The 72089-nt window shown below is 42.7% G+C and overlaps 1 protein-coding gene across 1 annotated transcript; it reads left to right on the top strand.

Moving 5' to 3' along the window:
- Window positions 1-19502: 19502 nt before the first annotated feature.
- Window positions 19503-55175, top strand: LOC126416236 (endoglucanase A-like). The gene is made up of 8 exons (XM_050083847.1): window positions 19503-19634; window positions 27310-27477; window positions 30854-31132; window positions 32742-32919; window positions 38486-38648; window positions 44375-44539; window positions 47703-47842; window positions 54962-55175. Exons 1-8 carry the CDS (start codon window positions 19583-19585, stop codon window positions 55173-55175), a joined length of 1359 nt encoding a protein of 452 aa, XP_049939804.1. The 5' UTR covers window positions 19503-19582.
- The last annotated feature ends 16914 nt before the right edge of the window (window positions 55176-72089 follow it).

The following is a 72089-nucleotide window of genomic DNA, read 5'->3' as shown; positions in this document are numbered from 1 at the left end:
AGGTTGGCCAAACAATAGTTAAGATGCTCTACAGTACACAGATACCGCCTCTCGAGATAATAGGCAATATATCAAAGTTTCCAAACATTAAAACATATTTCAGGTCTTAGGCCGTTACACTCCAAGCAATAAATTCGTTAACACACCAAATCCGACAGACATGACAGAGGCAGCTACTAACGTACGGTAGACTGATACGGAGATTACCGAACAACCCGAACCACTGGTTGCTCTAACCCGCCCCTACTCCACAAGGGAAAAACAAACCACCCAATTTATAAACAACCACCATCCTGTGGGTGGGCAAACGGAGAAGAATGGTGGGACGATCCCAAAGCAAAACGGCTGGTGACCTCACCAAGAAAACAAGTAGAATTTAACAAGAGTAAATCAAACAACATATCACCAATCACTTAACTTCTAATACACTGTGATTCCTCGAGAAGACCTGGCGCAGCAACCCCAAATCGCTCTCCCGAACCGTCCGCTGCCAGCCGCTTCAACGGACGCAGGAAGGCGCGCCGATCTCCCGTCTCACGGCGTCGCAGCTCGTACCGGCCAGACTGATGTCGTGGGTTGACTGCTGTTGCGAAGTAACTACTCCTCACTATACGCCGCGGCCCACTGGACTCACGTGACCACCTCACGTGCGCCGACGCTCAAGACGGACAAGTCATCTTGTGTCTCAGTGCGCGTGCGACGAACCGATCGATCCAACCGCCAATGACCATTGCCTGAGCAAACTCGAGCAGACTGGCGGCCTAACGCGCAGACTCAGATGCAGAAACTAACCCCCGATCGGGCGACCACTCGCTGAGTTCTCTTACTGGCGGAGTCGAAAGACTCTCATTTTGCCAGCTTTAAAGGTTGATCCGAATGACGGACATACTAGCACTCCGAACGACAGACAGACACTTAACTGTCTTATAAATGCGGACGAGAAACAGACTAGCAAGCTGCGGACGAGAGACTGGTCCAGACTGACTCACTGGCGAGCTCATAGGGCCCCTTAAATGCACGTGAACAGGCAACCTTTCCCCTTTCCCACCAGAGGGAGACACCAAAGCTGCGATTGCCACAGCGGCGCCACCGCCAGAAACGGAGAGCGACTGGTTCACACTACGCGCTGCGGCGCGCTCTTCAAAACAGCAATTTTTACCACGGCTCACACCCCCAATGCACCACCAGGCAGCCACGCTGCTCAATAAACAATAGTTACACAGACTTAACGCACGCTCGGTGCAAACAGAGAGTATGCGCTTACGTATAAAAAACAGATGGGCAGCTTTCACCCACAGTATGTGACTGGAGAAAGGCGCATGAAGAACCAGCATTGATGAATTTAAACCCAGTAATCAAGCACCTCACCGAGCGAGGTGGCGCAGTGGATAGCACACTGAACTCGCATTCGGGAGGACGACGGCTCAATCCCGCGTCCAGCCATCCTAATGTAGGTTTTCCGTGATTTCTCTAAATCGCTCTAGGCAAATGCCAGGATGGTTCCTTTGAAAGGGCACGGCCGACTTCCTTACCCGTCCTGCAGTAATCCGATGAGACCGATGACCTCGCTGTCTGGCCTCCTCCCCCAAACAACCCCCAACCCAAGCACCTCACCATAGTCGACAATATGTGCAGGCAACATTTTCCCAAGCAGGTTCGCTTTCACCAACGGTCAGAGAGAGAAAATTCAAGTGCCTAGCCAGTGTGATGGCGCCGGTAACTGTACACGAGCGAGGCCGTTGGCCTCCAGCGTTGATCGGCCAACGCAGAACGCAGAGCACTCGCACGTCCTCCAGCAAAACTGACCTCCAGCTACCACTGCTGCGAGACAGTCACTTCCTGCCAATCGCAAGGCGAGCACAGGAACATATCCCGTCCGCGGCCATTCAAGGGCGCAATCTCGGTGTCCAGCCTTCTCTCGTTGCCGAGCAACAACCAGAGGGAGAGCTAGAGCGGCAAAGATACCACCCGCTCACGGCGCAGGTTTACTTTCTATCCAGTCACATACGTTTCCTGTTTGGAGCTTCTGTTCCACACATACGCACCATCGCTTGCCGGAAGTTGTAACAAACGATTTTGTTAAGCTGGTATTACACGACACACCAAACATATAAAAGTCTTCACCAAAGCTCCAAGGGTTCATATTAGGAACCACAAGCTCGTCTGCGTCGACTACGTCGTCGAGTGCGGAAGTTCATACTTTTTTAAGGCTTCTATTTACTCTTACTGAAAATTCTGACTTCTTCGTATTTACACTCCTGGCCATTAAAATTGCTACACCACGGAGATGACGAGCTACAGAAGCGAAATTTAACCGACAGGAAGAATATGCTGTGATATGCAAATTGTAAGTAGGCTGTTTAGGTTTTTTTATTGGTAACGCCAACTCTGTATGAAAATCACTGGCTGTGCTGTGTGCAGTCTGTGGCTGCTTTGCATTGTTGTAATACTCGCCATTGTAGTGTTGGGCAGCGGCAGCTGGATGTGAACAGCGTGTAGCGTTGTGCAGTTGGAGGTGAGCCGCCAGCAGTGGTGGATGTGGGGAGAGAGATGGCGGAGTTTTGTAATTTGTCATGAACTGCTATATTTATATATGATGATATCAAGGCAAATACATTGTTTGTTCTCTATTAATATCTTTCATTTGCTAACTATCCCTATCAGTAGTTAGTGCCTTCCATAGTTTGAATCTTTTATTTAGCTGGCAGTAGTGGCGCTTGCTGTATTGCAGTAGTGGGAGAAACGAAGATTATTGTGAGGTAAGTGATTTAGTGATTTGTGAAAGGTATAGTTTAATGTTAGTCAGGGCCATTCTTTTGTAGGGATTTTTGAAAGTCAGATTGCGTTGCGCTAAAAATATTGTGTGTCAGTTTAAGCACGGTCATGTATAATTGTTGAAAGGGGACGTTTCATATGGCGACCCTGCCAGGATTCGAACCTGGAATCTTCTGATTTTTTCTTGTAGTTCGTGTATTTAGTGTAGCTTTTGTTTATTGCTAGTGCGTAGTTGTAGAGAGAATCTCCTTTGTAGTTGTAGCCTTTCATTGTTGTACAGTAAAACAGTTGTGGCATGCATATAGATTTGCACCAAGTATTTCGCAGCTACGCTTGCAATTAACTAGATATTATTTTCAGTGCTATGTTAATGTGTTCTCCTATTTTTGCACTTCAAATTATGCTTTTCTGTGTTATCGTGTGAAATATTGTGACAATTATGGCGTGTGAAAAACGTAACACTAGGCTCCAAACTAAACTGAGAAATAATAGTGATGACGAGCATAGCTTATCAGCGCCGCCGAGTAATGAATTTACTAATGTTCAAAGTAGTAATTTGGTAACTGTGCACAGGGAAATGGAGCGGGCGTCAAACAATTGCGTGGACAGTGAAACAATTAGTGAAGAGGGAAGCATTATCGATCGATCGGTCAGCAATAGCTCGCCTCAGGAAGCCGAAATGACACGACACGATCTCGCAGATACTGTAGATTCAGGTTTTGGATCCTCACCGTTTTCTAAAATAAGTCAAGACACATTTTCTGCTGGTCAAAATGTGAATGTTTCCGGTGCAAATTCACTGCCGAAAAGCACTGAGGAACATGTTTCAGACACCAATGCATTGTTATTACAATTAATACAACAAATGGGACAAACACAGCAAAAGCTTCAAAAGTTAGACACAATGGAACAAAATCTTAAAAAGTTAGACTCATTGGAACAAACTCTTGAACAAACACGTGAAGATTTAACTACTGAGTTACATAACATTGAATTGAAATGTCAAAAAGTCTGTAATGACGTAAAAACACAAATTTGTGAGCATTTTCAACCTATTTTTTCGCGGCATGAAAATGCATTACAGAATCACGAAGCAGCCATAAAAAAACTGCAAACTATTGTTCATGAAAATCATGAGACCTTGCAAGAAAAATTTGACTCAGTTGCATCTATCGATTCGGTTACGTAACTTGCAAAAACTCAGGAAAACTTAAAGGACACAGTAGATATTCTGAAACTTGGTTCAGAAAAACACACTGAGGAAATAAGTACACTATTGGAGAAAGTAGCCGAGCTTTCGGATCAGTTCACTAATTTATCTACAAAGGTAGATGATGATCTGAATGACACAACACCTGTAGCCTTCATGGACACTGAAGAGTATGAACAAATTAGAAAATTCAAACAAAATCAAAATCAAATCAATACACAGTACAAAAGAGAAATCCGGGAAGTGCAAGATCAGTTGGCACAAGTAGTACAAGAATTATGTGTTTCAGAGGACACTCGCGCCCCAATACGGGAAGAGGGACATAGAAATACGGAACAGACACAAAATAACAACACAGGGCACTTCGGAAATTGTGAAAGAAGTTGGCAAGGTACGCCGAATTTTGAGATGGAACCGCCGAAACGACGTAACAATGACCACATGCGACTTGCCGACATGATGATTTTGACTATAAGCTGTTCATTACTACACGTAAATTCAAAACATTTAAGAATTCTGGCAACGACATTCATCCACAAGCATGGCTCCATCAATTCTCTCATTGTTTTCCTCCCAACTGGTCGTTAGAACACAGATTAGAATTCATGTGTGGCTATTTAGAGAATGAACCAGCTGTAAGAATGCGATCGGTCATTCACGATTGCCACAGTGAAGGAGAATTTTACCATGCCTTCCTCTCAGCATATTGGTCTCAAGCCACACAAGACCGAGTAAAACATGGCATCATAATGATGAAACATTTCGAACAATCTGAATTCTCCAGTCTTGTGAAGTATTTTGAAGACATGTTGCACAAGAATCAGTACCTGTCAAACCCATACAGCCCCTCAGAACTCATCTGCATTTGCTTAATCAAATTACCTGAACATTTACGACATATTATTTTGGCAGGACGTTGCAAAGACGACATTGAAGCATTTCAAGGACTCTTACAAGAACTGGAAATTGACACTGACAGTCGCGGAACGCAGGAGCACAACAATTACAGATCACATCCGTCGCAATTCCGCGATGAAAGAAATAATAAGTGGACACGACAAGGCTATTCTTACAACGCAAATCGTGACCAAAACAGACACCACCCATATGACAACCACTGGCAGAGTAATAATAGTTACAGAGAAAGATCGCATTTCCGTAGTAATGAATATGACAGAGACAATCATAGAAATAGACAATATGACAACCAGAACTATTATTATCAAGGGAGACAGAATAACTTCAGACACAACAGTTCAGCGCGCAGTTACGACTCAGGGAGAAATTCTCCACCACATGACCGACAAACAAGAAACTATGTAAACTACCGACAAAACGACAGACGTGAATTTCATCAGAACTTGCGGGATTCTAACAGAGCTGGGCCCTCTCAGCAAGGCGAATTCGTAGAAGTTAGGTCTCCTAATCCCAATAACAAATCGCGCCAACAAAGAGACAGACAATGACTCGCGCCGCAGGCACCCACGTGCGCCGGCTGGCTCAGAGAAAAATAACATAGACGCTAACCTTGTGAAAAATTCCAGTATTCTTTACTGACGTATACTGCATGATAATTGCGTTCAAGCTGAAATTCTGAGTACTTTGAAGAGTAAAAGATTGTACCACATATCACATGTAAAACCGATTATTGAAAGATAATCTGCTTTTTAATTTTTTCTTTGCCATAAAACTTTTCAATTGACGCTACTAGTATGCTTTGTCAGACTTAAGAAACTGTTAACATGTAACAATGTTTGAAGTGAAATATCCAGTCAAGAACCAAGAGAACTTATTGAAACAGAAATTACGAATGCATTGTTATTGTGAACAGACGACACAGTGTTATTGTGTGTGTACATTCTTGCTTGTTAGTTGCATGATTACATAACGACTGTAAGGCTCACATACTTAGAACATTTACCAGTAGTGCTAATGAGATTTTAATGCAACATTTTGGTTTACTTGAAAATACATTCTGGGTTTAAAGTACTTTCTGTGAGATACCAGACGACAGAGTGATTAGTTTATGTGACAGATACACGATTTTATCACGACGCTACTAATGAGTGACAATTTACAATGTTGATTTTGCGCCATATCTGTTTTATATCTGCACAGTTTTTCTGAATTTTTCTGGAAAGTAAAACAGGTTTTAGTAGTAACTTTTGTGGTATAGCTACAATGAGACTGCCTTTTCCGTAGCACAACAATACGTTACAGCACAGTACTTTCCTCATCACGGCAATAAGCATAATAACTAAGACATTTATACGCAAAGCATTTCACTTTTGTGTATTATGAGGTAAGTACATTGACTTCTGCAGAACTTAGCTTTCGGAGGACGATAACTACGACACTTCCACAGAGATTATGTTTCGACAAGATGCACAGTTTAGCGCTGCAGTACACGCATTTGAGTGATTAATCTTATACTTAAAACACTTATTTTTAAAGATTTTTTTAATTACAAAGAAAGTTTTCCGTGATACATTTCATTACATTGCTGTAATTTGTAACACCTGGGAGTATAATTACATTTATCCTCAGGGGGGTACACGCTTACTTTGTGTACCATGTGTGTGGCAACCACAAGGAACCCTAGCTAATATAGTATTTGCTTATACAACTTTACACATCGGTACCATATTTCTCCAACTCATAATTACACAGCTATCTGATCATTTAACTGAGACAGACAAACGTTTTTACTACATCAGTGACAGATGTTTACGTAATTACACAGTTGGATAACTTCACACTTACGAAATTGTATTTCGTCTGTACTTTGAGAAATGCTCACATTTTTCGGAACCATTGTGATACTATGAGAGCTTTGAATTATATATTTGGTAAGGGAGCATGATTTTAAAGTACGTTTGAGGTAGATGACACTATTGAAATGAGCAGAGAATTTTTTTTAGGTTTTGAAATTATTGGAGGAAGCTACGACGATTTTGAGATTTGACTGAGGTGTTATGATGTTATTATTACGACGACGATGTGTACTATGCTGTTGAGATGTGTTTATGATCAATAAGATGATGCTACCGTATATGAGGAATAAGAAGTATGTTGGAAACCAAGAATCGTACTTTAAGAGTTATGAAATGTGCGTAAATGCGTGACTGTATCACAATGCTGACGACTATTTTATTTGGACACTTATATTTATAGGATTTTCTTTCTACAGATTTGCAACGCTAATTCCTGACCTGTGAAATATTTTTATGTGAGACTGTCACTGTAGCGAAAATTGCTGTCGTAAATATTTCCGTAAGAAAGTTAAGTGACCACCTGCATGTAATGCGTCGCGGGCACCCACCTGGGCGACAGCCGCCCGAAAAAAAAAAAAAAAAGCCATTAGCCTTTCAGTGGCACAGGTAGAAAAAAAAAAGGGGAGGCCATTGTCCGTGCTACTGACATTTCCTTGTTGAAAGCATACTGTGGAGCTCATAATTTATGATATTTACTGAAATGCCTAATAAAATGACAAGAAATATTTTTACATCTGCACACCTGATTATGACAAGCGTCTTTCTATGAGAGTTGAGAGAATTTCTACTAACTTATGAAATGTCACATTACTACTGAATGATATTTTTATGCTTTGCTTTTCATAGTTGCTTATTTCATTTGATATCTGGTTTCCAGCTGTGTTGCAGCATTGCTTTTATAAAATGAAATGCATTTGCTAATGTGAACACTTTCTGTCAACAGATCTATTAAATAATTATTTTATGATCCACATTCTTTAAAAAAGGAGCACTTAGAAAGGAAAGAACAATAAGAAGGGACTAGTAACAGTAACTGCATACATAATATTCTTTTCAAGTACATGGTAATATTTCTTTTTACAATCAGTTGTTGTGGTGCACCACTTTAATTACATAGATATTAAGATGTGAATATACATTTCCCTTATCTGCATTGTTGTTTTTACTGTAATATTTTTTCTGCTTGAGCTATGTCATGTTTAGGTATAAGTTACTGCTGTTTGCCAGGCATAGTGCTACTGAATTTTAAATTGTGTTACTCTGTTAAGCTAGTTTTACTACTGACTTATTTTTCTTGTTACTGCACATTGGCTCATATTAGTTGTAATGTTGCATTGCTTGGTAATTTAGATTTACTGTAGCTTGCTTTGCGATTTTCCACTTTTTTTATTGCTGTTTATATTAATTGTTTTATGTGCTGCTGCATTGCCTCGTCCCTTAGTTTAGCATCTGAGCTCAGTAGATTTAAGTTAGCTTAAGAGGGGGTAGCCTCTAAGAGAATGAGTTGCGATGAATTTGAAGAAATGCACTGAGAGGCTATACGAGAAAAGTACAGAAAGCAGGTATAGATAGAACTTTTGGAAATAATGAAGAACGAAGGGAGATCTCCAAGAAGCAAAGAAAGTTTTGTTTGCAAAATACTGCAATGAAACAAACCCTGTCCTTTCCTTTTGTGTTATCCCACTATGTGTTTGGGTACCCTGGTGTATATATGTTCTTCCTGTCTTTATATGTTTACCTCATAAGACTTATGTTGTAGAATTTTTCTCATACTCAGCTACATGAACTATGATGAGGAATACTGTTATCCTCAAATATAATTTGCATTAATAATATGTTATTTACTTTGTAAAGATGTTAGACATTATTAATTCTGTTCTGTTTTAATGCTCATGTGTGAAGTTGTTGTTTCCAAAGCTATTCTGATCTTTATGTAGGTACTTATAATTCCTGTAACACTGATGTATATGTTATTTCGATTCTTTTGTAAAGCCTGTATTACTACAAATGTTATCTGTATTATTATGTTTTAGTGATGTATTTTGTACCTTTGTAATTGTATTCTTATGTTATAAAATTGTAATTGTCACCAGTTCATGATATTATTTACTTGTTAGTTACATTTCACTGCACACGTTTCTGTTGGTCATAGTATATGGACAATATGTGAGAAGTTGGGACTGTTAGTGTTTGCACGTGTGTTACTAATTCAGCAAGGGACTGGATAACAGCATTGCTGGTTCTAAGGACAATTCCAAAAACTTTGTGAGTGCACAAGTGGTGGTTTATGGACTTTCTATATTCTCCACAAAACTCTTCGATGGTGAATGTGCACCTGCACAATCGCAACAGATGGCTGCTGGACATTCTACAAGGACTACAGTGGGTCTGCACCTCTGGTGGCCCACCAATACCATTATTTCTACAAGGACTACAGTGGGTCTGCACCTCTGGTGGCCCACCAGTACCATTATCTCTACAAGGACTACAGTGGGTCTACATCTTTGATGATCCATCAATACCATTATTTCTACAAGGACTGCAGTGGGTCTGCACCTCTGGTGGCCCACCAATACCGTAATCTCTACCAGGACTACAGTGGGTCTGCTCTGTGATGACCTACCTACCAATACTCTTCAAAACTTCGACTGACTCTGCTGTGGGTTTGCTCTGTTGTGGCCCATTCCCTGTATGTATGTCAAGAGTCAGCACTGTCGTTCCGTTGGAAGGACAACACTACTTCTTCAAGATTGCATGGAAATCCACTACTTCTGTGTGCATTTTCCTTTACTGCTCAGACTTTGAGAAAAACACTGCAGTTTTACTGTGACGAATGATGAGGACTGTCTTTATGGACTGTGAGAAAATTTTAGCTTTTGACCAACATTGTATCAATAAGTGTGTGCATTTGATTTCTTTGTTATTGTAATTATGAAAAATTTTTTTCAAATCTGTATTGGCCACTGCCCAATACAATTTGTAAAATTTTTTTGTGGGGAGCATGGGGGCTATGTAAGTAGGCTGTTTAGGTTTTTTTATTGGTAACGCCAACTCTGTATGAAAATCACTGGCTGTGCTGTGTGCAGTCTGTGGCTGCTTTGCATTGTTGTAATACTCGCCATTGTAGTGTTGGGCAGCGGCAGCTGGATGTGAACAGCGCGTAGCGTTGTGCAGTTGGAGGTGAGCCGCCAGCAGTGGTGGATGTGGGGAGAGAGATGGCGGAGTTTTGTAATTTGTCATGAACTGCTATATTTATATATGATGATATCAAGGTAAATACATTGTTTGTTCTCTATTAATATCTTTCATTTGCTAACTATCCCTATCAGTAGTTAGTGCCTTCCATAGTTTGAATCTTTTATTTAGCTGGCAGTAGTGGCGCTTGCTGTATTCAAAATGAATAGCTTTTCAGAGCATTCACACAAGGTTAGCGCCCGTGGCGCCACCTACAACGTGCTGACGTGAGGAAAGTTTCCAAACGAATTTTCATACACAAACAGCTATTGACCGGCGTTGCCTGGTGTAACGTTGTTCTGATGCCTCGTGTAAGAAGAAGGAATGCGTACCTCTACTTTTCCGACTTTGATAAAGGTCGGATTGTAGCGTATCGCGATTGCGGTTTATCGTATCGCGACATTGCTGCTCGCGTTGGTCGAGATCCAATGACTGTGAGAAGAATATGGAATCGATGGGTTCAGGAGGGTAATACGGAACGGCGTACTCGATCCCAACGGCCTCGTATCACTAGCAATCGAAATGACAGGCATCTTATGCCCGTGGCTGTAACGGATCGTGCAGCCACGTCTCGATCCCCGAGTCAACAGATGCGGACGTTTGCAAGACAACAACCATCTGCATGAACAATTCGACGGCGTTTGCAGCAGCAGGGACTATCAGCTCGGAGACCATGGCTGCGGTTACCCTTGACGCTGCATCACAGACAGGAGCGCCTGCGATGGTGTATTCAACGACGAACATGGGTGCACGAATGGCAAAACGTAATTTTTTTAGATGAATCCAGGTTCTGTTTACAGCATCATGATGGTCGCACCCGTGTTTGGCGCGGTGAACACACATTGGAAGCGTGTATTCGTCATCGCCATACTGGCGTATCGCTCGGCGTGAAGGTATGGGGTGCTATTGGTTACACGTCTCTGTCACCTCTTGTTCGCATTGGCGGCACTTTGAACAGCAGACGTTATATTTCAGATGTGTTACTACCCGTGGCTCTACCCTTCATTCGATCCCTGCGAAACCCTACATTTCAGCAGGATAATGCACGACCACATGTTGCAGGTCCTGTACGGGCCTTTCTGCACACAGAAAATGTTCGACTGCTGCCCTGGCCAGCACATTATCCAGATCTCTCACCAACTGATAACGTCTGGTCAAAGGTGGCCGAGGAACTAGCTCGTCACAATACGCCAGTCACTACTCTTGATGAACTGTGGTGTCGTGTTGAAGCTGCATGGGCGGTTGTACCTGTACACGCCTTCCAAGCTCTGTTTGACTCAATGCCCAGGCGAATGAAGGCCGTTATTGTGGCCAGAGGTGGTTGTTCTGGGTACTGATTTCTCAGGATCTCTGCACCCAAATTGCGTGAAAATGTAATCACATGTCAGTTCCAGTATAATATATTTGTCCAATGAATACCCGTTTAACATCTGTATTTCTTCTTGGTGTAGCAATTTTAATGGCCAGTGGTGTAGTTACACCAGGTTAATAGCTATGATCAAATACGCTGTCATGCAGGCAAATGGCTGACCGGAACATCCACCACGCCACATTAGTTTTGCGATGGGGCCAGTGTTGTGCTATGGAAAGGAGGGGCACTCACCTGGCTTTACGGTAGTAACTGAAGACACCACAGCTGCTGCGGACTGCCTGGAAATTATCACTAACCAATTGCCTCCATTTATTTTTTATGTCTTCCTGGTAGGTTATAGCAGCATCCAGCAGTATATCTTGCTACAGTGGCTCGAGGAGCTTGGTACTGAAATGACTTGATATCTTGGTCACCAAATGTGCGAAATCTGAACCCAATGGACCACATGTGAGCCGCTGTCGGTCACCAGTTCTGTTTCCTGCCACATACCTCTGTAAATGTACCAAGGACTTGTCGAGTTCGTGCCACACAGAATTGCCGCTATACTATGTTCCAAAACTGGACCATAAAGCTAATAGCCATAAAGACTTGGCTCGTCCTTGTAAGTGAGACTTTCTTCGGTTTCTTGGTGGTGTGAATAACTTCCGTCTAGCCCTACGTTGACGGTGCATCTAGTCTTCCTGTAACGTGGAGCACAGTCGGCGGGTTGCTGCAGGGAGAGCTGAGGTGCTATAACATTTGTCTGGGTGAGTTATTCCTTTGTTAAAGCTGTTGTTGTTGTTATTGTTGTTGTTGTTGTTGTGGTCTTCAGTCCTGAGTCTGGTTTGATGCAGCTCTCCATGCTACTCTATCCTGTGCAAGCCTCTTCATCTCCCAGTACTTACTGCAACTTACATCCTTCTGAATCTGCTTAGTGTATTCATCTCTTGGTCTCCCTCTACGATTTTTACCCTCCACGCTGCCCTCCAACACTAAATTGGTGATCCCTTGAAGCCTCAGAACATGTCCTACCAACCTGTCCCTTCTTCTTGTCAAGTTGTGCCACAAACTCCTCTTCTCCCCAATTCTATTCAATATCTACTCATCAGTTATGTGATCTATCCATCTAATCTTCAGCGTTCTTCTGTAGCACCATATTTCGAAAGCTTCTATTCTCTTTTTGTCCAAACTATTTATCGTCCATGTTTCACTTCCATACGTGGCTACACTCCATACACATACTTTCAGAAAGGACTTCCTGACACTTAAATCTATACTCGATGTTAACAAATTTCTCTTCTTCAGAAACGCTTTCCTTGCCACTGCCAGTCTACATTTTATATCCTCTCTACTTCGACCATAATCAGTTATGTTGCTGCCCAAATAACAAAACTCCTTTACTACTTTAAGTGTCTCATTTCCTAATCTAATTCCCTCAACATCACCCGACTTAATTCGACTACATTCCATTATCCCCGTTTTGCTTTTGTTGATGTTCATCTTATACCCTCCTTTCAAGACACTGTCCATTCCATTCAACTGCTCTTCCAAATTCTTTGCTGTCTCTGATAGAATTACAAAGTCATCGGCGAACCTCAAAGTTTTTATTTCTTCTCCATGGATTTTAATACCTACACCAAACTTTTATTTTGTTTCCTTTACTGCTTGCTCAATATACAGATTGAATAACATTGTGGATAGGCTACAACCTGTCTCACTCCCTTCCCAATCACTGCTTCCCTTTCATATCCCTCGACTCTTACAACTGGCATCTGATTTCTGTACAAATTGTAAATAGCCTTTCGCCCTCTGTATTTTACCCCTGCCACCTTCAGAATTTGAAAGAGAGTATTCCAATCAACATTGTCAAAACTTTCTCTAAGTCTACAAATTCTAGAAACGTAGGTTTGCCTTTCCTTAATCTTTCTTCTAAGATAAGTCGTAGGGTCAGTATTACCTCACGTGTTCCAACATTTCTACGGAATCCGAACTGATCTTCCCTGAGGTCAGTTTCTACCAGTTTTTCCATTCGTCTGTATAGAATTCGTGTCAGTATTGTGTAGCCGTGGCTTACTGAACTGATAGTTCGGTAATTTTCACATCTGTCAACACCTGCTTTCTTTGGGATTGTAAGTATTATATTCTTCTTGAAGTCTGACGGTAGTTCTCCTGTCTTATATATCTTGCTCACCAGATGGTAGAGTTTTGTCAGGACTGGCTCTCTCAACGCCGTCAGTAGTTCTAATGGAATGTTGTCTACTCCAGGGGCCTTGATTCGACTGAGGTCTTTCAGTGCTCTGTCAAACTCTTCATGCAGTATCGTATCTACCATTTCATCTTCATCTACGTCCTCTTCCATTTCCATAATATTGTCCTCAAGTACATCGCCCTTGTATAAACCTTCTATATACTCCTTCCATCTTTCTGCTTTCCCTTCTTTTGCTTAGAACTGAGCTTCCAAATTGGTTTAAAATGGCTCTGAGCACAATGCGACTTAACTTCTGAGGTCATCAGTCGCCTAGAACTTAGTACTAATTAAACCTAACTAACCTAAGGACATCAAACACATCAATGTCCGAGGCAGGATTCGAACCTGCGACCGTAGCGGTCGCTCGGTTCCAGACTGTAGCGCCTAGAACCGTACGGCCACTCCGGTCGGCCTGGGTTTCCATCTGAGCTCTTGATATTCATACAAGTGGTTCTCTTTTCTCCAAAGGTCTCTTTAATTTTCATGTAGGTGGTATCTATCTTACGCCTAGTGAGATAAGCCTCTACAGCCTTACATTTGCCCTCTAGCCATCCTTGCTTAGCCATTCTGCACTTCCTGTCGATCTCAGTTTTGAGACGTTTGTATCCCTTTTTGCCTGCTTCATTTACTGCATTTTTATATTTTCCCCTTTCATCTATTGAATTCAGTATTTCTTCTGTTACCCAATGATTTCTACTAGCCCTCGCATTTATACCTACTTGATCGTCTGCTCCCTTCACTACTTCATCCCTCAGAGCTTCAAATATAGTAATTGTAAATGACCACAAGGAGTGCCTGATAACGACATGTTACTTTTGTAAAAAGATAGAGGACTTTTAGTTAGCATTGTGACACATTAGAGTCGAAACCAGGAAACTGTTATTCATCTACCAAATGCCATAAAGACAATTTCGAATGAAAAAACTTATGTTTGCTAGATCGCATCTTCATGTAGGACAGCACCAAGTTATCATGAGATATGTAAAGGTTTCTTTTACATTAACGCTACCAGTCACAAAATTTGTGAACTATTGTATTACTTATTTGTTTAGCGGCATGTTTCTAGGTCTTCAGGCTAAATGGCATTAGAAAAACAACTTTACAATAAGCCATACTGATGTTACATAGTCTTCTCGTAGATACTGTGGTCATCCTGTGGAAGATGAGAAAACTTAGTAAGATGTGATGTCACTTTGGAAGCTGGGCTGATGTTTGCGCGAAAATGCTTCGTAACGGTAACTCACTTTTTTCTTCTGGTGTGACAGTCTCGTTGTGATACCTATATTTCCTTGGCTCCCCTGGTCACTGTTCACAAATTGTCACTAACACAGCAATAACTTCGAAACACGATCACAAACAGTTCTGTAGTGCAGTTGACAAGATGGCGGTCGAAATACAGCTGGTTTGGAATTGATTATCGATTTGTCGATCTATGTGCTGTCATACCACATAGATCGACAAATCGTTAGTCAAATCGAAACCAGCTGTATTGCGACCGCCACTTTGTCCACTGCACTACAGAACTACGATATTAATAAGTGGATTTTAAGACCGTGACAAAAAATGGTTCAAATGGCTCTGAGCACTATGGGACTTAACATCTGAGGTCATCAGTCCCCTAGAACGTAGAACTACTTAAACCTAACTAACCTAAGGACAACACACACATCCATGCCCGAGGCAGGATTCGAACCTGCGACCGTAGCGGTCGCTCGGTTCCAGACTGCAGCGCCTAGAACCGCACGGCCACCGCGGCCGGCTAAGACCGTGACAAGACATGGGCAATTTGAGCAGAAGTGTCCGCTCTCATTACATATAAAACAGCTCTCTTCTTGTCCTATGTAAACTATATGTTCCCTGTATCCACTCACCTGAAGATGAGAGAGCATATACCGTCTTACCACCATGTCCACGAATCGAAAGATACTATGAACTTGTGAACGATAATGAGCGGACCAGTGTTCACCCCGTATGTTCCCCAACGGAAACAGGAAGGTCTTGAGGAAAAGACATCAACTTCGAGCGGAAGGTTAAACACCCAGACATTCGTATATTCCACCTCGATATCTTCCGCAATAGCCACACTTTTAGAACCATCGCGAGGAGTGAAAGGAACTTGTTGTCTGTGCCGCAAAAGGAGCCTGTCAATTTGAAGCGGGTCTAGGAACATGACATAAAACACACACGATTCCGAATCGCCATAAACAGTGTGAAGCACTTCTGAAGTTACGCTGATCGTATCTACAAGCCGATCATGAATTCCTAACGGACTTGGCTGCACATGCCGCTTGGACTTGTCAAAACTAAAACTGGAAGTATCTGTAAATGGCATGTTCCTGTGAGCTATGGATGCCACGTCAGATTGAGCCGAACACGAGACGCTGAGAGCCAAACAACGATGCGCCATATTACGCACAAGGATTCACACGACACTACGGAAAAATAAGGAAACTCTCGCTGTGCACATTAAAGGCGAGAACAGGAAGAACCTACTCATCCGACGAGCGAAGGGAGATGCCTTTAGTCAACGGTTTGAGTATCTGGACTTCATTAAGCGGATTTATTTCAGTATTAATTTCAGGTGGTTGAATATTTTCCAGAATTTTTGAAGTTTCAACAGAATTTAGATTTTTACTTCTTCCTAGTAAAACAGAACACTTTTAGTGCCACGAGGATTTATATTCTGTAAGAAATTTCCTTCTTTCATTTTTATTTATTTTTTATTTTGAATAAAAAAAGAAGATTTCGGTTCAGTTTCATATTCAAAACATTATTGCTCAGTAAGATAACATGAACCTGTAAATAACTTCATCGCCATATACAAGATCTTGAATTTCATTTTGAGACACCATTTCACAAGAAGGTTGTTCGTTTTCACATTTAGGAACTCATGTTATTGTGAGAACGAAGGGGCAGTCCTACTTATCCCACATAACAAGCTTGTGGAGACAGAAGTGCAGATCAGAAAACGTGGAGCAAGTAAGGCTATTTTGACGAGCCAAGGCCAGGAGAAGGGGAGGATGGAAGTCCTTACAAAGCAAACGCTGTATTGATAAGCGTTTCACTTGTTTCCTACTACCGACTGAGCGTTTTGCAAGTATCTTCTAGCACATGGAGACATCATATAAATGGAACACGGGAAAAAATTGTGTTTTGGTGTTCAAAACGCGGCGTTTGCCGTAGGTCATTTAGATTTTATTTTAAAATTTTAGTTATCTGCTGGAAACCACTGTTTCGGAAGGAAAAGGATCAAATTTTAATAGGCTATGGTATCGAACATTCTGAAGAAAGAATAATGAATGAACATTCCTTGTATAGACAACGGTTCTCATTAGCAACATAGCATATGTCTACTGATGATGAAGTTTACTTTGAAAGTAACGATGGCATTTTCGGTCATTAGTTTTAAAGCGAAATCGATAGCAATATATACCACTTAATTAGCACTTAATTTCCCCTTTACAGATTCAACTAGGTGTATTTTTGAAGCTTGTGACAGTTTCCATTCAGAATGGTAACGGATATCCGTGAGGCAGAGAAGCAGCTGAAGGAGTTGAAAGCTAATGTCACCAGGTCCGGATGGAATCCCAGTTCGGTTTCACAAAGAATACTGCCCGACATTGGACCCTTACTTAGCTTATATTTATCGCGAATCACTCGGTCAGTGCAAAGTCCCACTCGACTGGAAAGAAGCGCGGGTGACTCCTGTGTATGAGAATGGTAATAAACGGATCCGCAAAAATTACAGACGAATTTCATTTACGTTGGTTTGCTGCAGAATGCTTGAACATATTCTCAGTTCGAACATTATAAATTTCCTTGAGGCAGAAAAGGTTCTGTCCACGAATCACATAGGTTTTCGAAAGTATCGTTCAGCTTGCCCATTTCTTATATCATATCCTGTGAACGATGGATGAAGGGCAACATGCAGATTCCATATTCCTAGACTGCAAATGTATTTGACACGGTGCTCTACTGCAGACTGTTACCGAAGGTACGAAGATACGGAACACATCCCCAGGTATGGGAGTGACTCGAAAACTTATTAAGTAATAGAACCCAGTAGCCCGCCCGGTTGACCGTGCGGTCTAACGCACTACTTTTCGGGCGGGAAGGAGCGCCTGGTCCCCGGCACGAATCCGCCTGGCGGATTTGTGTCGAGGTCCGGTGAACCGGCCAGTCTGTGGATGGTTTTTAAGCGGTTTTCCATCTGCCTCGGCGAATGCGGGCTGGTTCCCCTTATTCCGCCTCAGTTACACTATCTCGGCGATTGCTGCGCGAACAAGTTCTCCATGTACGCCCCACACCACCATTACTCTACCACGCAAACATAGGGGTTACACTCGCCTGGTGTGAGACGTTCCCTGGGGGAGGGGGGGGGGGGAGGGGTCCACCGGACCGCAAAGTAACCCTGGGTTCGGTGTGGGGCGGCGGAGGGGTGAAGTGGACTGCGGAAGTCGTCGTGGGTTTGTGGACCACTGCGGCTGCGGCGGGGACGGAGCCTCTCCGTCGTTTCTAGGCCCCCGGTTAACATACAATACATACAATACAATAGAACCCAGCACGTTGTTCTCGAATGCGAGTGTTTATCAGACAGAGACAAGGGTATCGCCAGGAGTGCCCCTGGAAAGTGTGACAAGACCGCAATTTTTCTCCATTTACAGTGGAACCCGGCTATAACCACATTCAAAGGATCTTGATAATTACGTTGTTCCAAACAAGTGTCGTTGTAACCGAGATTCGTATTTTCATTCTCTTGCGGTGGGAAATGGAAAAGATCAAATTTGTTTAGCCTTGTTTTATTTTACATACAGTGTTCACTCTTAAGCTTACATGAATACAGTATATACAGCAATATATCGAATACTCACCAGGCTTCTTTACTCGGGAGTGAGGTAATTAGTCATTTTAATGTGGTGTCTGTTTGTCCAACACTCACATTGTAGATTACGTTCTACGTTCATTATTTCATTTGGAGTTTCAGTGCTCTCTCATCTATCTTCATAGGACATGCTCACAGTTCTAATGGCTTCTAAAGGGTAACTCACAATGGGAACAGACTATTTCTTCCTTCTCCATCTTCTTCATGTCCCTCGCTCACTCCATGGTCATTGTGGCCCTGATTCTTCACTTCATTTGCAGTTTCGCCTTCAGTTTGCGCTTCGGTGGTAACGAGGTCATCACCTATTACTGCATACATTGCAAAGTGGCACTGATTGCAAACATCACAGTTGATTTCTGGCAGCAGTGCAGATAACAGTAGACATTACACTGTCACAAGAAATGTTACGAGGAAAAAAAAATGTCAGGAGTACGAGTAATATTAACGTACTGACTGATTAAAATAGGACATCGAATAGAAGACATAAAACCTTAAGTTGTAAATAGATAACATAGCGGCTTGAAACTGGGAGTCAGTGGGTTCAGAGGCCTGGTGTTACACAATTGTGACTGGCTGCCGTCTCGAGTTAGCAGCCTCTGCAGAGATCAGCCGTGGCTTTGGGACAGCTGTTACCGGCACCACCCACTACTGTCTCCAGCTGACGTCACCTGCGTGCGCAGACGGCCCTCTGACACACTCACGCAACAGCGTCAACATTCGCTTGTGCCGTGACAAGAATGTCCAACTGAAGAGCAGGGAACAAGAGCCGCAAAGGAACATGAAACACACTGTGCCGTGTCGTGCTAGAGAGGTGTGGTCTGATGATGTGGTTCTCGGAAGCCGCCTTGTGGGTGCTAGGCGTCCAAAACAAACATGTTATGTAACTGCCGCCTCCCACCTGCCTGTATTATGAACACAGCATTCCGATGAATGTAGCGGTGACCATAACCACGCATGTGACAAAGCGAATTGGCGCTAGATACGGTAAACACATGTGTTCACTAACAAAGTGCTCTGTGTTAACAAATATGGATCGTTACACGGAACCGCCAATAAGTGAATATATATACGGGCCCTCTCGGGGTCGTTTTTGAGTTAGGCTACAATCATGGCTCGTTTCACTGCTCTATCACTGCTGACGTTGGTCGGCGTCGCATACGGTAAGTTACTTATGTATCTGTTCTCTCGCTATGTTATACTCGAAGCTGTTGTTAAATGTTTCATGTTTCGTGAACTCATTTGTGATATTCCCCCGCCATGTGGAATGTGTCGATTTGTATACAAAACTAATTAATTTTAAGTTACTAAATACATATACATAAACACTTGCGATCTCTCACGTTTTCTCACAGTGACTGATTAACGGTGTGCTTTTTTTTGTAAAAATACACCAACATACTGACCATCTGTGTACTGTGTTTTTTTTCTGTTTCTATACTATACCTTATGTAGGTTTTAAGTATTATATATTACAAAAATAAATAGGTGCCACAGTCCTACTTCCATGAAAGAGGCTCTCTCCAACGTAAGATATACACTAAAGTGCCAAACAAACTGGTATAGACATGCGTGTTCAAATACAGAGATATCTAAACAGGCTGAATATGGCCTTCCGATCGGCAACGCTCATATAACACAACAAGTGTCCGGCGCAGTTGTTAGATCGGTTACTGCTGCTACAATGGCAGGCTATCAAGATTTAAGCGAGTTTTAACGTCGTGTTATAGTCCGTGCACGAGCTCTGGCTCACAGCGTCTTCGAGATAGCGATGAAGTGGGGATTTTACCGTACGTCAATTTCGCGAGTGTACCCTGAATATCACGAATTCGTCAAATCATCAAATCTCCGACATCGCTGCCGCCGGAAAAAGACCCTGCAAGAACGGGACCAACGACGATTGAAGAGAACCGTTCAACATGACAGAAGAGCAAATCTACCGCAAACTGCTGCGGATTTCTGTGTTGGGCCATCAACAAGTGTCAGAGTGCGAATCATTCGAGGAAACATCATCGATATGGACTTTCGGAGCCTAAGGCCCACTCGTGTACCCTTGACGACTGCGCGACACAAAGCTTTACGCCTCGCCTGGGCCCGTCAACACCAATATTTGACTGTTGTTGACTGAAAACATGTTGCCTGGTCGGACGAGTCGCGTTTCAAGTTGTATCGAGCGGATGGACGTGTACGGGTATGGGGACAAGCTCATGAATCCATGGACCCTGCCTGTCATCAGGACACTGTTCAAACTGGCGGATGCTCTGTAATGGTGTGGATCGTGTGCAGTTGGAGTGATATGGGACCCCCGAGTGTCTAGATACGACTCTGACAGGTGACACGTTCGTAAATTTCCTATCTTATCACCTGCATCCATTCACTTCCATTGTGCATTCCGACAGACCTGGACAATTCCAGCAGGACACTGCGACACCTCGCACTTAACAGAATTGCTACAGAGTGGCTCCAGGAACACTCTTCTGAGTTTAAACATTTCCGGTTGCCACCAGACTCCATGAACGTCATTGAATACATCTGGAGTGCCTGGCAACGTGCTGTTCGGAAGAGATCTCCACCCCCTTGTATTCTTACGGATATATGGACAGCCCTGCAGAATTCATGGTGTTAATTCCCTCCAGCACTACTTCAGACATTAGTCGAGTCTGTGCCACGTCGTGTTGCGGCACTTAGGTGTGCTAGCGGGGGCCCTACATGATATTAGGCAGGTTGTACCAGATTCTTTCTCTCTTCCGTGTATATTCAGATATAAATGGTTCGATTATCGGGAGTTGATAATGTTTATTAGTAGTTCTAATTTCGCTCGAAGACGGTACAATATGTTTCTGTTTGCATTTTTTTCCTCTCTTTCCGAGCCTTTCAGTATTAACCATTTAACAGGAATAATTTCTTTTTTTAAAGAATGTTATATTTATTTAGATGCTGTGGAGCCTTGAGACACTGATCTTAAGGTACCTGTAAATTCATTACGGCGAGAATTATAGGTAATCAGTTTTACGAACTTCTATCCTTTCTCAATTACTATAAGACTGCTGTAGTGACTAATCTTTCTGGATTTGTTGCCAGAGATATTGAAAAGTTATTTCGTGAGTTAGGGACACCGTCCTGAAACGCAGTTTTTACAAGGGTTATTCTGTTATCCGCTTTTGATTCTGTGAATCGGGTTCTTGATTTGAAAAAGAGATATATTACCTCAGACAAATTTCCTGAGAAGCAGTAGCATGTATACGCAGTTCTTTGAAAAGGCTTTTGTGGGACGTTCCTAGAGGCTACGTCCACGTCATCGTGAACTTGCACGGCCACATTCACATTTCGTATGAAGCCGGCTGTACATGGTGGATGGCCTCGGGTGGTTCGTCTGCGCAACTCTCCCTGCCGATGTTTAGCAGAGCGCGTAATCACTTACGTGCCCTGTGTTTTTACGTCTTCCGTGTTGGCTGTCTCATTCTGGTACAACAGATTATGACATAAACCACTGTGCTCTTAAGGTATTTATGGAAATGTCCTTGCTTCTGAGACGGTGCAAAAACTTTTGCTGTTCGTGCACTTATGATGGTAGCTAATTTACTGTTCTAGCGTTCGTCATGCGCTACGCAGTGCACAACAAACAGTGCATTTGGTGTATGAAAATATTTTGAGACAGGGTGAAAACTAGATAAAATATCCTAGCTTCTTCCACACATCAGATGTATGTAAACGAAAATACTCTTGTCCGTCCTCTCCAGGAGTTTTGCTACGCTTTATGGTATAATTTCTAGACAGTACTGACGGAGGATATCGGAAACGTTCAAAGAAGGGATTTCGTTTTGCATCGTCGCTCAGTAAGGGAGAGAGAGGGTGCAAGGCAGTCGGCCTGGCAGTCATTAAAACAAAGGCATTTTTCCTTGGGGCTAGATATTTTGACGAAGGTTCAATTACGAGCTATTTCTTCCAAAAGTGGAAAGAAATCAGATCTTGGAAGGAAAGGTTTAGGTGTTCGTTTTTTCCACGCACTATTAGAGAATAGAACGGTAGACAAATAGCTTGCAAGTGGTTCGATAAACCCTCTGCCAAGTAATAAACTATAATTTGCTGAGCACTCATGTAGATGTAATTGGAGATATAGAAGCTCTCCATAAACTCATATGTCTCAAAGCATCATGTGATAATACGTGAAGCTTACTGAAGTTGAGTATATAATTTGATCAGTCGCGATACGATGAACCCAGAGAGGTGGCGGATTGGTAAAAGAATATGACTTGTTTCATCTACTATTTCAAAATTCACGAAATAAGAAATGTCGTAAACTTTGTTATAAATAAACTTTAAATACTGCAGATAATTTTATTGGCACAACCGCCGGTGTACATAATCGAGAGGAGAAATTTCGAATGGCAAATGTACAACTGAAAAAATGTTTTAGAAATGTAATTCACTCATTAGCCTGGATATTTTGTAACTACGTTAATAACCGAATAACTGTTTGGTTACAATCTTTATTTATTTTATTCGAGTTAACTAGACAAAGAAATACGTAACTTCGCAAAATTTTGACACTAAAATGGTCTGGAACGACTAACATGGACTTCATCTCAGTGTTTATTAATATCAGACTTAGCACTGAACTTACCTAAAAGAATAATAATTTTGGGATGTGGTGGCATAGTGTTATGGGAATAATTAAATTTGGAAGGTAGGAGACGAGGTACTGTGCGAGCCAACATCCCATACATGTTCGGACTCACTGGTCTAGAGGTTGAACCGCATGTGTCGCCTTGCACGCCGTAAATTAGACACTTGTGACCCTTTGGTGACATTTTCTGGCTGATGACAAGTTTGCGAAATACGTAGTTAACATAACATATAATAACAGTAGTAATAATATATGGAACTAAATTAACGACGCATAAATGATGTAGGCCACGCATTTGCGATTTGATTAGAATAATGCTTAGTCAGAAAGCAAACTAATAGCGAAAGTGGTCGTATTTAGAGTTACTGTTACATTAGAGCGCATATCCATTTGACACAGTTCAAGCATTCACAATCTCATTGCGAGACACAATACTCCACCTCGATATTCACACGAAAAGTAAGAGTTCACACCAGGCGCGCGGCTGCTCAACTACCTAAAGACCGACGGTCCACTTTCGCTTCTTAGATCGAACTGTACCCTTTGATGTCTAGACCAGCACTGTCCACTTTCGCGCCTGCACCAGCACTGTCCTCTATCCGTCCCCGGCCACGTTTCCCGCGAGCTGAATATCCTCGCTCTACTAGCTAGGTCAGTTCCCTTTCCTGCAGCCGTCCATCTGATTGACTACAGCTTATTCTACATTATTTTACATTTTAACATATTTAAATAATCAAAGCTTGATCACTTTCACACTCTAAATAAAGTAACAGTACTATCCATTACGTAATAAAAGTTAAATTCTTTTACATAAAACCAATTCAATTTCCTTCTTAAATATGAATGTCACGGCCAGTAGCCTTGCATCAATGTCCTTTCTGATAAATAAATAAAGAATAGAGTAAGTATTATGCACTGAACTTTACAAAAAATAATCTGTTACCTAATGATACAATAACGTCTCATGCTGTCATCGTTCAATGTGTTTTGCGTGGAGCAAATTATGATCTGATGTTTAATTGAAAAGGCTGATAATTTAAATTTACTATATCTTTTAAACAAATGAAATTACAGAGTTGATATTTACATCATGTGTCGTTTTATTGATGCGCTTCTACATGAAATGTCGGTCGTTAAGATCGACTAAAGCGTTCAGATTTTTTAGGTCTTTGTTACAAAACGTGTCAATTTCACTTTAACAATAAATCCTAAACTATTACAGATATGATCAATATTAAAGTTTTATTGGAATCGGCATTAAAATTTATGGAGGATGACAGATTAATATTACTGTGGCTTGGCTCTCTGCATTACTACAGAATTAAGTACTTTTCATAAATGTTTCCCTTTATGGCCACTGCTACGTCTCCTTGGCCACAAAAGGCTTCTCCTGGGTTTCCCTTTCACGTAAGTTCTCGTCTGTCTCACTCGCACACTACAGCGCGTAGGCCTCAATAGACAGTAGACGCCTGTGAATTTTCCCATCTCGTGGTGAATATGCGCCCTTTGTGGCATCCGGTCCTGGACGATAGGGTTGGTTTCACAACTTCTGAAGGGTGACTCTTTCGGCCATATACTTAAATGAGAGGGAAATGCTCGTTAACTCACAACTGGCAGAATACAAGATGTGGGGAAGGGGCGTGAGTCGTGTTTGGGTAGCTCAGTCGGTAGAACACATTCGGGCGAAAGGCGAGATGTCCTGATTTCGAGTCTCGGTGTGGTACACAGTTTTAATCCTCTAGGAAGTTTGAATTTTCGTACGTAGTACTGCTTGCCTGTAGTACAGTGTGCATTACCACTTTTGACATAAAGACATCTACATGTCTGTACATACTCCTAAGCCATCGTGTGGTGTATGTCTAAGGATATGTTGAGCATCAGTGGTCATTTGCTTTCCTCTTCGACTCACAAACTGAGTTAATAATAACTGTCTATATGTCTCTATATAGCCGGCCGTGGTGACCGAGCGGTTCTAGGCGCTTCAGTCTGGAACTGCGCGACCGCTACGGTCACAGGTTCGAATCCTGCCTCGGGCATGGATGTGTGTGATGTCCATAGGTTAGTTAGGTTTAAGTAGTTCTAAGTTGTAGGTGACTGATGACCTCCGATGTTAAGTCCCATAGTGCTCAGAGCCATTTTTTTTTTGTCTCTGTATAAAACATAATTCGTCTTATCCCGACGCGGAATGTGCGTTGGCGAGAACAAAAAATGGTTCAAATGGCTCTGAGCACTATGGGACTTAACTGCTGAGGTCATTAGTCCCCTAGAACTTAGAACTACTTAAACCTAAATAACCTAAGGACATCACACACATCCATGCCCGAGGCAGGATTCGAACCTGCGACCGTAGTGGTCTCGCGGTTCCAGACATGTTGTAAAAGTATAAGGAATTTTACTTGCCATAAGACTTTGTAATCCCAGAATTAAAAATATCTTTAAAATAACTTTAATGTGATACATAACAATTAGATTTTGAATTCGAAATATTTACAAATGGTGCACTAAACGTAACTTCATGTCTCACAACGACAAAAATAGTAGAAAGTGCCGGAAACTGCTTGTGGCGGTCTGTAGGGTGTATTCCTTCAGGTGATTCTAAAACCGATCACTAGATTCAAGCACCGATGAGGAAACATTATGTGTTACTAGGATCAGCATTCTCAATGTACAACACTCGCCGTCACATGTTTTAGCTATTCTTCTCTCTACGTAAATGATTTTGTACATTCTGTTCCGAAAGTGACTTTCAAAAGTCTTTATTTAGGTATACTGCCTTTGGCTGAACCACTGCCTAGCAACGCATTAATTTTGTAAAATATGAGCTTTTACGATCCGAAGTATCACATTTATTAAAATATTCTGGGTTATTATGCCATGGTCGGATGAATCTCATACTGAAACCCAACGTTGCGTCTCCATCTACGCAGGACTCCCTCATTGGGGCTTGTAGCTTTTTTGAATGTCTGAAGGGCGCTCTACTATGCTACTAATTGAAATTAATCAAAATCACGTACGATGTTACAAAGATTTCAGCTGAACCCATGGGATTAGAGATCCATAGATTAGAAACATGTAACACTGGCGCAACGTGGTACAAAACAAGATAAACAGAAGTAGGCCCACTATACTAAATGTTGGCTAACTGTTGCATGTGGCAAGCCACATCAAATCAAAATACACATGTATTCAAAAAGTACCGACAAGCTCATTTATTTGTCTACATATATCGCGGGAGGCCAATGTTGTGGAAGACTAATAACATACGACCGGAAATTTTAGACGAAGAGAGATTGATTGCAAGAATCTAATGATGTTTGTAAATAGGATAATGAGATACTTGACTGGTCAGATGGCTAATCAAGAAAACCGGTGGTGATATTTATACATCCATGGATCGTGTAAATATGGATACGGCACATGTAGTGGTATTAGAGCTTGAGAAGAGGAAACTTAATTCATACACACTGTCGTTTACAGACGTGTAGTCCGTCAAGAACTGAACGGATAGACAGCAGTGGACTTGTACAGTAGTAGCAATCATTCCTGTATTCGACTGGAGTATTTTAGGAAAGCCACGGAAACCTAAATAACAGTGGTGAAATTAGGATTAGAGCGTCCATCCTTCCGAATATCAGGCCAGTTTAAAAACTATGTAACCTCATTCGGTTTGTTGATAGTGTACAATAATGTTCTTACAATGAAATTATTTCATAATGTAAAAAGCTAGTGCTACACGGTTCATTCATTCTCAACACCAATCACTTCATACACTACACACACTATTAGCTGGCATCAGGACAATGACTACGATATTTGCGTTCCATATTGTGTACCGCAACTTTCTACTTGCTTGCATGAAAAACTGGGTCTGCATCGATCCATACTCACCAAGTTCTTGTGTCAGGAAAAGGATGAAATGCTGGTATTATCCAGTGCCGAGTTTTGGACTGTATTTTCCAGAGAGAGGGGGAGAGATAAAGAAAAGAGCAAGATAACCTAAATGACGTAACTGTGTAGTTTTTATTTAATTGCGTTATATTCTTTACCAAACAACTACCCTGCATCAAATAAATAATCCCCACTGTGTAGGATATGTGCGATGTCCAGTTCTTCACTGCGGAAAAAATCGCAGAGTCGTTTGGCGAAACGTTGGTACAGCTAAGATTAACGAGATTCGTTCATCCTAACAACAACTGTCATATCTTTTACAGGTGCGACATACAACTACACAGAGGTTATCTATAAGTCGCTGCTATTCTACCAAGCACAGCGTTCAGGAAAGCTGACCGGCATGGACCCTTTGGTATCCTGGCGCAAGGATTCGTGCCTTGACGACAAAGGAATCTTCGGCGAGGACCTCACGCAAGGCTACTTCGACGGTGAGTTTATAAAATACTCACAAATTGTACGCATATAATAGCAATGGTTAGCGTTTATTCACAAAAGTAACCGTTTTTCATGTCAATTAAGCATTGGCTTTTCTTAAATTCTGTAGCAATTTCTGTAATCTACATCGTCAATTCGTTTTGAGTGAATCACTCTCCATACGTCATAAAAAAGCAAGAGAGAAAATTGCAAAGTCTGAAGCTTAATGTAACGAGAGGAAGCTGTGAAGAGAGGCGACTGCATCATATTCAAAGTAAATACAATAGTGGAAGGAATGTAAATGGAAGAAGGTATTACAAACAGCACTGAACGACACAGACTACTGCGATACGGACATATTAGAAGGAAGCAGGAGGAAAACTAACCTCTGAAAATACTTTTATTTTTCCCTTCTGAAAGATAAGGACGAGGACCACCTAGCAAACCATGGGGACGAGGACAGAAGGAATCTACGGAGACAGCTGAACCACGAATATGTACGTAACGGAGACTTTCGTCATGTTATACACAATGAACTACAGCCACTGTAAGATCTATGAAAAAAAAAGAAGAGGTGAAAAGGTTCCACAGGACATTGTAATTTTGAGGCACGTATAGTGAAGTGAAACGGAAAGAAGATAGGTATTTCTGGTCACATGACTCTAGGTAATTTTAACAGCAGCAGAAAATGCAGTGACAGGCGTAAGATTCATAATGAAGACAGAGAGTGAGTTACTATGAACAGTTCAGTGACAGTGTTGCTCTCATGAGAATCGACAATAAATCGACGCTGACAACAATAGTTCACGTATACATACCGATGCCGAAGGCAGGAGATGAAGAGATAGAGAACGTATAAGAGAATATTGAACAGGTAATATGTACGTAAAAGGAAATGAAAATGTAGTAGTCATGGGAGATTGGAATGCGGTTGTATGGACGGAGTAGAAGAAAATGTTATGGAAGAAAATGGTCTTTGTTGTAGGAATGAGAGATGAGAAAGTCTAATTGAGCTCTGCAATAAATTTCATATGGTAACAGCGAATACTCTGTTCAAGAATCGCAAGAGGAGGAGGTTTACTTGGAAAGGCCTGAGAGATTCAGGAACAATTCGGTTAGAATACATCATGGTTAGGCAGAGATTTAGAAATCTTATAATGGATCGTAAGACGGACCCAGGTACAGACTCAGATAAGAGTGTAGTGGTGATGAAGTGTAAGCTGAAGTTTAAGAGTTCAGTCAGGAAGAATCAGTGCGTACAGAAGTGTGATACGGAGGTACTAAAGGATGAAAAGATAAGCTTGAAGTTCTCTGAGGCTATAGATACTGCGATAATGAGTAGCTCAGTAGACAGTGGAGAGGAATGGACATTTCACAGGCCAACATTAAAGTTGGAGAAAAAAACGTAGGTACAAGGAAGTTAACTGCAATGAAACCTTGGGTAACAGAGATAATACTTCAGTTGATCGATGAAAGGAGGAAGTAGAAACGCGTTGAGGAAAATTCAGGAATACAGCAATACACGTTATTTAGGAATGAAATAATCTGGAAGTGCAGATAACCTAAGGTGAACTGGCTACGTGAAAATGTGAAGAAATCTAAAATGAAATTATTGTTGGAAGGAGTAACAAATTTCTGAGAATGTACGTTTGGTGCGCAGCATCTTATGGCAGTGAAACGTGGAAGGGGAGGAAAATCGGAACAGAAAAGAAAAGAAGCATTTGAGTTGTCGTGCTACAGAATAATCTTGAAAATTAGTGGACTGATAAGGTAAGGAATGAGTAGGTTCTTCACTGAATCGGCGAGGAAAGGAAAATATGAAGACATTGATAAGAAGAAGGGACAGGACGATAGGACATCTGTTAACACTACTAGAGGGAGTTGCAGAGGCTAAGAACTGTAGAAGCAGGCTGAGGTTGCTACACATCTAGCAAATAATTAAGAACATAGGTTGCAAATACTCTGAGATGAAAATGTTGTGAAGGGAGAGGAAGTGATGGCAGGCTACATGAAACTAGTCAGAAGGCTGAACACTCAATAAAAAAAAAGATCACACGCTGTTAATAGTACGCTAATAGGCCAGTGCACCGTTAACCTTGGACACAACTATTGGCGGCTCAGATCTTCAGCGCCAGTAATGTCAATTGTACGGCGTTCAAGAGTCCAAAACTACTCAACTTAAGGAGCACGTTATATCGTTCACGTAATTATGTCCGTTAACAGTGTCGGCAATTAAAACTGTAGCACTAGGAAGCGGAACAAATATTAAAATCAATCGTATGTGGGTGTGCTCTCGAGCGCTAGTTAAATGGGGCCACTGATATCATGAACGGCGCGAGTGAGGCCCTCCCCGAGTCTACATTCATATGATAATCGCGTGTTTCCTGACCAACGCGAGCTGCAATACAGTGGAATGGACAACCTCAGTTTTAACAGGCCACAGTCCTGTGGCAGTGGACGTTCCTCTGTATTACACAAGGCATGGTCCAGTCTCCTTCCGAACAAGGGACAATAAAATGCGATTTCTGAATGAGAAACCCACTGCACAATCTTTACATATGTACATAACGCAGATTGTGTTGCTACCTCTTATTTGGTGCAATTACATTGAAATTTTAATTATTTGCATATTCAATCATGCAGTATACTTCATACCAATTTGACGTTTGTTACATGCTTCCTTCATGGTGTTGCGATGTAAGTGACCAACAGCCTCGATAAAATATTTCCTGCACCACGTAAATCTCCCCTTCATCTAAATGGTATTATACTTAACAGCCGCCGGCCGAAGTGGCCGTGCGGTTAAAGGCGCTGCAGTCTGGAACCGCAAGACCGCTACGGTCGCAGGTTCGAATCCTGCCTCGGGCATGGATGTTTGTGATGTCCTTCGGTTAGTTAGGTTTAACTAGTTCTAAGTTCTAGGGACTAATGACCTCAGCAGTTGAGTCCCATAGTGCTCAGAGCCATTTGAACCATTTTGAACTTAACAGCCGCTGTTTAACACTTGTATTTTTTTATGAAGTAATTGTTTGGTGTGACTAAGATGTTTAGATGCTGATAATGTAAAGACATGTACATTGGACTCTGGCCCTCAACTCTTTCCTGTAAATGGTTAGGCCGGCCGCGGTGGTCTAGCGGTTCTAGGCGCTCAGTCCGGAACCGCGCTACTGCTACGGTCGCAGGTTCGAATTCTGCCTCGGGCATGGATGTGTGTGATGTCCTTAGGTTAGGTTTAAGTAGTTCTAAGTTCTAGGGGACTGATGACCACAGATGTTAAGTCCCATAGTGCTCAGAGCCATTTGAACCATTTTTGTAAGTGGTTATGTGATCCTTAATTAGCAGTTTTATATGACGATTTCGTTGGTGACGACGAGTGTGCTATTCTTATAGCGGGAGACTTCGTCAAGTTCACCTTCCCCGCGACATCGGCGTTCACTGTGCTGTCGTGGGGGGCGATCGAGTTCCAAGCAGGGTACCAGCAGGCGGGCCTCTTGGATGGAGTGCGTGACGCCATCAAGTGGGGCACCGACTGGCTGCTGAAGGCGCACCCCCAGCCCAACCAGCTCTACCTGCAGGTCGGCGATGGCACTGCCGACCACAACTACTGGGGTCGCCCCGAAGACATCAACTTTCCCAGGCCAGCCTACCTGCTCAACGAGTCCTTCCCTGGTGAGTCACATTTTCTGTCAGTAACCCTGAGTTTGGATCGATGATATTTGTAAAGTGATGGCCTTCTAATAAGTAGGACTGTCACTTGACTTATGGTTATATTCATACATATCACTCTAATAACTGGCATATTACGATTTTGGTTCATTTGAGGATCTAGTTGCTTCACTGCTTTTACCGAGCGAGGTGGTGCAGTGGCTAGCGCAGTGGGGGAGGACGACGGTTCAATCCCGCGTCTGGCCGTCATGATTTAGGTTTTCCGTGGTTTTCTTAAATCGCTCCAGGCAAATCCCGAGATGGTTCCTTTGAAAGAGCATGACCGACTTCCTTCCCCGTCGTTCCCTAATCCGATGGGACCAATGACCTCTCTGTCTGGTCTCCTTCCCCAAACAACCTCTCCCCTCCCTTCACTGCTTTGTTGCCTTCCTAACAAGTCAGCGTTGGCAGCATGTCAACAGACCCACCATTGTGGTCAAGGATCTGTGAGCAACCTGATGACAGTGTAGAACTATTCTCGTTTCTACCCATCTATCTATCGCTTGAGCCTTGTTCCGCAGTTACGCAGGGTCAGCCATCGCGAATCGGATGTGGCATGTACATGTTTCAGGGGTGGCCGGATGCCCTTCCTGCCGCCACCCCGTAGCCCCTGGGACGGAATGAGTGTACCCCAAGTGTCTGCATTGAGTGTAATCCATGGAATAGTGCGAATGTGTTCAGATGTCTGCAAGCCGTGTAACTGAGGCGGAACATGGGGACTAGCCCGGTATTCACCTAGCAGGATGTGGAAAACCGCCTAAAAACCACATCCAGGTTGGCCAGCACATCGGCCTTCGTCGTTAATCCACCGGGCGGATTCGATCGGGGGCCGGCGCGCCTACCCGACTCCAGGAAGCAGCACGTTAGCGCTCTCGGCTACCCTGGCGGGCTTGAACTATCTCGTTTGTACAGTCTTTAATCACCATTAAACAAATACTGGGTCAGGAAAGGAAATAATATAGTCAAAAGTAACAAAAAATATGATTTTTTAGTGATTTATAACTGCCATTTGGTTTCTAAACAAATTGTAAATAGCCTTTCCCTCCCTGTATTTTACCCCTGCCACTTTCAGAATTTGAAAGAGAGTATTCCAGTCAACATTGTCAAAATGCTAGAAACGTAGGTTTTCCTTTCCTTAATCTAGCTTCTAAGATTAGTCGTAGGGTCAGTATTGCCTCACGTGTTCCAATATTTCTACGGAATCGAAACTGATCTTCCCCGAGGTCGGCTTCTACTAGTTTTTCCACTCGTCTGTAATGAATTCGCGTTAGTATTTTGCAGCCGTGACTTATTAAACTGATAGTTCGGTAATTTTCACATCTGTCAACACCTGCTTTCTTTGGGATTGGAATTATTATATTCTATTCTTCTTGAAGTCTGACAAATGTAAGTATCGAAATGTATTTGTTGCGGTTCTTTTGTAGCTCTCGTTTGTTTCATTGGCTTCTCCAATATTCTGCAGAGGTACAACCAGTAATCGAAAAACCAGGTTATCCTGGAAGGGGTCGGGACTGTGAATCCCTTGCACCAGTGATAGGGGCTCAGGACGGGTTGTCGGTTGGTGTCGTTGCAGGAACGGACGCCGCCGGGGAGGCGGCGGCGGCGCTGGCGTCGGCGTCCATCGTGTTCCAGTCGGTGGACGCCGAGTACTCGGCCACTCTGCTCAACGCCGCCATCGAGCTGCTCAACTTCGCCGACACGTACAGGGCGCTCTGCACAGACTCCATCCCAGAAATGGGCCAGTTTTACACGTGAGTCCTCTCGTCACCTTGTTCCTCGCGACCATCTTCTACTCGTTAGTCGATATGGCATTCTGCGAATTGCATTGGAATTAAGTTCCGTTGATGGCGCAGCTGGCATTTGGGGCCTGTCGTAAACAAAAATTGCTACTTTGGACAGCAGTGTCACATTTATAGTAACTGATCTCTCATAATGATGTACGAAGCGTGTTTTTTAAGTAAGTACCGTTTTGAAATTAAAAATAAAGGACTTGCTAAGATATCTGAATAATTTTATTTTTACATGAAAGCCTGTACCTTAATCTACTTTTCTACATAATTTCCGTCAATATTGAGGCACTTGTCATAATGTTGTACCAGTTTTTGAACACCCTCCTCATAGAAGTCTGCCGCCTGACTTGTTAACCTCTGCACCGTCACTTTTTTGACTTCGTCATGAAGGCGCTGACCGCCCAGGTGTCTCTTTAAGTGCAGGAACAGATGGTAGTCACTGGGCGTAAGATCTGGATGATCTAGAGTTTCCCATCGAAAAGATGTGATGAGATCTTTGGTCTGATTCGCCACATGCGGACGGGCATTGTCTTGCAGCAAAACGATGCCCTTCTCAACTTGCCACGTCTTTTGTTCTGAATTGAACGGCGCAGATTGTACAATGTCTTACAGGAAGCTGCTGCATTGATAGTCTCATTAAGAGGCAGAAATTTCACAACCAGTACTCCTTTTCTGTCCCAAAAAACTGTGCACATGATTTTACGGGCAGAAATTGTTTGCTTAAAGTTCACTTTTCTGGGTGAATCTGAATGCCGCCGTTCCATGGGCGGTTGCTTTGATTCTGGTGTGACGTAGGCCACCCATGTTTCATCTTGAAGAAATGCCTGGGTGGTCAGCGTCTTCAAGACGATGACGAAGTCAAAACAGTGGTGATGCAGCGGTTAACAAGTCAGGCGGCAGACTTCTGTGAGGAGGGTATTCAGAAACTGGTACAACGTTATGACAAGTGCCTCAGTATTGACGGAGATTATGTAGAAAAGTAGATTAAGGTACAGGATTTCATGTAAAAATAAAATTATTGAGATATCTTAGCAAATCTTTTTTTAATTTTAAAACGGTACTTATTTAAACAACACGCCTCGTATAACGATAAGGTATTACAAGTGTAGTAACCCTCAGTGAAAAATAGATCTTCAGTTCTTTTGTCACTGTGTGCTTACTAATAATGGGCAATATAATTCACTATACTTCTGTGCGTATCCAGTTATATATAGACCTCGAAATCACGTGGTATGAACCGTTAGAGCACTCACAAATCTGTCAAAATAGGCTGCGTCTGGAGAGCCCCACTGGAGACCTATTCCCTCCTTACACTGGTGTCACTCTGCACGTTGAAAGTTCCATTGAGGCATACTGGATGATTACTGGTTTGTGTTGTCTGTGCGTTAATGACGTCAGAACTTTGCTTTGTGTCAAACCGTCATTACTGACCGTGGACGTGGACAATCTGCAGAGAACATCACAATAATTCTTTTCAAATCTGCTAGATCTAAACGTGCCTAGATGTTTAGAATTGTGGATGATGCTGAAATTTTCCATATCCAGCCAGTCCCTAAAGGCAAACTCCAGTTTCATCTTCTTCCGCATATCCCTACATATGGCTATGGTTCTTAAAATCATTACTGTACAATACAAACGTCGCGTATGTCTTGAAGACCCAAGGATGCCGATCGAATGCCGTGTGAACTTCTGCAGGTGCGATGTGGAGGGACATGCGGTCAGCACACAGTACATTTGATCGTTTTGACGAATTTTTAGACTTTGAGGCTGCTAAATTTCAACCAACTCGCTCCTCAATTGGTATCACGAGGTTACGTGCAACCCATATGAGACCTCTTACCAAGCAAAAATCCTCGTCAGTACTCGGAGTCAATTTTGGTTCCTTCACATGGCAGCGATGTACACTGACCACTCAGCTGGGGACGACTACACCCCAAGCTCATGGCAAAACCTTATTGTGCGAATGAAGCTGTTAGTTCTCGGATTTTTGTAGACATTAAACGCCGTGACATTATCAGGTCAAATGAAGTATCTTCCCTAATCTATCTTTATAAGTTAATTTGAAATTTATTTTTTTGTATCTTGACATATGTGGTAATTACTAATCATTATTTGTCCTAGCGATGGTACAGCTATTTACTTTTTCTTTTCTATCTGCATCGTCCTTAGCATGAGTCACCTGTGTTTCTGTTACATCCACACCATTCTCCAACATTAGGCGTGAGAATAATTCTGATCTACATAATTCTGCATCATCAAACGTGAGATAATCCTGTCTCTGGCAATGAGATTGACGCAATGCTTAAGTGACATATTCGTAAGCTGTATTATTAATCGGACAATATGGTTTGTCTGATTCGTCATGAGAAGCACTACCTCTAAGTGCGATCCGTTGCATATACTCTCTTGCCGACTGAAGCGATATGTCAGCAACAGAAGCAGCATCTGCAGCAGAAAGACCATAAATTCAAAAAGTGAACATACTCACAGGGTGTGTAGAAGAGGATAGCTGTCAAAGGTGCATGAAGAATTGAAGGGAAGACCATTGTAAATTTCATGTGTAGAACATCAGCTCCGTTTTACTTACTCTTGGATTCTCGGGCAGTGAATTCGAGCTTGTACCGTTTCCATGAAAGTCCATATTACATCAATTATACAGTTTGGTTATGATTAAACTTTCGCTACTTAAGAGGGTTCCCATTAGAAACACGTGTTCATAAGACAAGGAAACTCTGTGGAAACATTTGCAAGGACACGCGGAAGAAAAATGAGGGATAAACCATTGAAAGACAGGCATTGTCATTTTCACATGGGAGGGTAACATTTGTTAATTGAATACCATGTTTCAGTTTCAGGTTACAAACGTTGCTCATTGTGACGATCACCATTTCACAACTGTTCGCAGCACTTTTCGAGTGCTAAACCATGAAATGTTCAGCTGTCGTTACACAGCACGTGCAGTGCTTGAAGGTGACACACTTCATCCACCTTCTCAGCCATGGCAACAGGAACTACTTCAAAAATTCGTGGTGATGTTGGCCCTTGGCCTCTCCCGAGAATAATGCTCTTCAACTCTGGTGTGGAAAGAGGGCCTTACCAGATTTCCTTAATGCATCGATGTTCGATAAGAGCAGCAACACTACTGCTGCTGTTTTGACAAAAAATCCTTACGAGTAAAGACCTGCTCACATTGTCCACATTCATGTTAACTGTCCGCAGCTGTATCACACACTGATGCCTGCGTTTCAGCCCTACGTCGCCATATTAGTACCAACATGTAATGGTGCTAAGACTACCAACAACGTAAATCCTACAGCACACAGTCTGAGCACCATTTCTACAACGTTGGGTACCCATAAAATTTTCGTCTACACTGGCTCAAGTTGCGAAAGTTTAATTATAGCCACGCGGTATGTCCTCATCGGCGAATGTTCTGAAATTTTCTACAGATGAGATACGGCTCAAATGTCTCTGAGCACTATGGGACTTAACATCTGAGGTCATCAGTCCCCTAGAACTACTTAAACCTAACTAACCTAAGGGCATCACACACTTCCATGCCCGAGGCAGGATTCGAACCTGCGACCGTAGCGGTCGCGCAGTTCCAGACTGAAGCGCCTAGAACCGCTCGGCCACATAGGCCGGCGCAGATGAGACATATATGATCTTTGTGTTGGCGTATTTATTTGCACATGCACAAATTAGTGCATGATTCAGATATAGCTGTCTACTAGTTTATGGGCTTTTATTCTCACAGAGTGCACCACATCATGATTCCTTCAAACGACGATGCTACATATACCCTATCTCAAATCATCTGAACAGCTTTATATTGCAAACAGCGGTGTAGGTGTGTCAGTGATTACTAACTCCGTGCGAGAGAGGTTGTGGAACACCGCTGTGGCATCATGGAAAGGGTCGTATTGGCATTGGCCTCAAGTGATTAGGAACCGAAACGTATATGGGCAGACGACAATTTATGTTCCGCTGAATAGGCCAATAAATGGTGCCCTTACTGCTTAGTGGTGTCTTGAAAGGAGGATATAAGGTGAACATCAACAAAAGCAAAACGAGCATAGTGGAATGTAGTCGAATTAAACCAGGTGATGCTGCGGGAATTAGATTAGGAAATGAGATACTTAAAGTAGTAAATGAGTTTTTCTATATGGGGAGCAAAATATCTGATGATGGTTCAAGTAGAGAGGATATAAAATGTAGACTGGCAATGGCAAGGAAAGAATTTCTGAAGGAGAGAAATTTGTTAACATCGAGTATAGATTTAAGTGTCAGGCAGTCGTTTCTGAAAGGATTTGTATGGGGTGTAGCCATGTATGGATGTGAAACATGGACGATAAATAGTTTAGACAAGAAGAGAACAGAAGCTTTCGAAATATGGTGCTACACAAGAATGCTGAAGATTAGATGGGTAGGTCACATAACTAATGAGGAGGTACTGAATAGAATTGGAGAGAAGAGAAATTTGTGGCACAACTTGACTAGAGGAAGGGATCGGTTGGTAGTGCATATTCTGAGGCATGAAGGGATAAAGAATTTAGTATTGGAGGGCAGCGTGGAGGGTAAAAATCGTAGAGGGAGACCAAGAGATGAATACACTAAGCAGATTCAGAAGGATGTAGGTTGCAGTAGGTACTGGGAGATGTAGAAGCTTGCATAGCATGGAGAGCTGCATCAAACCATCCTCTGGACTTAAGACCACAACAACAACAACTTCTTAGTGCGTCAATGCGGTGTATATGGTCTACGGTCTGGTCCGTACGCTGCTAGGCCGCTAATGTGTAAGCGGGCGAATTGGCACTGTCGTTCAAACTGTATATCATACGTTGGGACCCACGTGGTCGGAAGCAGCTAATGAACTGCTAGGGAAAACAGTGATGCAGAGAGCCTCCACTGAGCGCAGTGCCAGGCACATAGCTCGCCACCGCGGGGCACGTGTGAGCGCGAAGCGCGATATTCCATGCTGAGAATGGCCGCCAGTTTGTGCTCATTGGAAAAACTTACAAGTGCTCACAAGAGACTCGTGAGAAACGTGCACCTTTGTGAGCAGTGTGCTCGTGAGAAACATGCCCACTCGTTACCACTATGCTTGTGAGTGGCTTCTGAGCCACTCAGTTCGCAAGTGTGGGTGCACCTTAAATATGCAGCTCCAGCGTAGCGGCTGTGGCAGTACAAACCGCGAAGCAGTATCCGTGCGCATGTCCAGTGACCTTTCTTCATTGCAGCTGAATGCAGCCCTTTACAATAGTTCGTCTGCAGCAGAAAGGCAACAGAAAGAGCTCCAGACGCGCCATTAGAAATGTCCGCATTCAGTTACACTGCCACGAGACCAGCGCACTGATACTTCCGCGCAGCTTGGATTTTAATTGACTGTAAGATGTTATAAAGCTAAGGTATCCGCTTTCCTCACGGGTCAGTTTCTTATTTCACATATACCAGCATACGTGGGAACTTCGTGTATGGGAGCTCCGTGCCGATAAATACCAGTGTGTAGCTGCAGTGCTTGTTGCAGGACTTCTGGCTACACTGACGAACTAGTGTGGGGCTACGTGTGGGTCTACAAGGCCACTGGGGACAACACGTACCTGCAGAGAGCCCTGGAGCTCTTCGAGGAGTTCCAGCTGCAGTACATCTCCAGCTACTTCAGCTACGACCAGAAGACGATGGGCATTGTGGTAAAGTTTTAAAAAGTCTACAAGTTTATATTCTACTAGAAATTTCTACAAACAAATCAAGAGTTGTCGGTAACGCTTGATACATATCGGTTACAATAAAGAACAGCAGGCAGTCCTTCGACACACAGCCACTGTGCCATATGAAATCTAGATATCTCTATGTAGCGTAATTTTTTTTAATCACGACTCTTATTATTTTTCGCAGGTTACCCAGAATATACGTTACCAGAGGTCATAGGTCCCTCATTCTCTCTGTTGAAACAAACAACGGATTTTTGCAACATAATGTTCAAATTTTTACCCAGTGTGCAACACTCATGTTGTACCGTCTGTAAGGTATTTGCTTTAGGCGGAAATAAAGTCAATCTTATGAATTTCATGTTGAACTGAAATTTGAAAAACCTGCCCCAAAGGCGGACTTCTATCAATTCCCAGTGATTACCAACGCAAAAAATATGAACAATTAAAAGTAAAGCCGTTAGGTGGGCTGGAAACGCACTTTTTCCAGCAATTTATATCAGGTTCGTTTCTCAGTGATCAGTATTCCGTCTGTTTCGATGTAGTATTCCATTTTCTTCTATTTTGTGCTAAACTCTCACCTTCTTCGTAGCTGCTATTCCAGACAGTCTCTATAATCGTTTCAACATGTTATAGTTTTTGTCTTGTCATACTGTTTTCCCGCGCTACTGCTCTTTTCCCGATGATTAAAATGTTCAAACACCTTACGGGACCAAAGTTGTGTAACGTCTTCGACAACCGTCGATATTTCTGCTGATGGACACCCAAGGGGTAAATGCAACGAAAGCGCTGTGGCAGGACATTTAAACCATCGGTAGGTCGGACTGTGCTCATCAAAAAGCATAAACCGTCGTCATCCGAAAGGAGCCGCTCGCCCATAGACAACTACTGTCACCATACAGTCTTAGGGGGATAGAGATAACACGCGCTTGCTCATATTTTGGTAATTAATATTCTTTATCGATAACTTCTGACATTTGTCTTCTGTAATTGTGTGTTTGTCGTTTTTCAGCATACGCCGTATTACGATCCTTGGTTGATATATCCCTCCCTTCTGAAGGTTTATATTTACACAGAGCTTTTCCGTTACATTTCTGCCTTGAAAATAACTATCCGCATCCAGTGACACCAGTGCGCTAAGGGTGACACGGAGGCCAGTCGGCACCACTGCGCCTTCATGGTCTCTTCGGACAAAGTTTTTTCCTTTTTTTTTTTTTTTTTTTTTTAAATGATGAGTTATTCACCCGTAGAAACTCCAGAGGTTGTCAAAGACATTATCCTATACGCTGCATGAACAGATTTCACACGTTTCCATTTATTTTTTCTCCGGATTTCCAGTGATCCACATTTCACTTCCATACAATACTGTGCTACAGCTACAGGCTTTCATGAACTTCCTTTTCGTTTCCCTATGAAAATGGTACATTAGTTCATATTTTTGCGTTCTTTACTTTTGTCAATCAACTAGTGATATCGCAGTTGCATGTGTTATTCATTCTTGTACTGGTGACAGCAAAATTGCCTTTTTTTTTTTTGGAAATAATTGAGAATTGTGATTTCCTTTATTTCAGAATTGCTACGAAATATATGCTCTCTGCAGATAAAAGTCTTTGTGTACAATTGCATGCTCTGGTGGTGTTATCCATTAATAACATATTCTTGGGTTTTGAGCTGGGTCAAATGGTTGACTGCCCACGAGTTTCCAGCAGAGATCTCCTTGCCCTTATCAAGTGGTTGTCTGTCAGTCTGCCACTTGATAATGACAGCGGAGATCTCTGCCGAAAGGTCGAGAGCAGTTAAACAACTGAAGCGCCCTATTAAAAGTCTTTGTTAATGTCCGCTGGTATCAACGACGGTAATTGTTTTTGGTAAAGCGTTTGACTTTTTGTCACATGTTAGGCGGATGTGCTCTTTCTCTAAAAAGCATTTGCTGATGGGAGACATAAAATGGAGTTTTAACTTTTACGGACTTGAGGTGAATCCTATGTTCGACTTCAAGTTAGCGTCAATAGAAAAACAACGCACGGACATGTAAGTTATCGTATGAAAATACATAACACGTTGTTTCCGCCTGAAGGTTTGTGCGCATTTGTAGAAACAGGTTCACAGCAGAAAGGGTCACGAATTCAGTGTTTCCAGATTGTGTATTGTATTGTGTATTGAACCCGGGACCTAGAAATGACGAAGAGGCTTCGTCCCACTGTAGTCCTCAGTGATTCACAACCCCACAACAGGGCACAGGCGTCCACCCCCCCTCCTTCCCCGTTACCGCCCACGCTGAAACTAGGGTTATTGTGCGGCTCGGTCCCCAGTGGATCCCTCCTCCCCCTCCACCCCCGGGAACGTCTCATACAGATGAGTGTAACCCCAATGTTTGCGTGATACAGTAATTATGGTGTACCCGTACGTGGAAACAGTGTTTGCGCAGCAATCGCCGACATAGTGAACTGAGGCGGAAAAAGAGCCAGCCCCCATTCGCCGAGGCAGGTGAAAACCGCCTTAAAAATCATCCAAAGGCTGGCCGGGACACCGGATCTCGACACTAATATGCCGGGCGGATTCGTGCTGGGGACCGGCACGTCCTCCCGCTCGGAAGCAGCGCATTAGACCACGCGACTAGCCGGGTGGGGTAGGTTTCCAGATTACTTCAGGTAGTAGGTAGTAGCACAATGAAATAGCACTGAAGATAATGGGATGAGGTATAAATAGGTAATTGAGTTGGGTGCAAGGCATTTTCTAATGCAAAATCATGAGCACATACTGATAAACACTCAGAAGCCAAAACCTTATAACCATCTCCTACTGAGACACAGAATGCCGATAGGTGGCGTTGCAGGCATGTGTCGTGGGAAGGAAAATATAAAGACGGACGAGAGGCGATTGGGGATTAATTCTCGCTACAATGCTAGCTGAAACTGGGAAAATTCAGCTACATAAGCGACTTTTACAAAGAATACATTGAGGCCTGTCGCTTGGGAACGATCATTTCGATGACAACGGAGTTGGTCGGTTGTTCGTATGTTACGGATTTGAGCATCTGTGAACAGTTATTTGAGGACAGCGAACCCACGAGTAGGCAGCGAGATGTTGGACGTCCAGAAAGTGGAGGTCGGAGGCTGGCCCGGTTTGTAAATCAGGGTAGATGGCGATCTGTGCCACATCTGACAACATCTACGACAGAGTACAAAGCCGCTGGAAGCACAGTTCTTTCGGAGCATATCGTTCTACATACATTGTTGAACACGGGGTTCCACAGCAGATGCCCCCTGAGATTCTCTTCTTGACTCAGAGCCATCTTCAGCTATGATTATAATTAGCAGGAGGTGATCGAGGACGTGGATCAGTGAAAGCCTGTTGCCTGGTCGGATGAAATAAGTGTGTTGTTATACTAGGTCGATTTCCTTGCTCGGATGCATCGTCATCCAGGCGAACGGCGACTCGATGTATGCACTGTGCTTCGGACAGAAGGACAGATGGAGCAGTAAATTACTGTGGAGGATATTCACCTGTGATTCCATGGGAGCTGTCATACTGGTGGACGGCACCATGACACCTGTGGACAACGCGGGTAATACTGCGAAACATCTGCATTCCTTCATGCTTCATGTCTTCCACACCAGCAGTTACATCTTCGAGCAAGACAGCTGTCTGCGTCTCAAGTGTTGTGACGAATATCATAAAAAACCTCACATTTGAACCTTGCCCACCAGATCTGCTTGATGGAACCCATGTGGAACCCTGTCGGTGCTAACTCCACGACTCGTAAGAGCATCCAGTAATTTACGGGAACTGTGTGATCTGCCTGTAGACATCTGGCGCCACATTACCTCCAAAGACATAGGCAGGACGTAGAAACGAAACCGTATGTGGACGAACACACTTCTAAGCTGGTAGTCATGACGTTTTGCTTCATCTATTTACGTGAGGACAGAGTGTGAAACCTCCCCTTAGAAAAACTTATGAATGATTGTGCTGATAAACCCCTTACGTTATTTGATTTTCAAACAGCTGAGCAGAATTGAACGTACTAAGACATTTCGCTCTTTACTTATTCTGATCAACACTAAACTGACACACAATATTCTTAGCACAACGCAATCTCACTTTCAATAAACCCTACAAAAGAATGGCCCTGACTAACAATAAACTATACCTTTTATGAATCACTTACCTCACAAAAATCTTCGTTACTCGAACTACTGCACTACAGCGAGCGCCAATACTGCCAGCTAAATAAAAGATTCTAACTACTGAAGGCACTAACTACTGATAGGCATAGTTAGCAAATGAAAGATTTTGATGTAGAACAAACAATGTATTTACCTTAATAGTGTTCAAAAGTCATAATATATTTATATCAGTTCATGACATCCAGACTTACAAATTTCGTTTTTCTGACAGACACACGTCCAGATCGTCCGCTCTCAAAACTCAGCCAACTCTCTCCCCACATCCACCACTGCTGGCGGCTCACCTCCAACTGCGCAACGCTACGCGCTGTTCACATCCAACTGCCCAACACTACAATAGCGAATATTACAGCAATGCCAACCAGCCACAGACTGCACACAGCACAGCCAGTGATTTTCATACATAGCTACATATAAAAACGTAAACAGCCTACTTACGTAGCCTCCATGTTCCCCACAAAAATTTTTATACATTGCTTTGGGCACTGGCCAATACATATTTGTTAAAAAAAATTTATATTAATGCTAACAAATACATCAAATGCACTTACTTATGTAAGTAGGCTGTTTAGGTTTTTATATTGGTAACGCCACGTAGCGCTCTGTATGAAAATCACTGGCTGTGCTGTGTGCAGTCTGTGGCTGGTTGGCATTGTTGTAATATTCGCTATTATAGTGTTGGGCAGTTGGATGTGAACAGCGCGTAGCGTTGCGCAGTTGGGGGTGAGCCGCCAGCGGTAGTGGACTGGGGAGAGTGATGGCAGAGTTTTGAGAGCGGACGATCTGGACGTGTGTCTGTCAGAAAAACGAAATTTGTAGGTCTGGATGTCATGAACTGATATAAATATATTATGACTTTTGAACACTATTAAGGTAAATACATTGTTTGTTCTACATCAAAATCTTTCATTTGCTAACTATGCCTATCAGTAGTTAGTGCCTTCAGTAGTTAGAATCTTTTATTTAGCTGGCAGTATTGGCGCTCGCTGTATTGCAGTAGTTCGAGTAACGAAGATTTTTGTGAGGTAAGTGATTCATGAAAGGTATAGTTTATTGTTAGTCAGGGCCATTCCTTTGTAGGGACTATTGAAAGTGAGATTGCGTTGTGCTAAAGATATTGTGTGTCAGTTTATTGATGATCTGAATAAGTAAATAGAGAAATGTCTGTGCACGTTCAGTTTTGCTCAGCTGTTTGAAAATCAAATAACGTAAGGGGTTCACCAGTACAATCATTCATAAATTTTTCAATGGGGAGGTTTCAAGTGAACAAAACGTACTTTTCTGGAAGTGTAATAATAGTAACGTTTTCCACTTGTTCGACCAAAGTTTGGTATTACTGGAAAGATATTATGGTAATTTACTAAAATATTTTACGAAAGTAGCCAAAATATAGCGTTGAGTCAAAATGACTCATGAAAAGTGTAAAAGAGGGAACGATATTGTACGATTAGAATGAAGCAGGAAATGTGTAACTTTACTGTGATGGTTTAGCCGGCAACGTTATGGTCTGTATTGCAGGCACTCCTGGCGGAGATAACCGGTGACGAGCAGTTCTCCACACAGCTGTCCGACCACTGCACGTACATGGTGCACCAGCAGCAGCGGACCCCTCTCAAACTGCTCTACATCTCCGACTGGGGGAACCTCCGACTGGCCGCCAACGTCGCGTTGACTTGTCTCAAGGTGAGTTTGTCGGAGCTCATCTGTAGAAAATGTGATCCACAACTGTTTACGTGTTCGTTGTTTCATGGGTAAGTATTCATGATTATTCGAAAAAAAATGTTATCAATAACTCTGATACGCTGATCTGTTACCAGTCGATAATTTCATGTAGGTGAACTGCCGGTGCCAGTGACAAAATGTTACCTATATTTATTTTCTCCCCATTTTCCATTGCTGTGGAAGAGGTAGTAGAGTGGAAGGGATTGATCTTATTCTATCTTTAATGTTAGTCTGGCTTATGCAAGAGAGGACGTACTGAATGAGCAAATGCACCAGGCATCCCATACCTAACTAATAATCTACATTCGATAATCTCTGTACCAGTAAGCTGATACAGGACATATGTTCTTCCTGTAAAATATATTACGTTGAGACTATACACGAGTGGCTTCGAGACATAGAGAAAAAAAGCATCTCTCCAGGCTAACGTCATGCTACTGTATGCGTCGAAGAGACTCTACTTGTCTGGCAAGTGGGTCTACAACTCCATTGTACACTGAGTCGCTACTCCAAGAAATCATACAAGATTCACGACTTGATGAGATATAGCCATTATAGATTCTGCGATACATCAGTAAACGAACCAATATTTTAGAGTCCTTTCAGTATTCGAAATGTTATTGGATTAGGTATTTCTTTTACCGTAGAACAAGAATTGCTTCCTAGGATGGGGAATTCTAACTGGCCAGTCAGAAGTAAAAACTCTCTCTGGACAATTTTGGAGTCTACTCAAGTAGAGGACGGCAGAGAAGAGGGGAGAGAGAGAGAGAGAGAGAGAGAGAGAGAGAGAGAGAGAGAGAGAGCGAGAGAGAGATGCGGGCCTATGGATCTTTTGCTACTAGACCTTATGCGAGCCACTTAAGCGTCTTTATGTTTGTAATTATAGTTGGAAGAGCAGAGATCTACAAACAATATTTAATAAAAATTAAAAAGCAGTCTTGATAGCATAAACACATTTCTTCAGAAATGATGATTGGTTTCACTCTGATTTAGACAATCATCAGACCATAATCCAAAGGCGGCTGGTGGGGTAGGGCAGCAACCGTAGGTACGAGACGCGGATGTCAATCAGATCGGTTGACATCCGTGTCTCAGACACGGTTCCTTTTCCACGTCAACGCCTCTGCCTAGCACGTTTGGAGTACAGCGAGTCTGATGATGGTCTAAAACATATTGAAACCGATGACCATCTTTAAAGAAACGTGTTCAGGCTATCAAGACTGCGTTTTAGTTTCTGTTAAAATTCAGCATATGTTGGGAGGTTGTTCAAGTCTTGGGTCGAATGCGTAAACGATGACGAAAATCGAGTCATAGCCTTTAACGCCTGAACCAGTTCTGCTACGCTGAGGGGGCATCACGATCACTAACAGGTGTCTAAGTTTCATACGCTAGCCAACCACCACCTCGTGTGCAGATGCAGGAATGCACATGAGTAAATGTTCGCCCAGCACTGTTCCATTTGGATCAAGGAACGCAACACTTAGAAAAGTGACTATGAAGCAACTATTATAATATGCCGAGAGTATTCGTGTCTTCCATTTAATATTAGGGTGTGATGAGATGAGGTCCATTTCTTGAGAATATATTGCTGTGAAATTTAACTACAGTCAATCATGGTCCGAATAACATCAAAAAAAGTTTTTCATTATCCCTTTATTTCTAAATTCATGCCGCAGAAAACGAAAATATCCTTTGAACCATGCATGTATATTAATTTTCAGTGCGTTTAGGGGGGTTTCACAGCACTCCTGAGAAACCTCCATAAGTGATGGAACGTCCCCTTGCTCGGATTAGGCTTGAATCCGTCGTGCCATTCGATCAATGAGATCACAAAGAAAGCACTGGTGCAAATCGTCCCACTCCTCGATAGTGATTCTGCGTAAGCCACTCAGAGTATGTGGTCGCTGTCGACTCCCTAAAACAGATCGTTTCAATCGATCCCACACATGTACGATAGGGATCATGTCCGGAGTATTGGCAGGTCACTCCATTCTGGTGATACCAGCATGTTAGGGGAACGTGTTCATGAGACTAGCACGATGAGCATCCGAGTTATCATCCATCGAGATGAAATTGTCGCCAAAACTTTGGCCAAACGATACCCACCATTGAATGCAGAATCTCGTACCTGTACCGTCGGTCAATGAGTGGGTCGTCAACAACCACAAGAAGTATACTGTGGTCTCATGAACCGCCACCCTAGGATATCACTCCAAAGCCACCTTGTTGCACATGTGGGACAACAGTGTCGCAGGCTTGGGATATTACCGAGTTGTTTCCCAACACGTTGTGTGCGATTATCTGGATGCAAACTGACCCAAATTTCGTCCAAACCCCCAACGTTAATCTTGGATAGTCCATTCTGTGTGATTTCTACCCCTCCTGTGACTTATTCCGTGGATTTCTGATGTACTATGGCGTGCTCGCCGTGCTCGTCTGGACTGGAGAGTCACATCATGCGATAGTCATGTATACCGATAATGATGAGCAAGTGTCGAACGTGGACATCGTGTGCGGTGTAAGTCCTCAGCATTAAACTGGAACCGATTCCACGACCGCGCCACATCACTTTGACTCCGGAGCACAGGTGGAGCAACTTCCCTGGCTGACAAGCTTTCTTCTCGTAACGTGGTGATGCAGATCCGATGACTGGTAATTATTGTCTTTAGTGTAATGATGGGTGTTCATTCTACTGTCCCACAGACGTCTATGATGTTTTGCTTTCAACTGAAATGCTGCAGTCCATTCGAGCGCGGCGCCCTACGTATGTTGCGCTTAATTGGGAGTATGTTCAGAAACAACATCAGGATCAACATACATATCGGTACAGGAACAGACACACTTGCAGGACATATCTGTATAGGGATGATAGAAAACTTTTGTTGATGTGTGTAGATAAAATGAAATAAAATATATTCCTACTGCTGACAAAGTTGTTGACGGATAATGCCTTTTATCGACAGGAATGTAATTAATTTTTTAGACTGAATAATGTAATAAATTGTTTACTTCGTAAATAGCTTTCCAGACTGTGCTTATCAAAAGTTCTACATAAATAAGATTCCGATCCCATGGCTAACAATAGACACTTTACTAAAATATCTATTCTCTTGACATTTCTCAGGCAGCAGCGCTGGGCATCAACACGGAGGAGAACCAGGCGCTGGCCAAGGAGCAGATCGGCTACATCCTGGGGGACACCGGTCGCAGCTACGTCGTCGGCTTCGGCGAGAACCCTCCAGTCAGACCCCACCACCGCGCCGCGTAAGTAGCCAGCCCGCCGTCTTCAGCCCGTTCCTTGTCGCATGGTGAAGCCCACGCTATTAACCACAGCTCAGTGGCAGCTGTTCGCCTGCGTTAGCACATCAGCGTACGAGTACTAGCTTCTCCTTCCGCGAATGGGTGAAATTTATCGTACTGATTCCTCTTTGAGTTTTCGGCAGCGACAGAAGGGTAGCAGTACTAGTTAATAATTTGTTGTGTTAGGAACAATTCTTCTTCTACTTCATATCTTTTTAGATAAGTGGAAAGTGTCCCAAACTGTTTTCTTTAGAATTTTGGTGAATCTAAGAAGTGATTTGTTCACTATTACTAGACAGGCATCCATGCCAATTTCATAATTGCGAAAGTAACTGCCTGTTACGCTTTCACAACTTAACTGCTGAACCGATTTTGAAAAAAATTGGTCTGGAGATAGCTTTCACGCTGAGGAGGAACATAGACTACTATATTTAAGTGTGTAGTTCAACATATTCATTGATTTGAAGAATATAACCCAAAATATGGAACAATAATTACTCTTTGGAAAATGGCTCTGAGCACCATGGGACTTAACAGCTGAGGTCATCACTCCCCTAGAACTTAGAACCACTTAAACCTAAGTAACCTAAGGACATCACACACATCCATGCCCGATGCAGGATTCGAACCTACGACCGTAGCGGTCGCGCGGTTCCAGACTGAAGCGCCTAGAACCGCTCGGCGACACCGGCCGGCTTCTTTGGAAAAGCTATTTACTCTAAAACTTTTGAACTTCATCTTAGTTGAGAAAATGCTTTTAATGTTTAACATGTTCTACATAGTAAAATTGAATGTAATGACTATAATGTTTATACAATCCTCTAGATGTTTAATTCACACTTCCATACTAATACCAGTCACAAAACTATCACACTTTAGCCGGTGAGCGTCATGCGTACCTTATAGCTCCTTTGTTGAGTTAGAGTTTCCGTGAACAGCGTGTTGTCATCTGGTTAGTGTCACTGTTTCACGATCATGGTTATCCATGATCAATTCCCGCCAGGTCTTTTCTTCTCCCGCTCGCGTTTGGACGTTTACGTTGCCTTACCATCATCATCAGTCTCGACGTGCAAGTAACCGGCGTGGAGTCAAACGGAAAGACTTGCACGAAGCTCCCAAACATCCCAACCATGGTCTCCCGGCCAATGAACCTATACACAAATTTTATTTCGTTTTGCTCATAGGCGAGCGCACCCATGAGTAGTAGCAAGAACACAATACTTATACAATCGTCAACATATTTAGTCCATGCCAATTCCTACTTCCATACTAATAATATAAATGCAAAAGTAGTTATATCTGTTACGTTTTCACGACTAAACCACTGCACCGATATCCATGACATTTGGCATGAGACAATTTGAACCCTGATGAAGAAAATGGGCTAGTTTACAAAGCGTGTAGTGCAAGGTATTTACTGATTTGAAGAATATTACGCAAAATCAGAAAAAATATTTTTGCTCCGGAAAAGTTATTTATTCTTTCAGTTTTCAACTTGATCATATCTGTAGAAATGCTTTTGTTGATTCATGCCTTCCACGTAATATGATACAACGAATCAATACAATGTTTATTCAATTCTCAACATGTTCAATCCGCACTTCCCCACTAACTCCAGTGTTAATTGCGAAAGTAGCTCACTCTGTTACATTATCACGACTGAACAGGTTCCTACGGTATTTAGTATAGATATAGCTTGAACCCTGGGACAGACTACTGAATTCCTTGTTAAGTTGTATCTTTTTGAGTATTACTGACATTTTTAACTATAGTATACCTCAGTGGCATGCAGACGACAATGGCGCAAAGTTGGCGACTCTTAGTGTATAGATTCTTCCGTGACAGTGCAGATCCAATGGCACTGAGCTCGTGGTTTGTAATATTGAATTGCTGCATCATCTGGCATAGTTGGGGAGATTTGGTGGAGATTCAACAGTAACAATCGCAGTTTAGCCGCTGAGCGTCATGCGTCGCTTAACAGCCCCTTTGTTGAGCTAGAATTCCCGTGAACACCTTGTGGTCATCCGATCAGCGTTCCTGTTTCACGATCATGGTTTTCCAGGCACAGTTCCCGCCAGGTCTTTTCTTCTTCCGCTCGCGTTTGGATGCATGCGTTGCCTTAACATCATCACCACTCGCGAAGGACGGGAACCCTGAGAGCCATGTTTAAAGCTATTACTACAAGCCTCACAAACGTAAGTCTGATGTAACGTATATTTGTAAGAAATCTTGAGCTGTGAAAATTACTCGAACAAAAATTAGATCAATCTCGTATCCGCCGAACTCGGATGCAGCACGTCAGGTGGCCTTAAGAGCTACAGAGACATTAGAACATTCAAAGCCAGTCGCAATTTAGACGTTCAGCGTCACGCATCCCTAGTAGCTTCCAAGACACTTGTAGACTCACAACGACGGCTTCATTTAAAGACTGCACGACAAACGTAGAATCGTAACTTTACATTTGGAACGCAGGAGGCTTTTGGTGTAGCTCCATTTGATTATATATTTACTGACTACGTTAATCATGAATTAGTCATCGTAGGGGGATTGATCAAAAATGTAGGCAGCATGAAACATTAAAATGCAAGGTTGTTATGTGTTGCTTTGGTGGTAAAATATCCATCCAGTATTAGATAAGACAGAGGAACCACTAAACACACTACTTCTGCGCGAATGTAATGAATCGAACCATTTTTTAACTATAACTGGAAAATATAATGCATGCTTTCAGATTCGATATGCAGAAAAACCACAGAAACATTTCCTTTACGTAACTACATAGTGGCATTGCATACATTTTTATACGCCACTGTAACACAGACATCTCGTAAATTTACTAGCTAACTTACTCAGCACAATTCATCTTAACAAAACTATAAATAAGCGAGCCAAACAGAGGGTAACAGGTAGTCTAATTATATATCCGTTGTAAATAGGTTCTACGGTTGTTGCTGTGAAACTCCCTAACTACTTGAAAGTGAATCTGTCTACAGCCAAAGGTACAACACATCTGATTTTCTTCCTTACGACCCGGTCTTCCGTCTTTTTCTTCACTTACACGTAATCATCTAATCTCAGCGTAATAGTTATACATGATTCTAACTAGTAATGTTTGGAACTACTTATCACTGCTACATCATCTGCATACGAAAGGCACCGAGTGAGGTGGCGCAGTGGTTAGACACTGGACTCGCATTCGGGAGGACGACGGTTCAATCCCGTGTCCTGCCATCCTGATTTAGGTTTTCTGTGATTTCCCTAATCACTCCAGGCAAATGCCGGGATGGTTCCTCTGAAAGGGCACGGCCGACTTCCTTCCCCATCCTTCCCTAATCCCATGAGACCGATGACCTCCCTGTCTGGTCTCCTTCCCCAAAAAACAACAACAACATACGAAAGGTTAGTAATTTTCGCCTCCTGCATTGTGAGTTAGTTTTAGTAAATTCTGTATCGATCTACTCTAAGATGCTTGTAAATGAAATAGGTGAAGTGGCGTGCCCCTGTCTCAGCTCAGAGTAGTCTCCAGTCAGTTCTCCAGTTAAGGGTATCAGCCTCTTTAATAGGCAAATCGACAGGGTTTTAAAAGTGTCATCGAGTAAACTAATTACTGCGTAGATATTGGACACAAATAAAAGCCATGTAAATGTTGTTTTCCGCTCCCAGTTATGGTTTCTACCCCCAGAGCGTTTCAGTTAAATTCCATAGTTCTTATTCGAGTTGTGGTGCTCCATTCTTTAAAAATTCAGCGTATAGCAGGTCTTCGGCATAAGCCTCGTTATTCTTTAATTTCTTTATTGTTCGCTGTATTTTGTTCCCTGATGAGATGGTGAATTGTACATCAGCTGTATCAAGTTCTTCAGTTGTAAAGCAGGACTGTGGACCACTGTAATTAAGTAGTTACGAAAAGTACGTCTTTCATTTTTTTTTGTGTCATTCTTGTTGGGTAGTATTTTCCCATGCTGATAATTAATAAACTAATCCCTTTTCGTTAATTTACCAGTATACTAAAGATAATTTTTGGACTTGTATGTGAAGAAGATGATATGGAATGGAGGATAAGAAAAAAATAAAGACTTAAAAGAATTGTACAAACACCAAAACGTCGTCGAAGTGCTAACGAAGAGAAGCCTGAACTTGGCAAGCGAATATCGAAAACGATGGAGGACAAACTACCTAGAATAGAATTCTGCAGAACAAAAGATGGAACGGAAAGTCAAACATATCTTCTATTTACCTCTTCAGTTTCTCCTACGTTGCTGATATTGTTATATGGGGTGAGGCCATGTCAGCGGTAGTTGGCCGTGTGCCATTCCTGACGACAACACTCCTGCTGGGACAGAGTCTGCCTGCCCTGCCTCTCTGCTTCTGAGTACATCTACGTTGAAGTATGAGAAACTTCTCTGAATGTTTGCGCAGTGCATATCTGAGGCGGGACGTTGCTACCAACGCGATACGTGCCTACCTGGATATGGAAAACCCCCTAAAAGCCATATCCAGGCAAGCCGACTCAGCAGCCTTCGTATTTGATATGCGAAGAGGATTCTGGCCGGGACAGTCACATCTCCCCGTATCCTCGAAGCTATGCTTTAACGCACTCGGTTAGCTGGCACATCGGAAGCCCAAACATGTGGATAAAAGAAAAGTAACCAACTGGAAAAAAAGTTGTCGCTGAGGGCTTAAAGTAACAAGAAACGTGGCCGTTCAACCACAGGGAGGAGGCGAATGTTCCAGACCAAAACTTGTTTGGACAATGAAATTTAAGTACATGATGTCGTAACCTATGAGGGAAGATTTATCAGTGAGCACCTTTCAGCCTTCCTGTGAAATGCACAATTCAAAGAATGGAGTGCAGTCCTGTCATAAATAATGTGTGCAACTAACGGGGCCAAACGATTCTGAACGCAGAGTTACGGCATTTTGTTGTAATGTACGCAATGAAACTGGATGCTGTTGCTTAGAAAACGTTTTTATGAGCAGGGGTCCCCGATTACTTTAAGTACGGGAAATTGTAATCAAAGGTTTCCAGACATAATAGGAATGATTACTGCAAAGAAAAAGAAACTGTCGTGGTCATTCAAAAGTAATTTTGAATCATAATACAGCAGTCCACAACTAACAACTGTCAGTTGGCCTCTGAACCAATATTGGTGTTCTGGTCTCCGTTCGTCTTGAGCAGTATAGAAAGTATTATCATATTTTCTGTCATCTGAAACTATGTTGGTCTTGTTAATATTGTTATTTTTCACTGTGGAGTTACGCATAATGATTGTGTAATCCGTTGGGAAACAAGGAGGTGGAACAGACCAATGTAGAGCAAACACTGAAAAAGTACTTTTTTGAATACAATTTATAGAGCTGCTATAACGTAAAATTCTACAACAGTCTGTATTGTAAAAGACAGATACTGCTTGCCAAATGTGTTCACGCGGGATACGTTCGTCTTTGTTATGAATTAACCCGTTGCTAACGGCTAACTTGTTGCAGAGGAGAAATGACACTATGAAAAACTACTGGACCCTGAAGTGTTATGTGCACGCTGGGCTACTTTCAGTTGTATAACTTTCGATTTAAGGAATTAGTATTACATGACAGCTTTCCAGTACGAGATATCGCTGGATTACCGCGCTAATATAAAAATATTCCCAAAATCATGTGTCACTTCTTTTTCCTCATCGGTAATTCGGTTTCATACGACCAATCTGCCATGACTCCCTCTCCTCTGGCAAGTTCTATATCTTCATCTCAGAGCAGCATTTACAGCAAACGTCCTCAATTATGTGTTGGATGTACTTCAATCCCCTACAGTTTTTACCCTCTACAGCTCGTTACAGCTCCTCTGCAGTTAGTATGTCTTATTATCCTGTCTGTTCTTCTCGTTAAATTTTCCCATATGCCAGGTGATCAAAAAGTCAGTATAAATTTGAAAACTGAATAAATGACGGAATAATGTAGATAGAGAGGTATAAATTGAAACACATGCTTGGGATGACATGGGGTTTTATTAGAACCACAAAAATACAAAAGTTCAAAAAATGTCCGACAGATGGCGCCTCATCTGATCAGAATAGCAATAATTAGCATAACAAAGTAAGGAAAAGCAAAGATGATGTTCTCTGCAGAAAATGCTCAATATGTCCACCATCATTCCTCAACAATAGCTGTAGTCGAGGAATAATGTTGTGAACAGCACTGTAAAGCATGTCCGGAGTTATGGTGAGGTATTGGCGTCGGATGTTGTCTTTCAGCATCCCTAGAGATGTCGGTCGATCACGATAAACTTGCGACTTCAGGTAACCCCAAAGCCAATAATCGCACGGACTGAGGTCTGGGGACCTGGGAGGCCAAGCATGACGAAAGTGGCTGCTGAGCACACGATCATCACCAAACGACGCTCGCGAGAGATCATTCACGCGTCTAACAATATGGGGTGGAGCGCCATCATGCAAAAACATCGTACGTTCCAGCAGGTGTTTATCAGCCAGGCTGGGGATGATGCGATTCTGTAACATATCGGCGTACCTCTCACCCGTCACGGTAGCAGTCACTGACGTTTTGCTGTCCAGCGCTATCCATCGGACATTTTGTGATCTTTTTCTTTGTTCTAATAAAACCCCTTGTCATTCCAAGCATGTGTGTCCATTTTTACCTCTCTATCTACATTATTCCATGGTGTATTAAGTTTTCAAATTTATACTATAATACCCGGTATTTATATACTCGCCATTTCTGCGCGGAAACTCGTTTCGTATCTTATGATTCCACATAACTTTCATCATACTTCTGTGGGGCCACGTGTAAAACGCTTCGGTTATCGTCTTCTAAACTTCCCTCGTAGTCCACGCAGAGCTATGCTTCAGACGTTAGTTTCTGCTGCAAAAGATATTTGTACCAACCATAGCCGAAACATCTGTAGATAAATAGTGAAGAAACACAAATGGGTTTTGGACAAGAAGGAATCGTCCAGATATATTTAATTATTAATTAGTTCCGTTGTTCCGACTGCTCATATTTCTTGACTCTCATGCTGAAGCTGAACTGGAAGTGTAAATTTCTGACCTCTTGTATGCTGCTCTGTGTTGGCAGGTCTTGCCCCGACGCGCCCGCGACTTGCGACTGGACGCAGTACAGCACGACGGACCCCAACCCGCACGTGCTGTATGGCGCCCTGGTGGGGGGACCGGACGCCAACGACGCCTACTACGACGACCGCACTGACTACCAGCACAACGAGGTCGCGCTCGACTTCAACGCTGGATTCCAGGGGGTTGTGGCGGCTCTCGTACAACTCGGACTCTGAACCATTCCCTCTCACAGATGTCCCACAATAAACTAAACGCATAGCACAACTTAGGTATTGCTTCTCTTTGTATTAACCTATTCAACATACCTTCCATACATTTCAATTCCAGCAGCGAGCGATCGCCCACGGCTGGAATGACATCCACAGCGCATGATCTACTTTGCTAGCCATTAGAATAGCAGCGACAAGAAGGCGACGTGCAACACAAACAAAATCAACACCAAGTGTACTACATGCTTGGATATGCACATTATTAAAACAGCACAAAGAAGACAGCAATAATGTCATCTACATTCTGCACATGGCTAAGTATCATACCGTGTGTTTTCACTAAAAAATTGTATTCGAATCCTGTCTCTTTGTAAGATGATCATGACATTAGGGGAAATGTCTAACACTGTTTGTCGAATTTTGACAACGACAAAATCGTAGAGTTTGTAGTTTAGCTTCACGCTTTGGCTGGGATACGACGACCGTCATACCAGTATGGTATCGATGGATTAAGAAGAGCTATACAGAACACACGGCCCCAAGCGATTAGCGCCAGAGAGCACATTCACTGTTGGTTGGCTATGTAGGATCGTACAGCAACGCCATGTAGCCTGAGTAAGGAAATGAGATTGATTTTAGCGAAGCATGTGCCCACACAGTCAGTCTGGAGCATCAGTGACTGTCAGCAGGACGACCATTGTTGAGGACATAGAAACCTATCAGCAGCGAGGGTGGCCAACAGCAGAGCGCCCGAAGAGAACACTGGAGACAGGAATGGCTCTATGCCATCGTCTCGTACGAGTTCCGGTTATTCCTACACAATGGTAATGGATGTGTCCATGTGTGGCGTCTTTGAGTAGAACGAATGTTGATAGATTGCGTTTGCCACTGTTCTATGGACCCAACGTGCGATATCATGTTGTAGTGCGACGTTAGATGAACTTCATAATCACCTGTGGTTCGCACAGCCAGCATATGTTACGTGGAAAGCCCGGTAATCATGCCTTATCTTCGAAGTCTGCGAAGTATTGTATTTCAACAAGGTAATGTCACATAGAATTTTGCTCTTGCTGTCATCACATACCTCGACACACGGGGATTTGGCGTGTTCTCTGACACTTTAAAAACATCTCATACGGATTGCGTAGACACTGACAAGCCACCTCTCACCAGCCATATAATCTATGAACTGTGACGTAACGTTGAAGCGATTTGGGTGACGTATCCGTTTGACTCTATGCCCAGCATTATCAGAACAAATCTATATTTCGCCTAATGCGTATACATGAAGGAAGGTAAATTCATTACTTGGTATCCTTCTGGCATTTCAATTTTAATGGGCAGTGGTGTGCCTAGTACTTTGTATTTACAAAGGCATGACATCTAAGAGATCAGTTACAGGATCCTCTAAGAAAGGAATGAATGATCCTGTATAGAAAAAGAGAACGTGTCCTCAGTAAACTGTCTGAGGAGAGCTCTTACTTGCTGTGTGTGTGAGCTTATACTTACATAACGCTCTCAAGACAACTAAGCCGTAAAATGCACCATTGTACTAAAACATTCATTAACAAGTTGCTGAATAAACCATTCGTGTGCCCCACCAGAAAAATTAACAACTGATAACACCTGTCCACGCTGTAAATGGTATAGATACAGACAGCAGGTCATTATGTAGCACTCATCATCGCGTCAACATAGAAGAAACTTACTGCAACTAATATTTTGTTAACATTTGTGTCGTCGTGAATTACCTGAAGAATTGCCTCCTCCATTATACTTCCCCCAATCGAAAGTAGAAAGATTTGACGTTCCCTAACCCCTAAGACGACAGTCAGTTGCTTCAAAGATAATCCTCGAAATTCTGTCATCATAGAAACGTCGGAGGCGCGACTTACACCGTACACCAAACAGCCATTTGCCAGCGCAGCTTTTTTTGTACACTTTCGTTCCTGAGAAATTCAAATGGCCGCCAACTCGGCTTTTTTGACACTTACGTTTCATTGTGTCAGAAATGAAGACCGTAAAAAACCCTTCTCAATAATTTCGCGCTCTTGAAGTACGTTGTCATCCTCAACAGGTGATGCGATATGCAAGTAAGGAAACGGAATTTGTCTTAATGACGTGAATAGCTGATCAACATTACTTTCAGTGAAAAGCAACAAAAACAAGTATTAGAATGTCAGCAGGAGTATCCTAGAAGGCAGTTTGAATATTTCATGTGAAAAAATTTCATGTGTTATGCTGCATCCCTTTTTTTCTCGCCATTTATGGATTACGAAGAATTTAAAAAAGTTGTTCTAGAGTGGAAATAAATCTCCTGCAGAAGCATGTTACTATGACAAATCCTTCTCTGAGTAAGGAATTGGTCTTGAGAAATTAACTATACTATTTTGTTACGCTTTGTCTACCACGCGAAACAAATACCTAACTTGTGTGACAACTGCCGATGCTCATCTGATGTACAAAGTAAAAGTAATATAAATGTCACGCTGCTCCCAGCCTGTTGCAAGCCTTAAAATATTACTCCATTTTTGCAGCTTTCATGAGAATTTCATAACCTTTTTTATCATGCAGATCCCCATTTGGCCTCGTGAAGCTGACTGGAGACCATTCCAGATCTTTGCACCTCACAGTTGAAATTGCCTCTGCCCTGTTACAGAGGGACTTACCATAGTTATCTCGTAAATCAGTGGAACGATTGCGATAATACAAACAAAATCCACTACAGCCACGGTGTATCATGTACCGAATGTAAATGACGTATTATGTACGTTTTGTGTGATAAGAATTTATCACTTTATCTGTACTTAGACGCATTATGTTTGGGAGGTTACCTACCGTAAGCAAGTAGCAGCTTGTGGACATAATGACGAAATGACGAAACACTGACGTGTTAGGCAAGTCACAAAACAGAGGGAATGGCAAGGGGGCGGAAATCATACCCCAAGTGAAGGCAAGTATGACCTCTTACCATATACGCTAGTTTGGCGAGCAAATTGTCTGGGTGCAATAGCTGAACATGGAATTATCTCTGGGAAGAGACCACTAATGAATTGCTTAACAGATGAGGAGCAAAAGGAATATAGAAGGCTCAAGTTATTTCTGACGAGAGAGCGTTACTGAACAAATGATTTGTGTCAGTGCAATAAAAAGCCTATACTTATCAATATATTACACCTCTTGTAAAATAGTGGCACAGGTTATCTGTTAAATAGATATGTCTTATATGAACTAGAAAGATTAAACAGAGATTAAGACCAAACATACAGGTATTCGCAACAGTATTCGCATAGTGAGTTCTTAGTGTATATTGCGAGTACTGGCCGAAAGAAATGAAAAATAAATACGTTCAGACATTGCAAATTGTACTTTTGTAATTGTTTTCCATGTGGGCGGAATGTGACCGCGTAGATCGCGGGCTAACAGTTATTAACAAGTAGCAATTATGGGAAGGTGATGAACACCTGGAAGAGCGTGGAAGAATGTTGTTAGTAACAAATATTATAACAAACGTAGGAAGAATATCGCGAAAGGAAGCTTTTTATTACATGATTTCATACAGATTTAGGTAATTTGTAACACTGAAAGTAGCATAGGTAGCAGTTGTAAAAGAAGGACTCAGGAAACATACGTTGGAGTAACTGAGTAGATTTGATATGTTTCGCGGAAACATCGTCATTGGGAGATATAAACATAAGGCTCAGAGGCTGTGAATGCTGTTAAGGATATGAAGTTGAATGTACGGGATTTCATATAGGCATCGGAGAAATAAAGGGTAGACACACCCTTGTAAGGGAGGGCCAACACCTAGATCAGGTGAATCTACAGTCAGAGTGACCTGAACCGTCTTTTTATGTTGAGAGGTGAATAGAGAGAGACACTCTTATCGAGCAGATAAAAAGGTATTTACACAATATTTGCCCATAGAAGAAGGTGTAAGCGCAACTCTAACAGAGGCTAGAAACTTGATAGTGACTATTAGTCACACATGTCTGTTTTATCACAAAAATTAAATTTGGAATTGCTGAGAATGTTGTAAATTAAAATGTCAGCTTTTAACTCCTAATCATTTGTATATTTCAAAAAGTTTGAGAAAGTTATGCTCTTGTTATCAATAATCTGAAAGAAAAGAAAAGGCAGTTACATTTGAACAACCGTGGTATAGCTTGATCAAGTATTTCACATACTCTTCCTATGAAAAGGAAAAATGTATTTAGAAATGCCATACGAAGAGAGCTATGAAATGCAAAGTGGAAAAATAATTTATTAGATTATGAGAGCTGGCTTCTCAGGATGGGGCCGTAATCAGTTACTCTCTTTTGCACAACAAATACGTAAACTTTATTTAAAGAAACAAATTTTTAAAACAATCTCTTAAAAAACACAATGGAACGTATGACGGCTGAAGGCCTTATCACAGAAAAAAAATTACATAATTTTAGGGTCGAAGGCCACCAACAATAACCTCAAACAAAAAAACGGCTTAAGGCCTGAATTAGAAGTCAGAACAATTCCAAATAGCACTTTTAAATAAATAGCTTGCTTTTAAAACAAGTTTGCTTAAAAAAAACTTACTGTAACACTGATTAAGGACTTTTCACGAAAGACATCAAATTATTCTCGGCTGAAGGCCATGCACAACTTTAAATAACAAACAGCTGAAGGCCTGAATTAGAAGTCAGAAGAACAATTCCAAATAGCACACATTTCAACAAATACTTTGCTTTCAAAACAAGTTTGCTTTTAAAAAACTTATTGTAACAAGGCCTTATTATGAAATAGATGAAATTATTGCTAGGCTGAAGGCCACAGCAACAATAATTAGAAAATTACAAATATCCTTAAAACAAACATCACAATCTAAGGAAACAGGACAAGTGGTTCTCAGCAAGTGTTCCAAGGGTCGGCCTGGGAAAGTAACTCAGATATAACGTAAGGTGAGACAGGCAGCCAAGAGTTGTACTCACGCAATAGGATGGCAACTAAAATTAGGGCAGCTTAAGCGCCGACCGCCCGACTAACCAATCCGCCTAACGTCCGATCAGCGGTACAACGGTGGAATATTTTTAAGTAAGGGCGAAGAGACAGACGGCACTACGTCTTCAGAAAACACCCAAGGCCGAAGGAAACACTAGAACCAAGGTAGACCTCCAAAAAAATATGCACCGTACAATACAAAAGGCTGTCGAACACGACGAGGAAAGGTACACTGCCGGAAAGTACGCTAACCTCCAGGGCAGGTACAGGGTGTTTCAAAAATGACCGGTTTATTTGAAACGGCAATAAAAACTAAACGAGCAGCGATAGAAATACACCGTTTGTTGCAATATGCTTGGGACAACAGTACATTTTCAGGCAGACAAACTTTCGAAATTACAGTAGTTACAATTTTCAACAACAGATGGCGCTGTGGTCTGGGAAACTCTATAGTACGATATTTTCCACATATCCACCATGCGTAGCAATAATATGGCGTAGTCTCTGAATGAAATTACCCGAAACCTTTGACAACGTGTCTGGCGGAATGGCTTCACATGAAGATGAGATGTACTGCTTCAGCTGTTCAATTGTTTCTGGATTCTGGCGGTACACCTGGTCTTTCAAGTGTCCCCACAGAAAGAAGTCACAGGGGTTGATGTCTGGCGAATAGGGAGGCCAATCCACACCGCCTCCTGTATGTTTCGGATAGCCCAAAGCAATCACACGATCATCGAAATATTCATTCAGGAAATTAAAGACGTCGGCCGTGCGATGTGGCCGGGCACCATCTTGCATAAACCACGAGGTGTTCGCAGTGTCGTCTAAGGCAGTTTGTACCGCCACAAATTCACGAAGAATGTCCAGATAGCGTGATGCAGTAATCGTTTCGGATCTGAAAAATGGGCCAATGATTCCTTTGGAAGAAATGGCGGCCCAGACCAGTACTTTTTGAGGATGCAGGGACGATGGGACTGCAACATGGGGCTTTTCGGTTCCCCATATGCGCCAGTTCTGTATATTGACGAAGCCGTCCAGGTAAAAATAAGCTTCGTCAGTAAACCAAATGCTACCCACATGCATATCGCCGTCATCAATCCTGTGCACTATATCGTTAGCGAATGTCTCTCGTGCAGCAATGGTAGCGGCGCTGAGGGGTTGCCGAGTTTGAATTTTGTATGGATAGAGGTGTAAACTCTGGCGCATGAGACGATACGTGGACGTTGGCGTCATTTGGACCGCAACTGCAACACGGCGAACGGAAACCCGAGGCCGCTGTTGGATCACCTGCTGCACTAGCTGTGCGTTGCCCTCTGTGGTTGCCGTACGCGGTCGCCCTACCTTTCCAGCACGTTCATCCTTCACGTTCCCAGTCCGTTGAAATTTTTCAATCAGATCCTTTATTGTATCGCTTTTCGGTCCTTTGGTTACATTAAACCTCCGTTGAAAACTTCGTCTTGTTGCAACAACACTGTGTTCTAGGCGGTGGAATTCCAACACCAGAAAAATCCTCTGTTCTAAGGAATAAACCATGTTGTCTACAGCACACCTGCACGTTGTGAACAGCACACGCTTACAGCAGAAAGACGACGTACAGAATGGCGCACCCACAGACTGCGTTGTCTTCTGTATCTTTCACATCACTTGCAGCGCCATCTGTTGTTGAAAATAGTAACTACTGTAATTTCGAAAGTTTGTTCGCCTGAAAATGTACTGTTGTCCCAAGCATATTGCAACAAACGGTGTAATTCTATCGCTGCTCGTTTAGTTTTTATTGCCGTTTCAAATATACCGGTCATTTTTGAAACACCCTGTAACTGGGGCGTTAGCGACCACATGGCAGAAAATACCGCTGGTTGCACTTCACTAATAAGAATGATACTAAATTCACTGATGAATAACAAATAGAGAAAGAAGACTGCAATATTTCACCGCCTCTAAATACTTCACTCATTGCCGCCAGGCTCAGCGGCCCTGGGAGGAACAACCTGCCGACCAAAGGCGAGATCTCAGAATAGTCGAGGCTGCATTAGCAGTTAACTGTTCACTCAACTTAAACGTCCAGGGTACGGTGTGCAACGAAGTCGTCGCTCTCACAGCTACCGCTCCTCGATCCGGCAGTGGCAGCACGCCGCCAGCGGTCCCGGCTTGCCCCTGCGCTGCACGGACCTGCTAGCGGCTGCACCCCCAACCGACGTGATGTCCGTTCGCAGCTCCCTTCACCAAATCCAGTACGCAGACAGCATTAAAATAACTTCTCATTCAAAACCACAAGATACACACGGATCAGGGAAAACATGTCCACAAACAACTCACAATACTAAAACTAGTTACAGTGAAACAACACGGACGAATTATAAGTCGGCACAAACACAGAGAAGCCAGAAGCAGTAGGAAGACCAAATGCACGTCGTCCGCTGCGACGGCCGTCCCCACTTAAGTCACGCACGAGAAAGATCGCAGTATAAATCGTCGACTGACAACTTGTTGCCATGAGGGCACTTCGATGTGTGGACACACACACACACACACACACACACACACACACACACACACACACAGGTAAAAGTTGCACTACTCGAATATCACAGTCCATTAATTAAAACTAGCTGAATCCGGTCCTTGACGTGGTCGTGCACTCCCGCGACCACAACCTTCCAGTGCTTGTGTGTCGCCAGCGTTTGGGCGAGTACTGTCTGGCTGTCTGGACCTCACTGCCGATCTGTTCCAACTCAACTAGCTCGGTACAAGACGACCTGGAAGTAGTAGAGGCCACTCCAAAGCACAGTACGCACTGTCGATAAGCGCTGCTGCTGCTCACGGACAGACAAGGCGAGCAAACGTAGTGGCGCCAGTAAAGACACTAAGGAAACTAGAGGCCACTATCGCTATTACAAGATGCCAAGCTATGAGCGGCATCAACGCGAGCCGGACACGGATCAGATTATAAAATGGAAAGGACGACGGTATGATCAGTTGGTCATACAATAACATTTTGAACATAGTATATTAAATAGAAATCTGTCTTTTTCCTAAGCTAGCTCGGTTACTTGTTGAAGATTTATTTTCAAAATAGAAATGGACTTTTTTTTCTCGAGGGGCTTTAAATACCTGAAATAATGAAAATTGAAGGGGAAATCTACTGTTACTTAAAGAGTATTTTTTTAACGTTAAGGGATGTGAATACGGGTCGGTGGTTGGTGCTTATGAGCGCCCAACGTCGAGGTCATCAGAGAATACGGGTCGGTGAATACGGTGCGGTTCAGTGGGCACTTCATCGCCGAGCCAACATATACAGATGTAAAGATTGTTGTTCCAAAACCATGGAACTACGCTGAAAGTTAAACGACTTCGATGGTGAGATGATAGTCGGTCCAAGACTATTGGGTCAATGCTTGTATACATCTATATTTCGCAAGTCATGTTATCCGAGATTACACAAGAATTTCTGTTTCCGAAGTCAACAGTATCTTTCCGCGTCTTCAATACAGCTCTCGTAAGCCACCAGACGGGACGACCCCAAGTCTCGGACGAACGATCGTCACGTCGCCTCCACACATCCATATGCTGTGATCGACCGTCTGCTTCGTCAGAAACCAGTTCCAGCGGAAGTGCATCGAGGCAAGTCTACTGCACAGCCTTCAACAGTCGATGACCGGTTCACGTCCCCTTCCCTGACACCTCGAGTCGGAGCTCAACGACTGGCAAGAGTCCGCGAACGTCGTCAGTGGTCAATGGGCTGTGAAACAGAGGAGGCCTGTAGTACATCTAATGAATCTTGGTTTTGATGCTGTCGTGATGACGGGCACGTGAGAATGCAATGCTTGCCTCATGAATCTATATACTCTTCCCCTCAACAAAGTCGTGTTCTGATTGGAGGTTAGAGCCCGGACTGTGTTCAAACTGTCGCAGTTAGTTCCTAGTGTCTTGCTACGGCGACCACTGAACATGCACATCATCTGAACATTGTTGCGGGACATCTGCAGCCCAATGTGACATTAGGGTACCCTGACGGATATACCATGTTTCAGTAGGTCAGTGTGACATATTGTCGGTATTTGGTAGCACACAAGTGACTTGATGAACATTCCACTGAAATCACGCCAGTGACCACGCCCCCATATCACCAGATTTTAACTTAGTCTAATATTTATGGGATGCTGTATCTGTGAACATTCGATAAAACCTGTACAAGATAAAATGTGGGTAGTGCTGCAATATCCGTGGTCAATCTGTTTTTGGAACACCTTTTAGAATGCATGCTTGGATATGTTATTGTACTTTTGAGGGCTCGTGGAGGGGCATTGCCGTATATACATCACACCCATAGACTTACCATAACTTTTGCCCAATGAGGGTAATACACACTGACGTAAAAAAATCGCAGCACAAAAGAAAAGTTCTGCGAGATAAACTGATGTTGGAGTGTTTCTACGTCTGAAAGATGATGTTTCTTCAAATTTCACACGTGTCACATAAGAGTAGCGCTATTAGCACCACTATGAAGATGACTATCAGGTTTGCTTTAAATACACGCTGCAATGGTCGTGAGCTTTAGTTACTTTTGAGATTGGACGTGGTGAGTTGATGTTGGTCAAGAATGCCTGTTAAGCTGTAGAGACGCCATTAGAACCTCCTCACCGAGTTTGGACGAGGTCGTGTAATAGGGCTACGAGAAGATGGATATTCCTTTTGAGATATTACAGAAAGACTGGACAAGACTATAGCCGCTGTACATGTTTGCTGGCAGCGGTGGTCACGAGAGCAGGCCTGTGTGGCCGAGCGGTTCTAGGCGCTTCAGTCTGAGCCGGGCGACCGCTACGGTAGCAGATTCGAATCCTGCCTCGGGCATGGATGTGTGTGATGTCCTTAGGTTAGTTAGGTTTTAGTAGTTCTAAGTTCTAGGGGACTGATGACCTCAGCTGTTGAGTCCCATAGTGCTCAGAGCCATTAGAACCATTTTGGTAACGAGAAAGTACAGTTGCAAGAAGACCGGGCTCCAGACGAAGACTTGGCACCACCAAGAGGGATGGCCATCATGTTCAGCGTATGACTCTGGCATATCGTACTGCATGTGTGGCAGAGCAGCGGTCGGCGCCAGAGTGACCCAACGAACTGGTACAAATCGGATACTTCAAGAAAAGCTCCGAGCCAGAGGCCACATAGCGTGAACTCCACCGACTCCAAACTAGCGACATCTATGACTGCAGTGGTTAGAAGAAGGAGCTCATTGGATGGCAGGGTGGAAGTCCGTTGTGTTTCCTGATGAAAGCTGGTTCTACTCGTACCTCACTGCCAGTGATGGCTGTGTGTTGGTTAGAAGGAGGGCAGATGACGGTCTGCAAACAACCGGTCTGCGTGATAGTTACACTGGACCTACACCTAGAGTTATGGTCTGAGGTGCGATTTCGTGCGACAGCAGGAGTACTCTCTTGATCATCCCGCGCACCCTGACTGCAAAATCGTACGTCAGTCTGGTGTACTGCATTCCAGGAGGTGTTTTCCAACAGGATAACGCTCGCCCATATACGAATGTTGGAACACAACATGCTCTACAGCGTATCGACTTGTTGCCTTGGCCAGTCCGATCACGAGATCTGTCTCCAGTCGAGCACATATGGGACATCATCGGACAAGAACTCCAGCGTCATCCACAAATAGCATTAACTGTCCCTGTATTGACCGACCAAATACTACAGGCACGGAATTTCTTCCCACAAACTGACATCCAGCAGCTGTACAACACAACGCATGCACGTCTGTATGCTCACTTTCAACAGTCTCGAGGTTACACCGGTTATTAAAGTACCTGCATTTCACATTTGCAGTGGTTTACCTCGCGCTTACACTAACCTTTTATGTTGCAACTTTAATCACTTAAAGATGTGACCTAGACAAATGTATTCCCGAAATTTCATTCCTCCACACTGATAACTTTTTCTTGCAGCGACTTTTTTTACCGTAGTTGTGTTACAGAAAGCAGATCCTGAATGTTATTTGCAGCGCAGGTTGAAAAACGCTGTTTCCTTTTCTGTAGGAAGACTTTTCTTCTACCTTCTGTCTTCTTCACCGTTGTTCTGAGACTTCAAGATATTTTCAGGCATTTTGTACCGACCAGGCATCGTCAGAATGTTTAATATAACATGTAACAGAAACACTACATTCTACGACTAAATACTTTTCGCATTACAGGAACAATCGTCACACGTTTACAGTGGTAGCAGAAGGCTTGGGATATCTGTTGCCAATGGCTCAAATGGTTCAAACGGCTCTAAGCGCTATGGGACTTAACATCTGAGGTCATCAGTCCCCTAGACGTAGAACTACTTAAACTTAACTAACATAAGGAGATCACACACATTCATGCCCTAGGCAGGATTCGAACCTGCGACCGTAGCAGCAGCGCGGTTCCGGACTGAAGCGCCTAGAATCGCTCGGCCACAGCGGACGGCTTCCCAATGGCTTGTACTTGTATAGAGTATAAGGAGAACAGCTACAGACATCTCGTATGCTCACGCATGAACTACAAAATCATGCAAAAGTAAAAATTCTGTAAATATTCTGATACTGCGGATGTGGGAACAAAAACAACACAATAATGGAATAGCGTCTTCAGCCTTGTCAGTGCAATAGGTTGGTCATATTGAAAGTGCGAGCCTAAAGCTGTGTCGTTTCATATCGGAACTGTGACTCAACATATGAAATGGTATCCAAGTATTGCATTAGAAAGCAAAGATCAGCCCGAGAAATAGTACGTAAATTAGACTAGGTTGTACTACTGGAGCTTCGAAACGAGCTTCATGAGGCTACAGCGATGTTTGCATGAGGAAGTATTTCTTGAATGCTTTGGACAAGAAATCTAAGCAAGGGCCTTTGAATTCAGTGCCCTGTCCTTATTGTATTGGACTATGACGATATGGTAATATCATGAGCCGACTCTCTTAATCATTATTAATGTATAGTGCATAGGCCAAACTTCACTCGTAAGTGAAATCGTGATTTAAGTTGAGTACACGTCCGTTAACATTTCTGTTTAAAATGGTCCGAGGACGTTTCTAGTAAACCGAAATTAAAAATAATTCGTTACCGAAACGAACTTTGAAATTAATACTTTCACTGTGTGGACCTGTAACCAGTATAGAACAGTTGGACTAAGTGAGACGGATATTTAGGACTGCGTTGTGCATCAAAAAAATGTTTGGGGATAATCTCAAAATAAATATTTTACCAAGAATGGTTGCACAAAATGCGAGGAACAACACATACAAACCCCATGAAATTTATTTTTTATTTATTTCTTGATTTATCTAAGCCGGCAAAATTAGGACCATCAGGCCCTCTCTTACAGCTGACCAAGCGTCCTACATGTTTCACTTTCCATATTTAGCAGTAAGTATGTTATGCTAAGTCCATATAACATACTGACAGTTTATATTTGTACATGGTAAAAACTATAATTATAGACTTTAATCAGTTATGTTTTTTTTAAATTATGAGTGCTAGCAGCAATGGGCATAGAGAAAGGGGTGGAAGATGAAAGGAAAGATGAATGTGATAACACACAGTTAAAAAAATAAGGGAAGAGAAGGTCGGATGATTCACAGAAAAAGGAAAAGAGAAAGAAGAACATCTGGAAGAAGATAGGGGTAGTGGATTTGCTAGTTGACAGAGGAGGAAATGGCTATATAATTTAATTTTGGAGAAGAGCTATGAGGCTCGCAGGAGGAATTTCTTCAACTCTTTCTTAAAAGTAGCAGATCAGGGAATTGTGGGAAGAGTTCTGGGTTGTTCCAGAGGCGGAAAGCAGTGATAGCTAACGAAATTGCTGATGTTTTTGTTTTATGAATCAGGACAGCTACGATACTAGGTGGGTGATACCTTGTGTTTATATAGCACGAAAGATGTTACGTTTCATATCCTATGGAAATACGTTCCGAAACCTTTCCAGGGCATAGAGGCAAGCGCAGACTTTTGGCGTAAGGCAACGGTATTCTTTGTCCAATTTAAATGCTCATTCAAAATTACACCCAAGTTCTTCACTGCTTTCTAATATGGTAATGGGATGCCTTCTGATTGTATGGGAGGCAGCTGATCGTAGAATTCTGAACTTATTAATTTATGATGATATACTGAGGTTACTTGGGACATTTTTTACATTTAATTTAAGCGCAGGTTTTTCATCCACGTTACCTCCAAGAAAGGTCATCTTTGCGCTGAGCAGTAGCAATATTCATATCTGCAAGTCTGGCACTAAGGTAGAGCTGGAGTTCGTCGGCCTACAAATGATATTTACAAGAAGACAGAACCGATGGAACGTCACTGACATACAAGAGAAACGAAAGATGGACTAAGACTGACCCTTGTGGTACTCCGATGAGAACATGTTTCCAGGGCGATTTTGCACTCCCAAGGACAACAATTCGCTGTCTATTTTTAAAGTAGGTTTCAAACCACATTAGGACACTATCTGATAAATTTAGTTGTCACCTTTTCTGAGCAGTATGTCAAAGCTGACGGTATTGAAAACTTTGCTGAAGTCTAGTATGGTCAATATTGTGGCCTCAGGGTTGTCTATGGTATATTAACAGGTTACGTTAATTAATACAATATTTCTGCTTTGGCGCTTATAAAAGCTGGACTGGTATTTGTCAAAGAAATTGAAGTCGCTTACGTGTTCAGTAATTTAGTCATGGACAATATATTCCAGGGCTTTGGAAACTGCAGATAATACGTTGATTGATCGGTAACACAAGGTGATCGCGGGTTTTCGATCTTAGGAACGGATCGGATTATGCTTCTTTTCCATAAAGTGGGATGTATTCCGTTCACGAGATAAAAATAAAATACATCTATTAGCACATGTGTTAAGCTATCGGCTACATTCTTGATCACGGTAATGCGAGTACTAACGTTCCTTATCGCTTCAGAAGAAATCATCATTATTGATTTTCTTGTCGTATTTATTGTTGCGTCTTTTAGGTAGTAAATGTCGCGGTAAGTTATGCGGTCAGGGGATTCTTGTGGGTGATAGTTCCTTGTCACACGGTAGTTGATTGACACAGGGAAAAGCTGATTCATTTCGTCGATTGAGACCTGAGAAGCAGATTATGTTTCTGACTTTCCAACACGGAACCGTGGTAAGTGAGAGGGAATATTTGAGATGGTAATGTTTATTGAATAAATGTGACTGTTTTATTATATAAATATGTTACAGTGATTTCTCCCAGCCACACCATATTCCCTTATCATTTCACAGAATATTTGGTATGCTTATTTCAGTTAATCACCTGTCTATGTCCCACTCATGGGCATATTTCATTTAATAAACTCTGTAAGGTGGTATTAAAACTTCATTATAATAATATTCTAACTTGATCAACACCATTTAATGAAACTTTAGTTTGAGTATTGATGCTTGTTGCTGCAAATGGCCGCCGGCGTCTTCTATAGTACAGGTGCATTTATAAAACTGAGGAGGCCTGCCGAGGGTGTGGAAAGCAAGTATCATGCATAATGGTGACCCCGCCAGGATCTCGTTCAGTTTAGGAACCCTTTGTGATGCTGGGAGATTGCTAGGATGTGCTAACAAAATTAAATTTCCACAACATTCACAATTCCTATTTGTGAATAGAACCAGCGTTGAGAATACGGCGTTGAATATACTGCATTGCTTGTGATTTTGTTTGTGTGATTTTGGGGGCAATTTTCTTGTGTGTATTTATCCATGTATTTTGGGGGAATTTCAAACGTGTTAGGCTGCATGTGACTAAATAAATGGGTTAGGTTACGTGTGACCAAATAAATGTACTAGGTTGCGTGTGAAATTAACTTACGTTAATCTGCAAGAATTTGTCGCGATTCGTGCAGCGAAAGTAGGAAGTCTGTTTTCCACGAGCGAAGCCGTTATTTAGGCACTTAGCCCGAAACGTAAGCCTAGTGTCCAGAATGGAGACACGTGCTCGCTCGAGGAGCGGTGCTAGGGAAAACTGGCCAGGTGAGGAGGAAGTTATCCTCAATTAGGTAGCCGCAGAGAGAGACGTGGCAGGCAACGGGAATTACCATGATTTCAGCGGCGCTACGGCAATGTTGAACTTGGAAAATGAGCAGGCCAATTCCACAGCAAATAGCGGGACTTCGGACCCGAGCGCGAGTGCAGATGAATTAGAGAATGTAACGAGTAGCCAAAATGCGCTGACCAATGCAGACACAAGTAGTAACACGTGGATGACCGAATTGGTCAAAATGATGGAAAAGAACCCGAGAACGATCTTAAGCGGAGTAAAATAATAAAAGGCACGAAGAATATAATAAAAGGCAGGAAGCGAAATTCGAGGGCATGATGTCTGAAATCGAAGGGGTTCGAAAGGACGTCAATGAGAAATTCGAAGTGGTTGGCAGTAAACTAAACACCCTCGAAAAGGAAGAAAAAAAAGTTAGGATCGAAATGAAAACCCACAGAGAAAAATTAGAAAAGGGGCTCCAAACTTTAAGGGAACGATGCATTACCGAGAAGAAAAAGGTAATAGCACGAGTAAAAGCAGAAGAAGCAACGCAAGAAAAGGTTCACGAAAACAGTAGGGCAACTGTCGATCTTGAGGAAAAGATAGATACGGTTAAGACATTAAATAGCGAGGAGACAAAGAAAGTAAAGGAGGAGTTAGTAAAACTCGCGGAGAAGGTTGCGGACTTAACAATATCAGAGGGAAGCGAGAGTGCTGCAATTCTGAACTCGAGGGATAACGAGGAGATACAGGCATTGCGGAAATTTCAAGAAGGCCAATGCGAAGTCAATAGGCGGCAACGGATAGTTACCAATGACATATGTGAACGCATGGAGCACGTGGAAAATCTCCTCACTCGCGGTGACGAGAGGGAGGACCATGTGCGCAAGGACGCGTGCGAAAGCGAGGGACGCGATTCCGGACACGAGGATGATTACGAGGAGGCTAGCGAACGCAGAAATGTAGGGAGGTGTCGGGAACGACACCTAAAACCGTGCGCAGATCCATACCGGAGGGAAGTGGAAGGCTTCGATTATAAGCACTTTCTCTCCGTACGGAAGTTCGAAGTCTTTAGAAATTCTGTGAACGGAATCCACCCACGGGCTTTCTTGGAGCAGTACCAATTCTGCCTTCCGCCCAGTTGGCCGGATGAGTATAAAATCGAGTTCATGTGCGGCCATCTTGAGGCTGAACCCGCAGTACGGATGAGAGCCATAGCGAGAAATTGTAAAACGGTGAAGGAATTTCAGCGTGAATTTCTCTCGGCATATTGGTCCGAAGCTGCGCAAGATCGGGTGAAACATCAGATAATGATGCTGCCGAGTCTTAGTCAATCCGGTTTCGCGAGTCCTGCAAGACTGTTTGAAAACATGTTGCAGAATAACCAATTCTTGTACAACCCTTACAGTCTGGGCGAATTGATAAGGCTGTGTATAATGAAGCTTCCAGCGCAGCTTCGCCGTATCATATTAGCCGGGCGTTGTAAGGACGATTTAGAGTCGTTTAAATTATTCCTACAAGAATTGGAGTATGATATAGGACAATGTATACCGGAAAGGGTACAGACCGCAGGAGGAGAGGACGTAGGAAGAAATAGGAGAGTGAGTCGTGGTCGCAGTAAAACGCGGAAGCGTACAAGCTCACATGTAGCGGAGCATGCGAATACCAGTTTCCAGCCATACAAGGCGAATTGGAAAAATGGTAACAAGCATGGCTACTACAAAGCCCAGGGACACAATGGCCGGCACGACGGGCACGATAACCGGGATAAAGGTAGGAACAACCACGGGAATCGTGCGAATTCACCACAAAATAGGGGTGAAGGAAGCGAACAGGCCACAGGGAGAAAGAGAAGGGAAAATATCACCGACGACGTAGAAATCAGATCGGCCGATCCACGGAGGAATGCTCCAGAATCAGGAGGATATCAAACATTATGACC

This window comes from Schistocerca serialis, chromosome 8 (genome assembly GCF_023864345.2).
Source record: "Schistocerca serialis cubense isolate TAMUIC-IGC-003099 chromosome 8, iqSchSeri2.2, whole genome shotgun sequence".
NCBI classification, from domain to species: Eukaryota; Metazoa; Arthropoda; class Insecta; order Orthoptera; family Acrididae; genus Schistocerca; species Schistocerca serialis.
This window is presented reverse-complemented; position numbering and strand designations above follow the sequence as displayed.

Coding starts and splice junctions, on each gene's coding strand:
- LOC126416236 (XM_050083847.1), top strand. CDS start 19,583: ATGGCTCGTTTCACTGCTCTATCACTGCTGACGTTGGTCGGCGTCGCA. Junction 19,635..27,309: donor GTTGGTCGGCGTCGCATACG/GTAAGTTACTTA, acceptor TATCTTTTACAG/GTGCGACATACAACTACACA. Junction 32,920..38,485: donor GAAATGGGCCAGTTTTACAC/GTGAGTCCTCTC, acceptor TGCTTGTTGCAG/GACTTCTGGCTACACTGACG.